This window comes from Pseudorasbora parva, chromosome 11 (genome assembly GCF_024679245.1).
Source record: "Pseudorasbora parva isolate DD20220531a chromosome 11, ASM2467924v1, whole genome shotgun sequence".
In the NCBI taxonomy this organism is placed as follows: domain Eukaryota; kingdom Metazoa; phylum Chordata; class Actinopteri; order Cypriniformes; family Gobionidae; genus Pseudorasbora; species Pseudorasbora parva.
The window spans coordinates 44,351,758-44,413,046 of NC_090182.1; the positions used below are offsets into that span (position 1 = coordinate 44,351,758).

A 61,289-nucleotide genomic window follows, 5' to 3' on the forward strand; every position below is an offset into this window, starting at 1 on the left:
CAACCGAGCTCAATTTGGAGTGTGGTGGCAAAGGCTGTGAATACCTATAAGATGTGAAAACATCTTTTTGTTTTTTTATTTCTAATAAATTTGTTAAGATTTCAAACAAACATCTTTCACGTTGTCATTATGGGGTATTGTTTATACAATTTAGAGGAAAATGATTTTAATCCATTTTGGAATAAGGCTAAAAACATAACTAAATGTGAAAAACGTGAAGCGCCGTGATGTACAACATACTTAACTGACTTGCCTGATTAATTGCACGAGAAAATTAGATATTAAAATATTAATATGCAGCAGAAAAAGAACCAAACACCCACAACTAGAATTATCATCTCATTTTATTCAATAAGCTTGTCATAAATTATAGCACGTTAAAATATTTTTGTGTTGAGAGTTACAAAGTGGAGAGCAACATTTGGTGGCCTGATCCGTTTTCCCAAAGAAAACAACGCACTGTCAGCGAGGGACATCGCAGCTTAAGATGAGCGGATGAGCAGCCACTGTCGAGTCTATGCTGGATGAAGACAGATGAAGTATTACACCATCACGACGGACACGCTTTCACAAGTCACATTATGAGGACAGCGGGAGATGTGACACAAAGAGGACACCGGCAAATAAAGAAAACATCGTGTCTATGAGCGGATGTTGTGCAACAAGGAGGTTTTAAAGGCATGTATTAAAGAACCCAAATACATGCTCACAATGATTCTGCAGACGGAAACCAACATGATTCGATGTAAAACATACAGGAAAATGATCTTCACCGCTGCGTCTGGCTACTCACGATGATGGCTGGATATGAACGGGAAGTAAGCAGATGGGAATGATTGAAAACAGCTTGTTCAGAGTCTCTATGTGCAGCCCAGTCCACTACGTTTCATCTTTGTCCTATGCTCTTCCTTTTTTTTTGTTGCCATTATATAGTCCATTAATCATTTACTTTTGAACTTCTTTTATTCTTAATTGTCTCTAAGCACTCCCTCCCCCAGACGAGCCCCAGGCTGTGATTGGCCGGTGGGGCCAGGGGGCGTGTCTCTGCCTCTCTGCGGTCCAATCAAAGAACTCCCTGCTAAAGTTGAGCCGGAACAGAAGCTGGCTGTAACCCTGGGGCCGGTTCTAAGGGACTCTTCACTTCTATTTGGACATCTGCTGCTGAACGTGAAGCAAGAACTCGTAATAAGAGAAGGCAGATTCAGTGCGGTCCTCCACGAGGTGCTGGAAAAAACTGCTCTTGGCCGCGGCGTCGTCCCTGCAGAAAGACAATATTAAATGCGTCAACATGAGATCAAACTTGGCTCTATTTAATTGTGAATGATTTAATGATGCACGTGTCTTCTTTTTTTTTTCTTGAGTATTATATTTGATACACCAGGCTTTTATGGCTCATATGATACACTGATAATATGGAGCTCAAAATCGAGGAGGAAAAACAGCTCAGTTCAATTCAGAGGCCCAAACTGAGCAAAAAAATACAATTTGATGCAGATGTTATTTACATTACCAAAAAGTAAAATTAAATTCATTGCTCTATATCTGCCAAGAATACATCTTAAGCCGCGTTTCCACCGTAGGAACTTTACCCAGGATCTTTGGGGTGGTACTCGGTGTGTTTAGACCGCAGGAACCAGAGTCTAAACGAAGTTCCGGGTAAATATTTCCCCCTCCAAACGGCCCCGCTCGCGAGGTAGTACTTTTTCAAAGTTCAGGAACTTTCGAGGGCGGGACTTGGGTGCTGAACATGCTGATTGGTTGAGCTCACGCAGCATTTTATTTCAACCAGCATTTTTAAAAGTCTTTTGCGAGGTTCGGTCTGCGTTCAGTAAATATCAGTCTTGCTCTCTGTCTGATGGCGCGGGTTCGTCTCAGCCAACTCACGTTCAATGTCCGTAATAGCTGATAATAATATACATTGTCATTTTAAATCTAGCTTTACAAGCTTTCTGAATATGCTAGTGCTCTTTTCTGTCGTTGTTAATGACCTCTTTAGTAAACCTAACGTTATACATAACCAGCAAAAGCAGCACAGCTTGACTCTCTTCCATACTCGTAATTCATTTTTACAGTCTATTTTTCACCATGTAAACGACCTGACCGATTACTATAAGTGTGCGTCCTTACATGACGTGACAGCGCGCGCCGCGCTCATGTTGACAAGAGAGGAAAGCTCATTTTTCTGAGGGGTAAACTTTTTATTTCGTAAGTTATGAAGATAATGTTGGAGTAATGACACAGCGTATATTGCCCCAGGCAGTTTTTACTTTAACTGCGCCTGACAGAAGACATTTTTTTTCTGAGATGATTATTACACTTTACAACAAATAAATAGCTTCTAATATAATACTGTATTAGTCCTGGTGGCCGTTAAGAGTTGCTATGGCTACAGTTAGCACATTCCAGCTGCTGGAGAGAACAGCGTTGACATTTTTGATGCAGCAGACAAACTGCATGTGACAAAATGATTGCGATTGAAAGTCATCACATGTAAACACCAGATCGGTTTAGATAACGTCTCATGTAAACAGTCCACTAAATCTTTCAATCGGTACAACAAATGTCATAATCTTTTGTTCATTTTTGCGGTCGCGCAAAAATGATTACTGTCCGTCACTGGCTTGGAGGAGCAGTCGCGCGCAGTCCTACATCACTGGACTAATCTGCCTAATCTTCATGGAACTTTATTTAGCGGTGGAAACGCAGACAGCTGCAGGTCTGGGGGGAGAAAAGTTCCTGTAAAAAAGTTCCTGGTACAAATTGTTCCTGGTAATTTTGGTGGAAACGGGGCTTTAGTAAGTAAATGATATGCAATGCAATTAGTGCTGTCAAAATTACTGCATTAATGCATGTGGTTCATTTTTCCAGTTTAACATGTTAATAGAGGGCTAGCGCTGGATTATACGATCATGCTCTTATTCATGCAAATGGACCAATAAAGTGCGACATATCGCGCTGTCTGTGAATGTCCTGACTGACACACACACACACGCACGCACGCACGCACTAATGATGTCATTCATTAATGATCATCAAAGAACAAAGGGAAAAGAGACAATTGTAGCTTTAATGAGGATTAATTTATATTTAAATGATAAATGATGCATTTGGTAAATGGTAAATGGACTGCATTTATATAGCGCTTTTATCCAAAGCGCTTTACATTTTTGCCTCACATTCACCCATTCATACACCGACGGCGATGTCAGCCATGTAAGGCGCCATCCAGCTCGTCGGGAGCAGCTGGGGTTAGGTGTCTCGCTCAAGGACACTTCGACACTTGGTCAGGTGGAACCGGGGAGTGAACCACCAACCTTCTGGTTTGTAGACAACCTACATGAACCACTGAGCCACTGCCGCATTTGAGACTGTAAAGAGTTTGATAACTTTATTCGGTTTCTGTATTTCTGTTGGAGAGGAAGGCCAAAGGTAAACATGACATTTATTATAATGGGTTTATGTGGAGATTGTTTTAAATACCTTTACATTTTAAAGGTGTATTGTTTTTAATCAATTTAATAGAGATATAATACAATTATAACTGACAGATGAAGAAAAAGCCTGATCATCATATTCAGTACTGTTCATGGATATGAATAATCAAGTAAAGTGTTCATCTTAAATATTACTTACAATATACAAGTTATTCTTACATTTACAGCAAAAACACATGAGCTAAAGGATGTTAAGGATGTAAAGACTTGCTATAAAAGTCTAATCTATTACTGGAGGAGATTGTGTGCGACAGGTTTTTCAGAAGTTTGTGATTGTGTTGATTATTTATAATTTGTATATCAGATATGATACAGTAGGATTTATAGGTTTAAGACACATTCAATCTGAGAGGAATGTCAGTGGGCTCCTTTAAAAACAGATTTCATAACCAACATTTAAAACAAAAAACCCTCTCGAAGGAATGCAGCTCCCACTGTGAGAGGAGGCAGTGTGTGATAGTATAAAAACACACACCATCCTCCCTCAGGAACAATACACTGCCCTGTGACTATGAATAACAGCGGCGGAAAGGGACAGATAAAGCCATTGGGAAAGATGGAGAGGAGGAATAATGCTGAGAGAGAGAGAGAGAGAGAGAGAGAGAGAGAGAGAGAGAGAGAGAGAGAGAGAGAGAGAGAGAGAGAGAGAGAGAGAGAGAGAGAGAGAGAGAGAGAGAGAGAGAGAGAGAGAGAGACGTACTTGACCACATGAAAAGCAGGATGGAAGGTTCTAGACTCCAGCAGCCAAGAAATGAACGCCCGAGTCCGCTCCGAATACGTCGTCTGCAGCTCTGGAATCTCAGTCTGTAAAACAAGAACCACCAAAAGCATGTTTTCTGCTCATTCCCAAAAATGTTTTCGTCATTATGAAGGGTGATCCTCAGCTGGGGTGCACTTTTCATCGAGTCTTCATTAAAAGATTCAATTGTTCATGTTTTATGCCTTATTTGATTACCACTCTTTTTTTTGGTAATAAAACAAACAACACAGACTTTCTGAAAAAGCAACACAAAATATTGGGACCTATTATTCTAATTTTTTAAATAAATTATAAGGTTGTTAAAGTTTTATGAATCCAATTGATTAAAGGTGCACTATGTAATATTTTTGCTATAAATATTACATATTGTGTACAATATAATTTATACCATGGTCTGTTTTAATACTCTATTCTGATTGGCTGGAAGGTGTGCAGTAAAACCGTTTAATGCACAGGTAGTTCCAGTCAGTTTGATTACAATTCGAAATTAATCCGCCACTATTAACACTGGTAACCATAGTAACACAGTTACGCTTGCAAACAGAGTGACAGTGGCAGCTGGCAGTATCAACCACAGATATGGTTGATACTGCCAGTTAACGTTACATATATATGGCAACATTAAGTGACATGAGACATGACGTGACACACAGAAGCCAATGGCACATATGTCACTATGCGCGTATTGGCACACCAGTGGCACATGCGGTCTTCATTGTCATGTCACTGACATTATCGCGACAAACACTGACATGACACCTGCATGACACCGAGTTGCGGAACATGTCGCCGTGTGTTGTGCGTTTTTTACATTGTATGATGGTCGTGACACCTTCACTGACAGACTCGAGCACCTATATTATTATTTAATTTAATGCATTAAATGTAATGTGTCTTTATAGGTCGCGGGGTTTATTTCACACTAGGCTAGATAATGATGATTCGCTCCACTTTGCATCGGGCGGTTCTTCGCCTCTATGCCGTGCATTAAAATCCTTTAATGCATGGCTAGCCGTGGATTATCCCTTACACATTGTTCACAAATCTGGCTAAATCTGTGTTCGTGAGCACTTCTCCTTTGCCCAGATAATCCGTCCACCTCACAGGTGTGAGCTTTGAGTTCAGCTCATGAAAAATGGGTAAAAAAAAAAAAAGTGTTGCGTTTATAATTTGTTCGGTGTATAAATGACCTTTTCTACGATTGGCAGATTTCAAGCTGCCGTTCATATTGAACAGGTATTAATAATATCTCTGAATACTAATCTAATGACACATCAAATGTCTGATTAAGCAAGACTACACACTGATATGCTCATGTTTGTGACATTTATAGTACTGTGATTCTCTGGAAACATTTTTTCTAAGAAAAATCCAGTTTTCCATATGATTTATGATGTCACCTTTAACACAACAGATTGAAAGAAGAAACGTGAGAAATGGTCACCAATGTCACACACTCACCATGTTGGACGGCAATGATGCATAATTAGGGTAGCCCAGCACGTCACGTATGAACATCTCGCTACAGCACTTCCCCACCCACAAATACATCACCTACAGAGGAAAGGGCAGAAATCATGGTGAAGGAAGCTGCCGTTACACGAGGTAACTCCATCTGTGTAGATACACTCACACTGCCACAGTCCATGAGGAACGCTCCCTCTCTGGTGAGTTTCTCTGCTGTGAGCTGCAGTAAGGGAGGCTGAGGAATCACAGAGTCATTCAGATGCAGCGCCGCCTACCGGACAGACAACACACACCGACGTATTCAGACTGATCTAAAATCATCACTGATCATCACTGGACAGACTTTAAAAAAAAGGGCTGCTGAAATTTATTTATTTATGATTTAATGCCATTTCAGCAGCAATGGCTATATTCATGGCAATCAGCAGTATCACTTCAATAAATTGTTTACAATAATTTAACAATTTTATCTTAAAAATAATCACTATACAAAATCAGGCATATATATGTCAATAACAACAATAGTCATAATAACAACAATTACATACAATCGTTCAATTGAATATTTGACAAAAAACTGTATGCGTCTTCTGAATAAAGCCGTTGTCTAATATTATTTAGAAAAGGACATTCTATTAAAATATGTTTTACACTTGTGAAATTCTTACACAAATCACAAACTGGTTTCTCTTTCCCCTTCAATAAATATGAATGAGTGAGTCTTGAACGTCCCATTCGGCATCTCGTACATACAACCTGGTCATATCTATTTTCAAAATAATAACGAATAACTCCTTGATTTAAAACTGGATTCACCGCATATAATTTGTTACAGGCTGCTGAAATTTGACTGGCTAATTTGTTGGTTTATAAGATTGATAAAGGAAGCTAGCACTTAAAGAAAAAGCCTCATAGAAAGAAGCACAAAGCAAACATTTCCTTGAAGAGTTGCGTTTGTTTAATTAGTGTAATGCCCCTGCTACAACTATAATTTAACTTTTTACATGATTCACTGAATAAACACACCTCTAATATGCTGATTTGGTGCTCAATTATTAATAACTGTTCCTATTATCATCATCACTGTTCTTGCTTCTTAATGAATGTTTTTCATTGCTGAATAGGAAGTTCAAACACAGATATTTTTTTGAATAGAACATTTAATGCATTTTTTTGTGTGAACAAATGTATTTTTTTTTAAATCTTTCTTACTCCAAACGTTTGAATGGTAGTTTATAAAAGTTCACACAAAAAAAGAGACATAAGCAGAACTTTTTTTTTTTTAACACTGATAGTCCTCATGTGAGAGTGATTAGTGAAGGATCATGTGACTCTGAAGACTGGAGTAATGATGATAAATTCAGCTTTGAGCACAGGAATAAATTACACTTTACTATATATTCACACACATAACAGCTGATTTACATAATAATATTACAGTTTTTTAGTTTTCATAAAATAAATTCAGTCTTTGATAAAAAAAAAATTCAAAAACATTAAGAAAAATCTGAATAATTCCAAACTTTTGACCGGTAGTGTAGATATTTAAGAACTTTCTAAAGTGAGGAAAATGAAATCAATATTATCATCAATTCAAGGTTTTAAAGCAAAAATGTGTTTGCTGTTCATGTTTATATTATTGTAGAATGAGTGTGTTATGTCTATGCACATATAGGGACACATGTCATTTAGGGACGCTTCTCATAAAAAGCACATTTCAGAAAACAAATAATACTGTATGTGACTAATTAAAGGGCCAGTGCTCCCTGAATAACCTGGGATTAAATATGGTACACTGGTAACAGATGGTGAAAAGGAACATTAATTATTATGGATGGACTCCACAACCTCATGCTAGTAAATCACATCATGTACCATTATATACCACACCTGTGTGAATGTGTCTTACCTGTTCGGTCATGTTGTCGATGCGGTACAGGTCCGGATGAACCATACGCATGATCTGATGCAGCGGCTGACTCTTAAACTCACACATAGAAAACACTCGCTCGTCCAGACGGGTACTGGTACCAGTTCGCAGAGCTTTCTGCAGGAAAAAACAAGAAAACAAAAATATACTAAATGAGATGGAAAAACACATTTACTGCATTTTAAATATGTAGGGTATTTGTCTTCAGATTTCTATGATCCGTTAGATGGCTTTTGAATGAAGTGTGTTTAGCCACTGAATGTCTGGTCGTGCGTGTGTGTGTGTGTGTGTGTGCATAGAGTGCCCCCACCTGTTTGAGCAGAGCAAGTACATATAGAGGGAAGAGCCGCAGGGCGGCAGGGGCGATCAGGCCGGAGGGCTGGATGTTTGAGCCATTGGCACGATACGCTGTTAAACAATCCACCACAGCATTGACCAACGCGTCTCTCGCATCAGACAGACTGGAGGAGATGGAGCGATCGATCGCTGCAAAAAGACACAGAGAGAGATGATGTTTCTAGCAAGAAAAACAAAACAGAAATCTACAGAACCTCAAAAGGGACCATGGCAAAAAAATATATATAAATACACTTGCACACAAGAAACTATTGCAAGCACAAGAGAAACCTTTCACGTGTGCAAAGACTTTTTTACAATCTCTGGTTGTATACGGTCTATAAGCTTTTTCCATACTCTTGTTTTCTTCATTGTAAAATGGCAGTGACACACAAAGCAATAGGTTATATTATATACATAAATCAGAATTCAGAAATTGTGAATAGTTTCTCATTCAAATGCAAAAGTCTGAATATTTTTTATTTTTGCCAAGGTCCCCTTAGGGTCTCCTGTAATCATTTTCCAAAATGATTAAACAAAATAAAATAAAAACACTCCATAGTGATTGCTGATCACGTTAGGGATGCACCAATATTTGGTCGATATACCAATAACCAATATTTCTTTATATTATATTGTAATTATACCGATATTGGCCGATAAATCTAAATTTTTGAGAACCTGATTACAAAAACAAAAGTTTCAGCAGTAAACTCATGTGCCAAGCACATAATTATGATGTTCTCATTACAATTTTATGTAGCCTATATGACAGACTAACGCATGTAATTAACATAACACTCAACACACTGTATGTTTCTTTTTGAAGTGATGCCAATCATATTTCAAGTAATTCAAACTCATCATGTTGAACAGTGAGCATCTGAAAGAAAAAAAGCCAAAGTTTCTTATCCTGCGACAACATAAAAACAATAACATTAAAAATGATCATATAACGGCTGATACCGGTTTGGTGGCTGATATATTGTGCATCCCAAGACATCATGTTGGTGAAAACTTGTCATTAAATGACATTAGATTAGGGCTGCAACAACTAATTGCTAAAATGTGAAATTATTGATTATGAAAATAATCCATATTGAATTTGATTATTAATTTATCGCATCTGCGCATAATGCAGGGGAAATCACTTTACATTAGAGAATAACCCATCTCTATAAACGAAACACATCTGGGAAACACTGGAGGACACATGCATAACTTATTTCACGCTTGTAAAGACATTAAATGTATGTTTAAAATTCTACGCCTAACACAAGTAACTATTTTTATGAGAGCATTAAAGAGACTGTTGTGATGAAAATATGAATGTAATGCATGTTCCTCCTAACCTCATACCATTTAACATTCAGTTTAATCTTTTGTTTTCTTTATTATCATTTATGATCTTGATTAGGGATGTTAAGGATTAATCGATGATCGATTATTGCCGGTAATACTGAAGCGAGCGTGCCGGAGTGATGTTTGGGACCATTGTACAGCTGGAGTTACACCTTCATCATGTATGTGCGTTCCCACTTCACAGCCTTTTGTTTTGTGCAGATGTAAGTTGTAATGTTGTATTTATTAAGTGTAGGCCTATCTATATCTGATTCATCTCATATATGATGCATTTGGTTAAGAATTAATGCGTGCCGGCAATGCACTACTAAATAATGACTATGATTGGGACTGTCATTTTACATAACCTTATACAGTGAGCAATAGTGTAATAAATGATTGTGAATTATTTAGGGTAAGCTGCTGTTTCATGCAGTTGCTCTAGGAGGAGTGTGTGCACAACATGAGTCACGCATCCTGACTCGCACGTAACTTAGCTCAAGATCACTTCTACATTTGAATCATTTTGTGCAGATGTAATTTGTAATGTTTATTTTGTATATATCTGATGAATCTAATTTAGGAAGCGTTTCTTTGAGCTAAATAACGCGCTAGGAAAGGGCTCGAGTTGCTGCAGATGAATTATAATGTGAATAGCACTGAATAAAAACCTTTTTGTCAGGTTAAACACTGATAATTGATCTAAACCTCTCAACTTAACCGCTGGACTTGCACATCCGTCATGTTTGTAGTTTTCTAACACTTTTTTATCCGCGTTTGTAGTTCTAATCAAATCCTCGTCCAACTCGCAATGGGTTGTGGGCAATATCAGCCGTTAAGAGTGTGTGTCGATCCGGACTTCGAATTATGACTGGAAATAGTAAACCATCCGGGTATCTTTGGAATTCTCTTTTCAGCATACTACGATTTGGGACATACTAATTCTTATTTCGAATACTATTTAGTATGGATGGTATGCGAATTGGGACGCAGGGATAGATATACTAGAAACACAATACAGAACACTGTGCACAATGTATTGACACTTTGTTTGTTCCACTTACCCATGTTGGCCAGCAGGCATGAGATGGCCTGGATGTCCGCTCCAGCAAACACTTCATTCAACTGACTGACCACCGGCAGACACAGAGTGTGCACTCGGATTCGACGCTTACCTGTCAATCATAAATACATACCAATCAGACAAAATCTCACTTAGCTGACAGACCACTTCCACAGTAGTGTTAAGTCCGAGTCAAGTCCAAGTTTGAGACGCTTATTCATGTCTTATCTTAATTTTATTTAAATCTTTCATGTTACCCATGATGTGGTTTCAATTGTATTCAGCAAAATTGTCAGAGTCTGCCAAATTGGAGTACAAGTCCACCCGAGTGCAGTCCGAGGTCATATAAAATTGCAGTCCAAGTTCTCCATAGACTATATCAAAACTGGATTAGTGGAAATGTGCACACGCTCCTTTACCTTTGCTTGATGTGTAAAGAAGAGCTGCTTGAAAACAAGCGAGCGACGTATCGGCTAAACTCTCCTCGATGGACATCTGCACGGCGAAACCAGAGTCGGGGTTCACGTTGGCAAGAGACAGCAAATCAGTGGAGCGCACAAAGAAGTTGCCATGGAAAGTGTGGATGGACAAGCCTGTTGACCAAACAGACAGAGTGTCACTAAAGAAAAAGATACAAACGGTACAGTATTTTCTCAAATCAGCCTCAGTGTCAAATCTATACAGATATAGAGGTCTAGTAGTCTGAGTGAGTAGTCTGAATTATGTTTTAATTGCATTTTAATAATCGAATCTACTGAATTCATTAAATGATGTGTTGTCATTTAACTTTTCTTGATTTTATTCTTTGATACAAACTTATAATCAACAACAATTATAATCAGATGAATGCATAAAACTTTTTCAATTTAATTAACTTTTTAATAACAATTCCTTTTTTGGCAAACAAAGGTTTACTGTTTATTGCAAAAAAATTAAAATTTCCTGAAATAATGTTTATGAATTCTGTAAATGGTATTATTATTATTTTTACTTAGAAATGTACATTCTATTGTACAATAGTAGCCTAATATATTTCTTCCAAGTTGAACTGAACTTTTATTTTGGCGAGTTGCTGTGGAGACCTTTGAGTTTCTGTGTATTTGACGATAGTTTTGTCAAATGAAAATGTGAAATTCTTGTTCTCAGAGCAGCTCTGCAGATGCAGTTCATGTCCTCTTATACCATGGTCTGTCTGAATACTTGATTCTGATTGGCTGGAAGGTGTACAATAAAACTGTTTAATGCACAGGTAGTCTAAGTTTAATTAGATTAATGCACACATATACTGAATTGAAGCACACATACACATACACATCACTCGCACACAAAAGGGCGCTATTTTAACGACTTGAGCACATGGTGCACTTAAGGCGTGTCTGAATCCACTTTTGCTAGTTTAAATGTGTTTTGGGCGTAACGTATGCCAGCAGCCATATCACCCTGTAGCCCAAGACTGAAGCTAAGCAGGGCTGAGCCTGGTCAGTACCTGGATGGGAGACCAACTGGGAAAACCAGGTTGCTGCTGGTAGAGGCGTTAGTGAGGCCAGCAGGGGGCGCTCACCCTGTGGTCTGTGTGGGTCCTAACGCCCCAGTATAGTGATGGGGACACTATACTGTCAAAGAGCACCGTCCTTCAGATGAGACGTTAAACCGAGGTCCTGACCATGGGCGTAGATTACGCGGGGGACGCGGGGGACGTGTCCCCCTCACTTTTAATAAAATGTATTTTCGTCCCCCGCACTTTTACTGGGTCTCACCGATCCTAGTCGACCCGCTCCGAGCGGGATCCGAACCGGCCTTACCCTGCGCGGGGGCGGGCAAGGTAACAGGGACGCTAAAAACAGATTTCTTTAATCTGGGTTGATTGCGCGCTTCTTGAGGTCACGGGCAAGTGTATTTACATAGAAACCAATGTGAATACATCAAGATTTAAATTCAGAGACAAAAAATAATCTATGCATGACCTGTCATTTTATTCGCATCTAAATATGAGGGCGCTCTCACAGAATGTCAAAAGCGGATTCGTAGAGGTAATATCCAGTCACGCTGGAGCTGCAGCTGAAGGAAAACAATCGTTATGAGTTATGAAACGTGACGACGACAATCAGACGATTGCGACAATATATGCTTTATGTGTGTTTTTCAAGTCATCTCAAGGCTATTTATTGACAATAAAGTATAGGCTATCATATGAATAATGCAGCTTTTAATGTTTAGTATCTTCTGCTCACCAAGGCTGCATTTATGTAATCAAAAATAGTTCAAACAGTAATATTTTGAAATATTATTACAAATTAAAACAGCTTTTTTCCTATGTGAATATAGTAATTTATTCCTGTGATCAAAGCTGAATTTATCATCATTAGTCCAGTCTTCAGTGCCACATGATCCTTCACTAATCACTCTCATATGATGATTTTATAATCAAGAAACATTTATGATTATTATCTGTGTTGAAAACAGTTGTGCTGCTTAAAAATGTTGTGGAAACCATGATAGCCTACATGTTATTTTTCAGTATTCTTTAATGAATAGAAAGTTCAATGGACAGCATTTATTTGCATTCATTAAATAAATTATTATCTTTTGTAATATTAAAAATATCACTTGTGATCAATTTAATGCATGTCTGATCAACAAAAGTATTAATTTCTCTCTTTTTTTAATTTTACCACAAATGTTTAGATGATTTCCACAAAAAATAAGCAGCACCATGAGCAGCACAACTGATAATAATCATAAATGTGTGTTGATCATCAGATCCTCATTTGAGAATGATCAGTGAAGGATCATAGGACACTGAAGACTGAAGTAATGATGATAAATTCAGCTTTGATCACAGGAATAAATTAAACTTTTCTATATCTTCACATAGAGAACAGCATGGTTTACATCAGAATATATCTATATTTTTTTACATTGCACAAAATCTATGGAGTCTTAATGCACAATTGTTTGTAGTATATAAACCAATCATAAAATTGGCACAAAAAATAGGAGAATAATATTATAGATATTAATTAGTGGTTATTGTTCAGCAGTGTATTTGATATCTTGCCCAATTAAAAGCAAGAGATGCAATAAATTATATTGGTCCCAAAAAAAAAATTCTGTCCCCCTCACTTCTGAAAAGATGGCTACGCCCCTGGTCCTGACTCTCTGTGGTCATTAAAAAATCCCATGGCACTTCTCGTAAAAGAGTAGGGGTGTGACCCCAGTGTCCTGGCAAAATTCCCTCGATTGGCCCTTACCAATCATGGCCTCCTAATAATCCCCATCCACTGAATTGGCTCTATCACCCTCTCTCCTCTCCACCTATCGCTGGTGTGTGGTGAGGGCACTGGCGCCGTTGTACTGTGGCTGCCGTCGCATCATCCAAGTGGAGCCGCACACTGGTGGTGGTTGAGGAGAGACCCCTGACATGAGTGTAAAGCGCTTTGGGTGTACAGTAGTACATTTAAAAGCGCTATATAAATGCCTCATTCATTCATTGGTGTGGTGTGTTTTGGGCATAACGTGCAATAAACCAATCAGAGTCTCATCTCCTTTCCCGTTAAAAGCCAGTTGTGCTCACACCATGGAGGATTCACCATTTACATGGAGCGCTTCTCCAGAGAGGAATCCTTTAATTTTTAATGCCTGTTGCTGTGTGTGTAATAATCAGTCTTTGCGCGTTGTACACTGCCTATAGGCTCATATTACTAACATGGCCTTTACAAAAAACAAAAATTACTGGACAATTGACTTTAGAGCAGGTTTGTGTTGGTCAATGGCGCAGTCGTTTTTAGTTCAACAAAATAGCAACGCCCCAACAACGCTCCTAAACACACCTGGTTTTCAGAACTGACGTCCTTGGGTGAAATCACAAGGCCCTGTGTCAGTGTTAATCAAAGCAAATGCGACACATGATTTGCCAGCGTGTATCTTCCCCCTCACCTTTGGTGCACCTGATCCTCATGACGGCTTCAAATCCGATCTTTCTGGTGAGATATCGCTGGAGATCCTTCTGGAATTTCTGACTCTGCGCTGCATTGTGAATGTGATGGAAGGACGGGTAGTAGAAGACGCTCCCGGCTGAGTATTTGGACACACATGCTGAAAAAAAAAGAAGACAAAATGGTCTCATCTCACAACTTTAAGTCACGTATAAGAGCTGAGAAAAAACTTTGAGTGTATGTGTACCTAAAGAAGCCAGGTCTGAGTACTGGGAGCTCAGCAAGAACAGATCCACTCCGATCTGCTGTCCAGAACAGTCCAGAGCAAGTTTCTTGTAAAAGTCTGTAGCAGGACCCAAGTGCTGGACATTCTAGACCCAAACCAACAAAAACACTTAAAACGCTATTCCTCCAAACATCACACAACACTGGCCCTTGAGAATTACCTCGGTTTATAAGACCTGAACAAATAAACTGAATACCATATGTCTACACAGAGCAAACTCATACAATCTCAAAAGAAATCAATGCATCACAATTCGTGGATCGATTGTGATATTGTTTGGTTCACGATACGCTCTCCAATCGATTCTGAGCTCTGGCACTATTGGCTAGTTTTTAACCACACGCTCAAATGCTTGCGAAGAAGAGCCCTGAAGAAGAGCGCTTGTGCGTTCGGCTGTGTGTGAGAGGAGTCCACCTAATTGATAAAATGTACTTCCACCTCAGAATGCTGTTATGAAAAAAAATGTAAGGGTCCATAACACAGTTTCAGCCAGTCTCATGTTAATCTTGAGTAACTATAGACAGTGTTGAGTGTAGCTAGTTACCACACTGCAAAAAAAAATGTTTTTCTTACCTAGTATTTTTGTCTTGTTTCTAGTCCAAACATCTAAAAATTCTTAAAACAAGATTTATTTACTAGACAAGTAAAAGTAATAGTCTTATTTTGGGAAAAAATAACTCAAAATTAGGAGATGCTGGGTTATTTGGGAAGCTGAACAAAGTGATCTTTCCCTCACAACCAGAAACACACCTCTTTAGTGACATTGTTGTTTTTGTGGTCTAAAAACTAAATGACTTCCCCCTGTAACCCAAACAAAGCTTGTTGATGGGCACGCTCTTCCTCTAGCTCTGGTTGATGTGTGTGTGTGTGTGTGTGTGTGTGTGTGTGTGTGTGTGTTTGTGTGTATCTGGGAGAAGTGCCCATACAACCCGTTATGATATCATACAGGGCCATAATTGAAAAAAACATCCAGAAACTTGTTTGAATCCTGAAGGAGTGTATTTGACGCAGAAATACTCCCTCATACACCCAACTTGTTTTTTTTTAAACATTTTGGCCATGTTTAGCATGAGATCATTAGACCTTGAGCTATGACAGAGACAAACTACAAGTGTTGAATTAAATGACAGATACAATTTGAGCAACCAAAATACCAATAATATCCAGAAAATGTTATCCATAAAGCAGGAATTTTAATTATGAACAAGCCTAAAATACATCAGGACATAAATTTTGAAATGTCTATGCTTTCCTATTTCCGGCAGCTCTTTGAAGAAGATGTACCTACCTACCAACTACCTACAACATCTTATGATAGAAACAACATACAGCAAACATGTCATAATTCATCAACACTTTATCATAAGCAGTTGCTTGGCATAACTGCCACATTACTCTGCATATTCATTGAGAACTACTTCCTGTTTTTCAGTCCCTAAATAAAGACCTTCTAAAATGATAATTAAAGGGGTGGTTCCGTGTGTTTTTTAAGGCTTGGTTGAGTTTATGTGGCGTAGTATAACATGTCTTAATGCTTCTTTTTTTTTTTAAATGCCGTATTTTTCTTCTATTCTCCCTTTATTCCACACCGCTGTCTCCACTGTCCTTTGAACGGCTCGTCTGCTTCCTGCTTCTATGAAGCCCATCCCTCAGAAAAACGCAATGGTCTTAGATTGGTTAGATGGCCAAATGTAGTTTCCTGTATTTTTATTGGCTGAAGTGCCAAGCACAGGTTGCCGTAAACGCCACGCCCCTTCCCATTACGGGCAGAAGTCACATCTGCGGTGACTAGCGAGGGTTTATGATGCCAACCCAGGAAGAAGCTCGTTGTAGTCCAAACCGGCCGCTTTTGTCGGCAATAAACTGCCGTAACTTTAAAAGACAATATCTCAGTTTGCATTGAACTTTCAGCGCTGTAACTTTGCAGATACTGTTCATGCTCAAGCAGCGACATTACACACTAACTAAAGTTAACAAAGTCAAATCGCATGCAACCACCCCTTTAAGTCTTGTGTTATAGCATAAAGTGACCATTAATCAAAATTGACAATTCTTATTTTTTATGGAATATTGCAGTGTTTATTATAAATTATTTATCCGTGCATCTTCCTCTCCCTCTTCCTCTCTTCTCTGATGACAAGGGGGGGGCAACCTGTCACTCACATGAAATCCACCAATAGCAGACCCCAGCCATCCAATCAACTTCCCACTGACTAAATCAAGCCGTCTTTTGTTTTGTTATCATTGTTTGAGAAGCTGTTTCGCTCGCATATGTAAGTTACAATAAGGAAGAAAAGATAAATCGCAACTTCTGTATCATGCTGACTTTTTATGACCTTAAAGTGTTATCAAACTGAATTTAAGACATTTTAAGTACCTGCAGAAACCCTGAATATTTATGGCTAGAACAGAGCTTTTTAGTCATGACTAACTGGAAGGCCAATTTCCATACTTGTAAAAGCTATTTTCCTTATGACTGGTTGAAAAACTTCCCGAAGCAGCCAGTGATATGAATGTTTGTGTTTATTCAGGATCAGTGTTTGTTTAACTAGAAAAATGATTGAGGAGAAGTTACCTTGGTGCTGGATCTGAGGTTGGGGTCTTCCCGTGACTGCAGGAGTCCAGCGCCAAGGGTGGGCAGCTGGGTCTGAAACACGGACACTCGGCCTCCGGTCGGACACATGAGTTTATATGCCGCCTGCAGGGCCGGACCCAGAGCACTCTGAGTCTCACGCGTGTGTGTGAACATCCCTGGCAGAGCGTTCAGCAGGTCCTTCACCAGCTGCAAGCACATGCACAAACACACAGATAACACAGCTGTAAAAACGGTGTCACATATCAAAGTTTGTTTGGTAGAGATAGGAAGCTGGGAAATGGGCTGACCTCACACATGCACAAAGATACCAGGACTTTAAATACAGAGATAAGATTCAAACCTCTTTACTCTCTTTGAGATTCACCAGCAGACTGTCGTGTGTCGGGATGAAAACATCTAAGAGAATCAAAGAAATCTCTCATCAGATCGAGGACAAGAACAATGCAGCTCTTTGCACAATTATTTGGATTAAAACTGAAAAGGCATTATGGTCTTGTTTGATTAATAAACCTCAAAAGGCTGCATTTAAATGAAATGCAATACTATCAATATGTTGCATGCTTCAAAGTGAAAGAATGGTGTTTTTTTTTATGTGAAGTTACTGTTTACCCCCGGGTTTCACAGAAGAGGCTTAAGCCAGTTCTTGACTAAAATGCATGTTTGAGCTGTTTTAACAAAGTAACTTGCACTGAAAGATCTTAAAATGTTAGTGCCATTGTTTTGTCTCAAGATGCACACCAGTTATTTGTTTTTTTTCTTCTAGGGCACGTCTCTATTAAAGCCACTTATATGTCCTAATTGAACTAAGGCATAATCCTGGCTTAATCTGAGCCCTGACTGTGAAACCAGGCCCTAGTGTCTTAATATTGAAGGAGCAGCAGAAATGTCAGACTATATTCTATATACAATGTTGCAGTACAAATGAGCAAAATCATGATTTTTGACCAATTCATGTAGCAAATGCCATGAAAATGTCATGCATTGTAGATTCAGATATAATAATCAAATAAATAAATAATGGAGAAATAGTAGACTACCAAGGGCACTAAGAAATCCATTTCCTAATACATTTTTTTACCTCCTTTTAATAATTACATTTATTTTTTAGTAATCAAAAAGCATGTCTAATTAATTGAAGTATTGGAAAATAATTACATTTAGGGCCCTATAAAATGTTTTCCCCCCAATCCAATTCCGTTTTATTTTAACCAAATACTGTGTTTTCTGTTTCAAGTTTTCTGGATTTGTAAAAATGTGACAAATTCCTTTAAATTTTGCATTATATTGACATCACCAACGTATTGGGATCACTTCTGGGAGCCTTATCAGCTTCGAGTGTATACTGATCGAGCCAATGCACATTGGTGTGCGAGATTTGCATCTTGCACTCCACCTTGCAGGTATAAATACGGCAAACAGATGCAGCCAATCTTTGTGCTGCCTGAAGAGAGAAAAGAACGAGAGAAGAGGAGAAGTTTGGAGTGTATGCTGGGAGAGAAGGCACGACAGCGAGGACTGCAAGCTCACTGAGAGCAAAACTGCTGTTATCACACCAAACACTGACGGTTTGGTGGAGCGATCCATAAAAGTGAGTGCAATACACAGGCCGCAATATTGCCTGTGTTTATGCCACGGTCATCTCCCTGTGTGCTTCAGCACATTAAACAGTAAAGGGGTGTGACGTCTTGTGAGACGAGGTGAGACAGGGTTCACAAGAAGGAGACGAGATGTTTACATAGTATTTAAGTATTTTAAGAAATCCTCAATGATGAAATACATGACTAGAAAAATTGTTTGCAGGTGCATTTGAAATGTTTTAACTCATCTTGTAATGAATGTCATTTCAGTTCTACTTTCTGAGAATGAATAATCATATGCAGTAAAAGACAACAATACTCAAGCACTGTAAAAGGTTTAGCACAAACTCAACTGTTTGTTCTCCTGTATGAGTCTCTTCAGACCTTGCCGAGATTATTTTGACCTCCTAACTGAACTAAAACAATGGGAGTTTTCAAGTGCAATTAGAGAACAAATGTTTCTTCAGCATGATATTGAGCTAAGAGATGGTTACAACTAGATAGCTTTCATATTGGAAGATATTCGCACGCCTCAGGGAGCCGCTTTCAAACAGCGGTGACTTTATGAAATCGCGTTTGAATGCTCGCTTGATTACAGTTTTGTTGCGCAACGAATCCTCCGCCACGGTCCAGTCAGTCTTCCCGTCACGTGATCAGTGTGTATGCTATGTATGACTCGTTTTGGATGAGCTGATGGAAGTGAAACGACTGGTATCCACCTAAATTCAATTGTTTTTATGACCAGCAGAATAGGGCTACTTCAGCGAATAGCCAGGGTGACCTGAGGATTATGGTTAGGGCTCTCCTGCCGCAGCCGGTTGAGTTACTGGCCCCTCTTTTGGAACATGCCAAATTGTGCTATTTTCATGAGTCCTCACATTTTTTATGTGGTTCAGACACAATAATATTTTGAGTTTCTATTTATTAAACCAATTTCCTTTATTGTATCAACTACATTTTTTTATTTCAATAAACTCAAAAAATTAAGGCAACCAGGCTACTTAGTTTTTTTAAGTTAAACTAACAATATTTTTTTTAACAGTGTAGGGCTCGCAGAAGTAATCCCAATACGTCAGTGATGTTGACGTAATGTCTCCGTTCCCTCCTTCAGGGAATGAGGGTTACATACGTAACCGAGGCCTTTTTATGACTGGATTCCACGATTTCGTCCGCAAAATCATACGGGCCTACCTACCAGTTACACATTCATATACACAAAAATACAATCGAGTACTATCTATCTCTCTCTCTCTCTCTCACACACACACACACACACACACACACACACACACACACACACACAAATATAAATTATATAATTTTCCAAACTAGTAGTACTCTACGCATGAAAGTGTTTATTATCAATCAAAAATTGCACATTTTTAGCGCTAAAACTTTGCTGCATTATTAGACAAAGTCACTCTTGATGTGCAAAGCTTAAATCAGTGAAGCCAGAGAAAGATAATCAGACAGGATTACCATCAATATCTGACACCACCAGCATCTGGGGCTGAGAAAGACCTTCCTGCAGGTTATAGAAGTGGACGGTGCTGTCAAACGTCACAAACCCGATGTGTGTGCGTGTATCTCCGGGCAACCTGAGACAGAGAAACACACACAAGCCTCGTTATATCTGAGCGGTGTGAATAAACGTGCTATCGGATTGAGCCCTGACTAATATCTCACTTTTCTAGGTTGTCCAATAATGACTGGCAAAACAGATTCAGGTAGCCCGACTCCACGGCATTATGGGATACATCCAACACAAACAGGTACACAGCCGGCTGAGGAGGCCGCAACTAGGGAAGGAAAGCAGACGTGCATAAACAGGAACACTGAAGCACTTTAACACACTCAGCCGGACACACTCACCATGTAATCAGAGGAGGCGATGAACTCCACAGTCGAATTCTGGACCTCTGGTCTTTTGTGGGGCTCACCGTATGAACGAGTAACAGGATTATACATGAACTCATCAGGAACTGATAGAGAAGAGACTACTATGAGAACATCGTTATGCTGACAAATATGAAAAGCTATTTTTATATCCTGGAGGACTCTTACCATCGTTGACTCTGTAACACAAATTACACTTCCACCTGCGCTGGTCCAGAAACGAAACGAAAGGGTTTATATACGTCCGACACGAACGACAACGAACTATAGTGTTAGAGGTGATGACCGGTAACTGCTGCAGAGACAAAGAGAGAGAGCTAATGAATTATATCTGCTTTATCTGCATAATGTCAGTAAAACTCTAGATAAGAGAGAACCGCTGTATGGCACCCATTTATGACACCTTTATCTGTCAGTCATATCAAGAGCTGATAAAAAATTACATTTATTTAAATATTTTAAATAGTGCTATCAATCGATAAAAAACTCATTAATCACACATTTTTCTGTAATAGCGATTTGAAAGACATAACTCAATTATTAATCTTAAAATAATCAAAATTCAGCCAATCAAGGTCTGTTAAATATACACTGCTGTTCAACAGTTTGAGGTTGTTCGATTTTGTTAGAAGAGAAAGTTCAGAGGAAAAGCATTTATTTCAAATAGAAATCTTTTGTAAAAAAAAATTTAAACGTACAAAAGAAATGCAGTCACAAAATGACTTGCAAATTAAATTAATAATTCAAAATGAACAACGTTTTGCTAATTTCATGATTTTTTTGTGTTTTTTGCAATCAGAAATTTGTGAATAAATGACATTCAAAAAGTGTTTTTTTTCATAATTAGGATACCACATTTACATATTATATATTAGATGCATAGGTCACACATGACAATACTACAAACAAAATTCATAATTCTTGTTTATTTTGGTATTTTAAAAAAAAAGGCCTGTCCAGTGGTGTGGTGTCAAATAACGATCACTTATGGTGAGAAACATGACCAAAATCTAATAAGTAAACCACAGCAATAGTTTCTCTGTTTGCTTTCACTGTAAGACTTACAGTAGGCCTAACGCACAGATCAAATACTGTCGTCCTAAACTTGTTCACTCAAAACATAACTACATATATAATTATGTGTGTATTTGACCAGTCAAGGGCAATAAGTCTAGAAATAGAAGACAATGATTTCGGTCAGAGAGCGCTGACAGGTGGCAAACAAATGCACAGAATTCGCAGCCAGCCTGACATCGGTCCGTCTGTCCGAAGTTACTTTGTGGTATACAGTGCTTTCATGAACTTATGTACACTGCATATCATACTTTTTATTTGGTAATTCATAGGGATGCACGATATTGGATTTTTGCCGATATCCGATATGCCGATATTTTTCAGCTAATTTTGGCCGATGCCGATATATGTTTATTTTTTCCCTTTGTTTGGAAACAACATCATTTTGAGCAAAAACTATTTTTTTTCATTCTGGTTTCAGATTTCTGAGGTATCCTTACTAAAAGGATTCTTGTTGAAGATAAATAAATGTTAATAAAGTTCTTTTTATGATAAGAGTATATTAAAAGCTCTGAAAATAACAATAATAAAGTCAGTAATTTTTCACCCCAGATGCAGCTGTAACCAAAATATTGTATTTTTGGATTTAACGTTTGTGCACATGAAGTGGGGGTGGCATGACATCCATTGATGCTGTCTTTTAATTCTACAATTATTGTAGAGCTCCTTGGATTATTTTTCATCATCCATTTCGTAAAATTTTATTACAGATTAATACACTGTATATAAAAGTATTTAAGTTACAAGTGTCATGCTTGTGATTTATGACATCATTAATGATTTGTTTATTCAGAACAAGAAGTAACTTCATTTATTTGTGTATTCTACTTTTCATTGTATTACTGTAACAACAGCGCCCCCACTACATGTATAAATATATAGCGGTCTAGCTGGAGGGCACTAGGACCTGGAGGAGCTTCTGCTGCTGTGGAGGCTGCCGCACGCGCTAGAGAGTGGGGAGACGCGATTGGGCTTGTTTTGGGCTAGTTTTGTTGTGAAAACGTGGCAAATCTGCTGCTGACGGTCACGTCCTTCTGTACGTGCATTCAGAAATTCAAGGCAGACTTTAAAAACAGTCAATATAAATCACTGTACATGCAATGTATTTTCTTGTTTTCACTTGAAGAATGACTGCAGTGCTGACATGGTCTCATCGCTGTAGCACTCCTTGCACACGTGAGTTATTGCAGGCGCATATCAACACGTTATCATATCGGCAAGGCATATCGGCATAATGTTTTCCTATCGGCCGATGCTGATTTTTATATTTTAAGCGTTTATCGGCCGATTCCGATGTCGTGCCGATAATATCGTGCATCCCTAGTAATTCACCCGGTCCTTGGCACTTATGCAAGACGACAGAAGAGAAAGATTCGCTTTTGCTTTCACATAGACCACATACTGTCTTTATCCTTATGAAAATAATGCATTACAGCTTTAACTAAATCAGGGATACTTCAATTAGATAATATTATTTATTTTTGTGATTAAAATAATTTTTTGTGATTATTTTGGAGTGAAATGAATTCTGCAAGATCGCAAAAAAATGTTGCGCTGTATCCAGTGATCGCAGAATCACGAAAAACTGGAGGACTATTATCTGAAGAATAAAATCTGTTTTATGTGTATGTGGTACAATCCGAAAGAGACTCCCGTCAATCACATGAAAGTTGATTGGCTGCAATAAAAGTGGCATATTGATTTAATGTTGGTCTCAATAAAACAAAACAAAAAAATGTTCTAAAGCATTTCAAAGCTCATTAGAGTTAGCATTACATGGATGAGGATAATTAAGACCAGTTTACATTTATTAAAGACCTACAACCCAATACCTTAGAGAATTTAAGACTTTATGAGGCCACGTGGAAACCTTGCATTACTTAGACCAAGGGTTGAGTTTGATCGTGCTTTCTGCTCAGGTAGCATCCTACCGTTAAATCTCTGAAGGGATGCAGCAATAATCCAAGAGGCAGACGAGCTTTATTCAACAGAGCTTGAGTCTGGGGAATGTTAGTGAGAGTACAGCGAAACGTGCTGGAAGAGACGGAGAATGAAAGAGAAACTGTTAAACAAAACACAAAGCTGTTTCACCGTTTGCACCTGTTGTGTGAAACCACAACCTCCTACAAACACGTCGTCTCTCTGCTCTTACTCAGGGCTGCAGTTGACCTTGCGGAGGTCGTTGCTCAGGTTGGGCTCAGGTGGAGGTGCCCGTTGGGGGGGGAGGATGTTCCTCTCCTGGAGAAGATTCACCGGTCTCAAGGTTTCCACATCCAGCTCAGGAACGCCGCTGAGGCCTCCTAAAGCTGACGACAGCTCGGAAAGAGATGGGAAAGGCTACGGAAACACAGACACAGCTGTCTTTGACAAACCACTTCCTGAATGAGACTGAAATACATCACGAACTAGTGCTATTGTCGGTACCTGTGAGTATGGCTGGTATCCTGGTGGTTTGTATCCTCCGTGCGAGGGGGAGGAGTCTGGTCTGGGGGCGGGGCTTTGCTGGTAAGCAGGATGCATGGTTGGGTAATTGTACCCGAAGGGTGGAGCTTGCTTGGCGGGCACACCGGCAGGAGGAGCAGCATGTTCTGAAGAGAAAGGTGAGATAAATGTGTATCAGTAAGTCATTCACGTGTAGATCTGGCATTAAAGAGTTAGCTCACCCAAAAATTCTGTCATTAATTACTTACCCTAATGTCGTTCGACACCCGTCAGACCTCCGTTCATCTTCACACACAGATGAAGATATTAGTGTTGAAATCCGATGGCTCAGAAAGGCCTTCATTGACACCAATGTCATTTCCTCTCTCAAGACCCATAAAGGCACTAAAGACGTCGATACAAAGCCCATCTCACTACAGCGGCTCTACAATCATGTAGTTTAGACGAGAATAGTTTTAGTGCGCAAAAAAACTATTAAATAACGACTTATATAGTGATGGGCTGATTTCAAAACAGTTTCGAACGGTTATGAATCAGTGAATCGATTCATGATTTGGATCGCATGTCGAACTGCTGAAATCACGTGACGTTGGCGATCCGAATCAATACATTATTTAGTCATTAGTCGTCATACATTAGTCGTTTTTTTCATACAAAAACTATTCTTATCACTTTATTAAATGATTGTAGAGCCGCTGTAGTGAGATGGGCTTTGTAACGACGTCTTTAGTGCCTTTATGGGTCTTGAGAGAGGAAATGACATTGGTGTCAATGAAGGCCTTTCTGAGCCATCGGATTTCAACACTAATATCTTCATCTGTGTGTGAAGATGAACGGAGGTCTGACGGGTGTCCAACGACATTAGGGTAAGTAATTAATGAGAGAATTTTAATTTTTGGGTGAACTAACCCTTTAAAGCCCTGTTTCCACCACAGGAACTTTACCCAGGAACTAGGAACTTTGGGTGGTACTTCGTGTGTTTAGACCGCAGGAACCAGGGTCTAAATGAAGTTCCGGGTAAATATTTCCCCCTCCAAACGGCCCTGCTCGCGAGGTAGTACTTTTTCAAAGTTCAGGAACTTTCGAGGGCGGGACTTGGGCGCTGAACATGCTGATTGGTTGAGCTCACGCAGCATTTTTAAGTTCAACAGGCATTTTTAAAAGTCTTTTGCGAGGTTCGTTCAATAAATATCAGTCTTGCTCTCTGTCTGATGGCGCGCGGTCGTCTCAGCCATCTCACGTTCAATGTCCGTAATAGCTGATAATAATATATTGTCATTTTAAATCTAGCTTTACAAGCTTTCTGAACATGCTGCATGCTGCTGAATCTGCATATTATTGCTCTTTTCTGTCGTTGTTAATTTCCTCTTTAGTAAACCTATACATAACCAGCAAAAGCAGCACAGCTTGAATCTCTTCCATACTCGTTATTAATTTTTTTTCACCATGTAAACGACCTGACCGATTACTTTTAAGTGTGTGTCCTTACATGACGTGACGGCGTCACGGCGCGCGCCGCGCTCATGTTGACAAGAGAGGAAAGTAAATTTTTCTGAGGGGTAAACTTTTTATTTCGTGAGTTATGAAGATAATGTTGGAGTAATGACACAACGTATATTGCCCCGGGCAGTTTTTACTTTAACTGCGCCTGACAGAAGATTTTTTTCTCTGGGATGATTATTACACTTTACAACAAATAGATATAAATAATACTGTATTAGTCCTGGTGGCCGTTAAGAGTTGCTATGGCCTCAGTTAACACACTCCAGCTGCTGGAGAAAACAGCGGCGACATTTTTGATGCGGCAGACAAACTGCATGTGACAAAATGATTGCGATTGAAAGTCATCACATGTAAACATCAGATCGGTTTAGATAACGTCTCATGTAAACAGTCCTTTCAATCGGTACACTTAAAAATGATTACATGTCCTTCACTGATTTGGAGGAGCAGTCGCGTGCAGTCCTACATCACCGGACTATAATTTGCCTAATCTTCTCGGAACTTTATCGCGGTCGAAACGCAGACAGCTGCAGGTCTGGGGGGGAGAAAAGTTCCTGTAAAAAAGTTCCTGGTACAAATTGTTCTGGGTAATTTTGGTGGAAACGGGGCTTAAGATGTCACAGTGAGCGCTGTGAGGACGTACCTGTGTAACTGCCACCTTCCAGAGACTCATAACTGTTGGGAACCGGAGATGCACTGCCTGTGGTTGTAGACGAGCTGTCTCCACCTGCAAGAGTTTACAAACACACACACACAAGAGGGTTTGTTGTTGCTCTCCTTTTTAGGACGTAGTAAATTACTCAAACTCAAGAATGCATACTTTTAAACTATTTCAACTAGTTTAAAACAGTGATTCAGCAACAAAATTTCACAGAGGCATTTGAGATGTCAGATAATCAAATATTATATATATACAGTATATAAAACATAATATACTGGAGCTAAGCTTGTTGTCAGTAGGATATTTTTAGAGAGAAAATAACTTTAATTCAGAAAGAATGCATTAAATTGATCAAACGTGTCAGAAAAGACATTTATAATGTTTCAAAAGATTTATATTTCAAATAAATGCCATTCTTTTGAACTTTCTATTAAAGGATTAGTCACTCCAAAATTAAAATTTCCTCATAATATATTGAAGGTCCAAATTAATGCAGTTTCAAAGGAAGAGCTTCAGAGGCTCTGCATGATCCCAGATGATCTAGGGTCTTATCTAGCCAAACCATCGGTCGTTTTCTAAAAAAAACCTTCAAATGTATATATTTTTTTACCTAATCTTGCGCTGCTCTGTGACGCTAAAGGATTGCGTAATCATGTCAGAAACGTCACGCTAGTATTAGGCAGAAGTACCGCCCTCGTGTTTAAAAAAACGCTTGTGCGAAGACTAATATAAAAATCCTTTAGCAAAAAAAAAAATTAACAACGATGTTGGACGATTTTGAAGTTGAAGACTGAGTGTTTTTTGGTAAAGGCCGTTTGTATTCCTCATCACACATTCGCTTGAGGCGATACTTCTGCCTACGTCTAGCATGTTTCCAACGTGATTGCGCAATCCCTGGCACGTCACAGAGAAGCGCACGATGAGCAATTTAGGTTAATTTATTTGGACCTTCAACTGTTGGTTGCCACTGAAGTCCATTATGTGGAGAAAAAACCTGGAATGTTTTCCTCTAAAAAACTTTTTTTCTTTTTGACTGAAGAGAGAAAGACATGCACATCTTGGATGAGATGTTAGAATGATTTCTGAAGGATCATGTGACACTTAGGACAATACAAAACAGTTGAAATGACAAAAAGTATAAAAAAGTATTAACCACACACACACACCTAAATATCATAATATTGATTTAAATGAATAAACAAGCATTGCGATTGAAGGATGTATTGTAACGTTCTTCTGCGGTGTGATGAACATCTCAATGCCGCTGTTACTGCCATTGCCAGAGGCTGTGCGGCGAGTTGTGCTGACAAAGTTTAAAGGAGTAGTTCACTTAAATGAAAATTAAAACTAAAATTCCCAGCCGAGGAATAAAGGTCTTATCTAGCTAAACCATCTGCCATTTAAAAAAAAGAAGAAAAAATAAAGAATAAATAATATACTTTGTAACCAAATATGTTTGTCTTGCGCAGCCCCACGCATTACGTCATCATGTTGGAAAGGCGGAAGTACCGAGGTAGGGCAAAAAAACTCCGCCTCATTAACTGCTCCACTTTCCAAGATGTCCGACATAATGGTTTTACAGTTTTTTTGTGAAGGTCGATTTTTCAAAATCCTTTGCGAATGGCTCTTTACAGACTGTACGAACATGATCGGCGCTTAAGCCATGTCACACTGTAAGATCTCAGTTGTCATTAATGTCAGAATGCACGATAGTTAAGGCGCGCTAAAAACGGACGTGCGCAAGAAAACTCGTCCGGAGTTTTACATCATCAATGAATGACGCGTTCGGTGACAGTGAGCTGCGTTACACGCGAGACTGAAATGCTGGCTACAAAGAAATCTCTAGCTCTCGTTTTGGTCATAGTTTATCTTGAAAAACCGAGATATTTGACGGTCGTCGTAGGAGAAGTCACACTGCAGGATTGTGTGCCAAATCTTCTGACACTGCCAAAATTTCATCTGAGGTAAATTTTTATCTCAGCGGTCATTAATCGGCTGCCGGTGAACATGTCAAACTAACGACCAAAGACGTCAGATTTTAGCCTAGGATCAGAGGAATCTTTTAGGATTTGCTAAATTTGTCTCAGACGGCCAAATCGTGGCCAAAATCGCACAGTGTGCACCCGGCTTTAGTCTTTGCATTTTCTCTTTGTAAACACTTGATTGGTACTTCTGTCTGGCATGACCTTTCCAACGTGATGAGGTAACACGCGGCGCATCGCAGTGCAAGACAAACATTTGTGGTTAAAATGTATATCTTTTTTTCCCATTTTTTTATTAAAGAAAATGGCCGATGGTTAGGTGAATTAGGATGATTAGATAAGACCCTTATTCCTGCGTGGATCAGGCAGAGCTCTTTGAAGCTGCATTTAAACTATAATTTCGACCTTCGACCCATTGGACCCATTAAAGTCTACTATATGGAGAAAAATACTGGAATGTTTTCCTCAAAAACTTTAATTTCGACTGAAAGACATGAACATTTTGGATGACGTAGGGGTGAGTAAATTGTCATCTCTTTAAGCAATATTGCCCAGCTCAGCTAATGGTCTTTGTGGATACTGATTGGCCAGTAAAGCAGTAATTATCTGTTAACTTGACCTCCTCAAACCCACATAACAAACTCAACTGCTCTAATCACGTGTATGCAAGCTAAAGCTACACGTCCAATGTGCTCTGATATTCAGTGATATCATACAACCAGGACTCTCAGAGAAGAAGAAGGAGTAATAAACCTCAGCACAGATTGACCTAACACTAATCCTCCATAACACAACTACTGAAACCAGACCAGAGACAGAGAGAGAGGGGCTGTGATTGGCTAAGCCCCGTTATCCTGCGCTTAATCCGTTACCTCACTGGATCAGCAGTTTGAACTCAAGAACGGATGGGAATAAAACATCCACCATAACTGCAGAATATAAGTGGATACATTAAATGTTATTTTAGGAGAGAGCAATGACCAGTCAAGAGCAGCAGAACTTCATTCTGAGCACCGCAAACCCTCCAATAACACAGCGAACCACCATACGAACCCGAGACTGCCTCTCGAGTGCAAGAAAGGAGGCGTTCACTCAGCGAGGATCATGAAACCTCTGGAGTGTGTGATGAATCAGTAGCAGGCTTGGACATGACACATCCAAACTCCCCGTGAGAAAACACAGCACCCCACACACACTTCATAATGTAGAGCTAAAAATAGAAACTGCCCATGACACACACACACACACTTCTGTATAAAGCAGGAGCAAACAGGGGTTATCAAGATTAGCAGTCCATTAGCTGCAGACTGAAATGGTGCGGGTTCTCGTTCAGAGAATCTGGGAAACTATCAGATTCAGTCAAGTCTTCACTGATTTCAGAGCCGAGTAGTTACAGACTGTTACTACAAAAATGCTTTTGAAGTCTCTTCTGATGACCAGGACTACATTCATTTGACCAAAATAAAGTAAAAACTAGGGCTGGGTAAAATAAATAAAAATTAATACTCAATTCTCATTTATACAAACCAATATAGATTCTTCAAGAATGTGGCGCTATGTAATGTTTCTTAATAAACATGAACAAGTATATTACAAAATACAGTACAACTATCTGTGTCATATCTACTGGAATCAGGGTTTCATCTGTGGGAAAACGTCAATAAAACAGCTGGTCAAGTAATGTCAAAATTTAAAAAAATACATAGCGAACATAAAATGCACTTTGTTAAATATTGATCATAATTTGATATGTTCTATATTTAATGCATGTTTGAATATATCCTTTATGTTTTTATGACAGCCACCATTTAAATGTTTATATTAAAACAAGGAAAGTAGAAATATTATTAGTGTGTAATAAAGTGTTTGTATGCAAATCAGTTCATTTTAACCTTCAATATTATAGCAACTGACTCCCATGTATAGTTTACAGCATTAGATGAGATTTTTTTTTCCTGGAGAAAATTAGCTATTTACCGTACCTGATATATATCTAAAGTAATCGATATTGAAATGACATTTTTGTCCATATCCAGCCTTAGTAAAAACTGTAATATAGTGAAATATCTGCACAATGTAAATCAGCTGTTATCAATGTGAATATATAGTAAAGTGTAATTTATTCCTGTGCTCAAAGCTGAATTTATCATCATTACTCCAGTCTTCAGTGTCACATGATCCTTCACTAATCACTCCCATATCTGATGATCAACACACATTTATGATTATCACCAATGTTGAAAACAGTTGTGCTGCTTCATATTTTTGTAGGTACACTACAAATGTCTGGAGTAAGTAACATATAAGAAATTAATACTTTGATTGGGTACACATTAAAATGATCAAAAGTGACAGTAGAGACATTTATAATGTTATAAACGATTTCTATTTCAAATATGAAATTCTGTTTATTTATCAAAAAATCCGGATTTTTTTTTAAATAGTGGTTTCCACACGCAGCAAAAACTGCTGACAACATTGATAATTATAAAAAAGAAGCATTATGAATAATGCTGAAAATTCAGCTTTCACAGGACAATAATATATTTTTACACACTGAAATATATTCAAATAGGAAAAAAAATTAACTGCAGTGATATTTCACAATAATACTGTTTTATTGTATTTTGGATCAAATAAATTAAACCTTGGTGAGCAGAAGAGACTTATTTTTCAAAAAACATAAAAAATGTATTATTCTAAACCTTTGACAGTTTTTGTTTTAAAATAGGAAATCATTTAATTCAGTGTTTGTAGGCCTTAAGAAGCTGACCCTAATTGGGGATAATAACAAATACATATATATATATATATATATATATATGGTATTTAAAATTGTTATATATATATATATATATATATATATATATATATATATATATATATATATATATATATATATATATACATATACAGTCTTGTTCAAAATAATAGCAGTACAATGTGACTAACCAGAATAATCAAGGTTTTTAGTATATTTTTTATTGCTACGTGGCAAACAAGTTACCAGTAGGTTCAGTAGATTGTCAGAAAACAAACAAGACCCAGCATTCATGATATGCACGCTCTTAAGGCTGTGCAATTGGGCAATTAGTTGAAAGGGGTGTGTTCAAAAAAATAGCAGTGTCTACCTTTGACTGTACAAACTCAAAACTATTTTGTACAAACATTTTTTTTTTCTGGGATTTAGCAATCCTGTGAATCACTAAACTAATATTTAGTTGTATGACCACAGTTTTTTAAAACTGCTTGACATCTGTGTGGCATGGAGTCAACCAACTTGTGGCACCTCTCAGCTGTTATTCCACTCCATGATTCTTTAACAACATTCCACAATTCATTCACATTTCTTGGTTTTGCTTCAGAAACAGCATTTTTGATATCACCCCACAAGTTCTCAATTGGATTAAGGTCTGGAGATTGGGCTGGCCACTCCATAACATTAATTTTGTTGGTTTGGAACCAAGACTTTGCCCGTTTACTAGTGTGTTTTGGGTCATTGTCTTGTTGAAACAACCGTTTCAAGGGCATGTCCTCTTCAGCATAGGGCAACATGACCTCTTCCAAGTATTTTAACATATGCAAACTGATCCATGATCCCTGGTATGCGATAAATAGGCCCAACACCATAGTAGGAGAAACATGCCCATATCATGATGCTTGCACCTCCATGCTTCACTGTCTTCACTGTGTACTGTGGCTTGAATTCAGAGTTTGGGGGTCGTCTCACAAACTGCCTGTGGCTCTTGGACCCAAAAAGAACAATTTGACTCTCATCAGTCCACAAAATGTTCCTCCATTTCTCTTTAGGCCAGTTGATGTGTTCTTTGGCAAATTGTAACCTCTTCTGCACATGCCTTTTTTTTAACAGAGGGACTTTGCGGGGGATTCTTGAAAATAGATTAGCTTCACACAGACGTCTTCTAACTGTCACAGTACTTACAGGTAACTCCAGACTGTCTTTGATCATCCTGGAGGTGATCATTGGCTGAGCCTTTGCCATTCTGGTTATTCTTCTATCCATTTTGATGGTTGTCTTCCGTTTTCTTCCACGTCTCTCTGGTTTTGCTCTCCATTTTAAGGCATTGGAGATCATTTTAGCTGAACAGCCTATCATTTTTTGCACCTCTTTATAGGTTTTCCCCTCTCTAATCAACTTTTTTATCAAAGTACGCTGTTCTTCTGAACAATGTCTTGAACGACCCATTTTTCTCAGCTTTCAAATGCATGTTCAACAAGTGTTGGCTTCATCCTTAAATAGGGGCCACCTGATTCACACCTGTTTCTTCACAAAATTGATGACCTCAGTGATTGAATGCCACACTGCTATTTTTTTGAACACACCCCTTTCAACTAATTGCCCAATTGCACAGCCTTAAGAGCGTGCATATCATGAATGCTGGGTCTTGTTTGTTTTCTGACAATCTACTGAACCTACTGGTAACTTGTTTGCCACGAAGCAATAAAAAATATACTAAAAACCTTGATTATTCTGGTTAGTCACATTGTACTGCTATTATTTTGAACAAGACTGTATATATATATTAAAAGAATAGCTAAAATAAAATGACAAATAAAAACATCTCTATCCCATTAAATAATATGCGACTATTGCAGGAAAAGAGCTGTGTGTGTGTGTGTGTGTGTGTGTGTGTGTGTGTGTGTGTGTGTGTGTGTGTGTGTGTGTGTGTGTGTGTGAAGAATGGCATGAGGAGTCGGGGGAAGTAGAGACAAATTTCTCGTCCTTCCTGAAACTGGTTCCGCAAGAAGTGTGTTTTTAAGATCAACATTTTGCCAATTTTAAGTGAAAAAAATGGCTGTTCTTCAGGTCTGTGGATGAGCAGAGAAAAAAAGAGCCAGAGGGACACAGGAGAGACATCAAGACCCCGAGGGACAAGACGCTGGCTTTGAGTGTTCATGTCAGTACATGATGTTTGAGCAGCGCTTTTCACACTTGAAATAGAGCTGGGTCATTGTGAACCCTGGGTGGATGAGTCCTTGCTTCACATTTCACACTGCTCATACTTTATCAGGGGTTAAGAATTAATCCTCGGTACTCATTTATACACTGCACATTCCTGAAAGCTGGTTTAATGTCCTTTTTTGCATATTGTGGTGCCAGACGACCTGCTCCACATATTATGTAATATATAATTATAATACATATAATGGACTTTTAGGACTGTAAAAGTTAAGATGAAAAAAAAAATCTTCCCTCCAACTAACGCATTTTCTATCATTGTTTGACATTTTCCCCTTGAACCGTGAAACAACTGTTAATGTACAGCACAAACATGCAGTGTTTCTGTGACTGTCCGAAGCATGGGAATATGAGGAAAGCGATTGGCTGTCTGTTGCCAAGCATCTGGCTGTGACATCCTAACATTGTATGGGTTCACAATGTACACGTTTGGCACCGCAATGCGGGTTAACAGAGGAAAAGCTCTGGAGCAGGGTCTCATAACCCAGGGTAAAAAGCAGAGATAAACTACAAGAGTGAAGCGAGTTAAAAAGCAGGGTTTAATACGACTAACTGGGGGTTAAGCACAGTCTGAAAAGGCCTTGTGTGTGCTTTACATAAAGGTGTTTATATGTGCAAATAAAAAGGGCATATCAGCTAAACTAAATTTGACAATGTACTAGGGCTGAACGATATATCAGTATCGTATCTATATCTAGAAATGAACTTTTAAGATATTACTAGCAAAGCAACAGTATGGACTATATAGATTTCCCCTCTCCGCGCTCGCCCTGCATACACAACTCTGGCAGTCACAACAAACATCAGTTTTACGAGTGCCCTTGAATGCACCGCTAAAGCCAGCGTATACACACTTACCAGTGATGTGGGAACTATATAGTGAGAGAAGGGGCGGCGTTTCCATGGTGACGCATCATTGCTTGTCACGTGACACACCGCAGCAACAGCGCTGAATTAATGATGATCTGCTTTTGTCATTTTTCCTTTTTTATTCAGAATATTCACAAATGTGTTAGCTATGGCATGAAATATCTGATAGTCCGATTGTCAAATACATGCATGTGGAAGTATATTGTTGTTTAAACACCTTTATAACGATCGCGTTAGTTGAGCTGTATGCGCGATGGCCGTCGCCGTGTTAGTTTGTGCCGCAGACGCAGTTCAGAGAATTGGATCTGGTGGATTTACAACCTCTGTTAACAATACGCGAATTCATCGACTTCTCCCGAAATACTTAAAAATAAGTGGCTGGTGAACTGGGAATAGAATAGAGTAAACATTTGAAGTTACTTACACAATGTGTATCTGACATGAATAAAAAGTGTCTAAATGTATTGTTTTTTTAGTACTTATGTGACAAATGCTTGGTTTTCACCGAAGACGTAGTCATATCGTTTTGTATCGATATCCAGCTATCTGGCATGAAAATCGAGATATGAAATTTTGTCCATATCGTTCAGCCCTACAATGTACAGTACAGTGAGATGAATAAACATCAGCAATGACTTTTAACATCTATTAAAATATCGTATCATATTAATTCACCACTAGTAATCTCAACTAAATGAAAACAGTACTGTGTGTGTGTGTATGCCTGTTGCTTACTTTACAGGTATACTGGTAAAAAATACTAACTATTAACACCCAGCAATATTTTAAAACTTGTATGCATTCATGTACATAGAAAATGCAACTATATTGCAGAGCGCTAATCTGCTAAATGCAAACAAATAAGGCATCCAGATATTAAGATATTACAAACATTAATATCCATGAGTTTGTGTATTGTGAAAAATGTACTATATATATATATATGTATGTATGTATGAATGTATATACACATTCATATATTTTCCAGATCATTCCTCCACTCTTCAGTGATCATGATCCTTCAGAAATCATTCTCATATTCTGATTCATTATGAGTGTTGGAAACAGTTCTACTGATGAATTAAAGGTTCAAAAAAGAACTGCATTTATTCAAAATAAAAACATTTTCAAATAATATAAATCTCCTTTACTCTCAATTTTTATCAATTCAACACATCCTTGCTGAATAAAAATATTGATTTATCAAAAAAAGAAAAAGAAAAAAAAATGACTGACCCCAAATTAGCGACCATTATTGTATATTGTTGTTACAAAAGATTTCCATTTTTAAAACATTTGCTTCTTTTTTTTTTTTTTTTTACTTTTTATTCATCAAAGTATTATAAAAAAGTATCACAGGTTATGAAAAAATATTAAGCAGCAGAATTGTTTCCAACTTTGAAAATTAATCCTCATATGAGAATGATTTCTGAAGGATCATGGTCACTGAAGACTGGAGGGATGATACTGAAAATTCAGCTTTGATCACAGAAATAAATGATAATTTAAGTATAATAAATTGAAAAACCAATTAATATATCACAAAATATTTTTTTTCTGTATTTTTGATCAAATAAATGCAGGCTTGATAAGCAGAAGAAACTTCTTTCAAAAACAATACAAACAGTAATGTGTCCAAACTTTTGGCCTGTACTGTATATACACACACACATATATCAGGGCTCAACATTAACCTTTTATTCCCCTGCATGTAACGATTTATAGTTTAATATTTTACTTTCTTATTTACCCGTTTATTTCACTTTATTATCGCTGATATTTATTTTATTTATTTCAATGTTAGCAGGCTGTGTTTAATATCGAGCAAACATGCACGTTTGTTAACAGATGTTTGAGCCTCATTTTTTTAATCTCACATATATATTTTTAAAATGTGAATTGTTTTATTTAAAAGCAGACATTCAAGCTTTCTTTAAACATATGTTTCCTGTTTGTGTGATAAGTAGGCTATAGGGCAGTGTTTTAGTTCATTTTCATCCCCCACCCCGAACCCCACAAACACCGTGCCACCGCCAGTGGTTGATCAATAAAAAAACTGCCACGGTCATAGCCTTAATATATATATACACACACACATATATATACACATTATACTTGAAACTGCTGATATTTTGGTTGTTTTTCTATAAAGAGGGAATTAGAAGCAAATACTACAGTACACTAGCAGTGAAGGTAATTGGAAAAGCAAGACATACACGCAAGAATACTGTATGAACACGTGTTTATGGGAATTGTAGACTTCAACTGAATGACTAACTCGCTAAATCTAAGAATCAGATGCATAAATCTGGAGGAGCAGAGCATGTGCATGTTAATCATTTTCAAAAGGGGAGGAAGATGTCGGAATGGAAAAAGCGAAATCTGAGATGGAGGGATAAGGGACAGCTAAGTGATAAAGAGAGGTGAGTGGAAGAATGAAAAAGCGAAAGCAGACCTGCTTCCTCATCCTCCTCATCCTCTTCCTCATGGTCAGAACTGGATGAGGAGTGATCGCCCGCGGCCGGGCTAACGGCGTTATTCACCCCACGGTCACCGTACAGCAGCCCTGAAATACAGCAACCATCAGAGACAACAGACGGGTTGAGTTCAGAACGAGAGGACGAGAACTGAGCTGGAGTTCTGCGGATCTCCTACCCAAATCCCACACCAAGACCAAACTAACACGAGCACATGATGTGATGCAAAGGAAGAGATGAACGAGTAAGAAGAGCATATAGAATGATATGATGAACTCTCAGTCGACACACAAGAAACAAAACATCTTTAGCTAAAGACTCTTCAGAAGAGACACAACCTGTCAGGAAGAACACCAACATTCATAATGAGAACTACTCGATAAAGAGATAATGACACTGTACAGTGCAATGCAGGTTTTCGCCAGGATGATAAATAATATTCTTATAATATGAGGGCAAGATGTAGGGCTGCACGAAATTACTAAAAGGGCTTAGTGCGATTATCAATTATGTGGTTTTATTAAATATTAGTGTTGTAATAGTACACGTATTTGTACCGGACCATTTTGGTACAGGTCTTCTAGAAGGTACATCTAAAGGTGTGTTGAAGATACATTACAACTTACTGAAACATATCACATGTGGTGTAATCGCTCAATCGGTGTTTCAACCGCGGCAAGATAATAAAACTTGAGAACTATGTCACGTAGCATTACATTCAACTCAGAAGTCCTTCAGTGTCCACAGCGGTTAGTTCACTAGAGAAATCAACTCTTTCACTAAATAGATGCACTATATTAACCAATATATTCATTATATTCTACTTAAGATGTTAGTGATGTCTTAATTATTGTAGTACCGGTAATGTGCCAGTAAGGGCTCCTAGTTTACAACATCAGCAGAGATGGTTTTTTATCTTTAAAGCAACACTAAGTAACTTTTTGGTGCTTTTATAAAGAACGAGTTCATTTTCCAAACCGTGTAATCATCTTATCCTGAATCACTACAACACACTTATAATAATAAGAGTTTATATTCTGACTATTTTAGTCCAGTTTTGGTCGCACCGCTGTCAGTGAATTATATTATTTTCGTATTTATAAGAATTATATTATTATTATTTTACATTGATTACATTATTAAATGTTCATATTTGTATTTAGTAATAATTATAATAAATAATAATTATTTTATAGTCATATTAATCAGGGCCATCATGCAGTTTGTGAGGGGGCACCAATTTAGGAGGTACCCGAACCCTTAATTTTGAGGAGGTACCCTAACCCTTATTCTTGAGGAGGTACCCTAACCCTTAATTTTGAGGAGGTAGCCTAACCCTTAATTTTGAGGAGGTACCCTAACCCTTATTCTTGAGGAGGTACCCTAACCCTTATTTTTGAGGGGGTACCAAACCCTTTTTCTTGAGCAGGTACCCTAACCCTTATTCTTGAGGGGGTACCCTAACCCTTATTCTTGAAAAGGTACCCTAACCCTTATTCTTGAGGAGGTACCCTAACCCTTATTCATGAGGAGGTACCCTAACCCTTATTCTTGAGGAGGTACCCCAACCCTTATTCTTGAGGAGGTACCCCAACCCTTATTCTTGAGGCGGTACCCTAACCCTTATTCTTGAGGCGGTACCCCAACCCTTATTCTTGAGGAGGTACCCTAACCCTTATTCTTGAGGCGGTACCCTAACCCTTATTCTTGAGGCGGTACCCTAACCCTTATTCTTGAGGAGGTACCCTAACCCTTATTCTTGAGGAGGTACCCTAACCCTTATTCTTGAGGCGGTACCCTAACCCTTATTCTTGAGGCTGTACCCTAACCCTTATTCTTGAGGCTGTACCCTAACCCTTATTCTTGAGGCGGTACCCTAACCCTTATTCTTGAGGAGGTACCCTAACCCTTATTCTTGAGGAGGTACCCTAACCCTTATTCTTGAGGCGGTACCCTAACCCTTATTCTTGAGGAGGTACCCTAACCCTTATTCTTGAGGCGGTACCCTAACCCTTATTCTTGAGGCGGTACCCTAACCCTTATTCTTGAGGAGGTACCCTAACCCTTATTCTTGAGGAGGTACCCTAACCCTTATTCTTGAGGCGGTACCCTAACCCTTATTCTTGAGGAGGTACCCTAACCCTTATTCTTGAGGCGGTACCCTAACCCTTATTCTTGAGGCAGTACCCTAACCCTTATTCTTGAGGAGGTACCCTAACCCTTATTCTTGAGGAGGTACCCTAACCCTTATTCTTGAGGCGGTACCCTAACCCTTATTCTTGAGGCGGTACCCTAACCCTTATTCTTGAGGCGGTACCCTAACCCTTATTCTTGAGGAGGTACCCTAACCCTTATTCTTGAGGAGGTACCCTAACCCTTATTCTTGAGGCGGTACCCTAACCCTTATTCTTGAGGAGGTACCCTAACCCTTATTCTTGAGGCGGTACCCTAACCCTTATTCTTGAGGAGGTACCCTTACCCTTATTCTTGAGGAGGTACCCTAACCCTTATTCTTGAGGCGGTACCCTAACCCTTATTCTTGAGGCGGTACCCTAACCCTTATTCTTGAGGAGGTACCCTAACCCTTATTCTTGAGGCGATACCCTAACCCTTATTCTTGAGGAGGTACCCTAACCCTTATTCTTGAGGCGGTACCCTAACCCTTATTCTTGAGGCGGTACCCTAACCCTTATTCTTGAGGAGGTACCCTAACCCTTATTCTTGAGGTACCCTAACCCTTATTCTTGAGGAGGTACCCTAACCCTTATTCTTGAGGTACCCTAACCCTTATTCTTGAGGAGGTACCCTAACCCTTATTCTTGAGGAGGTACCCTAACCCTTATTCATGAGGAGGTACCCTAACCCTTATTCTTGAGGCGGTACCCTAACCCTTATTCTTGAGGCGGTACCCTAACCCTTATTCTTGAGGAGGTACCCTAACCCTTATTTTGAGGAGGTACCCTAACCCTTATTCTTGAGGAGGTACCCTAACCCTTATTCTTGAGGAGGTACCCTAACCCTCATTCTTGAGGAGGTACCCTAACCCTTATGTTTGAGGAGGTACCCTAACCCTTATGTTTGAGGAGGTACCCTAACCCTCATTCTTGAGGAGGTACCCTAACCCTCATTCTTGAGGAGGTACCCTAACCCTTATGTTTGAGGAGGTACCCTAACCCTTATGTTTGAGGAGGTACCCTAACCCTTATGTTTGAGGAGGTACCCTAACCCTTATTTTTGAGGAGGTACCCTAACCCTTATTTTGAGGAGGTACCCTAACCCTTATTTTGAGGAGGTACCCTAATCCTTATTTTTGAGGAGGTACCCTAACCCTTATTTTGAGGAGGTACCCTAACCCTTAATTTTGAGGAGGTACCCTAACCCTTATTTTTGAGGAGGTAACCTAACCCTTATTTTTGAGGAGGTACCCTAACCCTTAATTTTGAGGAGGTACCCTAACCCTTATTTTTGAGGAGGTAACCTAACCCTTATTTTTGAGGATTTACCCTAACCCTTATTTTGAGGAGGTACCCTAACCCTTATTCTTGAGGAGGTACCCTAACCCTTATTTTTGAGGTGGTACCCTAACCCTTATTTTTGGGCGGCTTACTCCTGGGACACTTACTCACCAAAATAATTTTTCACTAAGATAAAAAAAAGCTTTGAATGCATTCTGGCTGTTCATTTGCATGGCAACAGTGTTTGGTGGCTTAAGAACGCACATTTTGAAATAGGACTCAAACGTTTTTAAGCGATACCGTTATCATTTTCATCTGAACTTCAAAAAAGGAAAATCTGTGAGAACGGAGATCATAAACATTACGTGTTTAGTCTATAGACAGGCGCTTTTGAATTTCTTTTACAAATTGTGTCATGCATAATAATAAAAATATCTATTATTAAAATAAAACTACTCTAGCTTACATTGTAATGTCATCATATCCGATTATTCTTTTGAATTATGGCAGTGAGAACATGCATTATTAACACATTTACTGTCACTATTCCAGAATGTTAGGAATATTAGGACAAGAAGTCCTGCATCGATTGTCTTCCAAGTAATTTTAATCTTATAGATGCAAAATAATTTAAAGCATATAGTTAAGCTTTGACAAAGCAAGGCAAACTGCGTAGAGATAGGGCTAACCAGAGATAGGGCTGGGTGATATGGCAAAACAATGTAATCTTGAGTGCATCATGATTTTTTTTATTTTTATGTTTAACTAGTTAACTTAAAATCGTAACAACAATATGATTCTCTTTATTAACCATCTGGGTATAAATGTTCTATTCCAAGTCCACACATCTGAAGTGATCATCATGGTGTAAATGTAAAACAAATAACTTTTTATTTAATATATATATCTTTGCAAAAAAGTATGCATGAAATATGAAGGCAAATATTGTACAAATTGATCTTCAACATGTCCTATATACACAGAAATAATATAATTAAAGACATTTTTTAAATATTTCTTAGTCAGAAAGTGATAGCAATAAAGAACAGCAGTAATGGTTATTGGCTCTTACAGGCTCTTATTAACTGCAAATGCTTCGTAAAAACAGAAAATAACAGCATCTTTCAGCCTGTCACTGCCATGCAAACACAAATATCAATCATACAGTAGTGGTTCTTTACAGGTTTTTCCACCGAGCTGTTGTTTTTATGTTTGGTGAATGTGTTTGCACACGTCTGTTGTCGCGCGTCTTTAGCAATGAAACCCATGAAACGGCATTGTAAACACATGGAACTCAAGTTAGAAGGAAGTTCAGCTAGCATCTAAAATCTTTGCTTTTTTTCCCCCATCCTACTTCCCATTTAACTCAGTAATGCATTCTGTGCGAACAGCCGCTTGACGTGATGTGTTCAACTTTAACTGAGCGTGTTAATCAGGCGACCCATCATGTGGTCGGAAAATTTTCTCTTGTCATTTGTCAACATGCATGTTACGATTGCCAACATTTTTATTCAAAACTGCGAATTCTCGATTTAAAAATAATACAACTGTGGCAAAACATTAAATTCGAAATAATAAAAAAAAAACAACGCCCAGCCCTAACCAGAGGCTGTTCTGTAAAGTCCTGCAAAAATACCTTCCTCCATTACCTGCACTGAGCTCAGTTGAATGACAAAAAAGTCATTTTAAGAGTAGACTAAAAATATTGTTTTCATAAAATTTTGGACGGATTTCCCCAACGACCTGCATGCAAAAAAATTTATGTGTCTTCAAAGCGAAGAAATTTAACAACTTTGGGGCACTATTCATTTTGTACAACATTTTAAGATTAAAATCAACTTTATTTTTACCTACGCAATGTGTAAAATATGATATCAATAAAACACGTTGTCAAACTGGCTATTTGAAACTATTATTGCCGCTTCCATAGACATAAGTGTATAGTTGTATATACAAGTATATACAAACAATTAATGTTTTTTGCTAGTCTGTATTTAAATGTCAGACAGACACATAAAATAAACATTATATGGTTGAAAACACTGAATAGTTGTGATCTATGACGAGCGGTTCCCCTGAGCGCGTGTCTCTGGCTCAGCCGAAGGGCGAATGCAGACTTTAATTTAGCAGTGATGCACTGAATGCTCTGATCACACCGGTGTGATCATACGCTTCAACACTTAATCATCAAATGAAAATGTAATTGTTTGTTGTTCTCTGGAAGCTGCCTTTAAATCCAATTGCCTCAAATCTGAGGGGGCACGTTTCCACCTAGGTTTGAATGGACACCTCTGATAATGATAATATATTATAAAAATGTAAACCAAATTGTGCTAAAAACCTGAAGCTTTTTAAAAACAGATTTTAAATTGCAATTTTTATCAGAAAAATCACAATTATATTTATTTCCCCAAATCGTGCAGCCCTAGCAAGATGTGGATTTAAAAAAATATATATATATATATAAAAATGCTGAAAATAACAGAAAGCTTCAGTGATTATCAATATAAATGCAGCTCTAATTAAAACAACAACATACATAAAAGACACACAAATGCTGTTAAAATACAGCCTACTGAAAAAAATTTAAACAGCTAACTGTCAAATCAAATGCAAGGTTATTTTCAAGGTTGTTCGTACCTGGAGGGTGTCGAGGTGACGAATGCACAGAGGTGCCCGGGGTTCCTGAGGGCGGTCTCTCTTTATCAGGGCCCTCTTTGATAGGAGTAGCCCCGCCGTATTGATGGCTCATGGGATTGTGGAGATTTTGGTTGTAGTGTTGTTGAACTTTAAATACATTGGATAAAACAATCAATACAATTGATATGAACATTTTACTCCATTCTGTTGCATGAAAATTAGGGCTGTCAACAAATATTCTAAATTCAAATATATATTCGAACTGTTCGAAGGTGAAAATTAATATTAAAAAAAAAAACAAGTGGAAACAAGTGGAAACAAACGCCTGTGGTAGTAGGCGCGGCTGTCTGCTTTGCTAGCGCGCCTGAGGGTCACAGGAGTCACTGCTGAAAGTTGACGCGTCGTGCAGTGAAGATGGGAGAAAGTACAGAGCCCAACTCGACCGCAGCAGAGAAAGCGATTTTAACCCTCCAAAATCTAAAAAGCCATGTCTGGAAGTACTTTGGATTTTGGTCGGTAGGAGGTAAAATTGTTGAGCCGCGAGATAAAGTTGTATGCCAGCTATGTAAGATACAGTTAGCATACCATGCCTCATTTTATTTAACATTAAACAGAAACATTACTAAAGTGTCGGCTACTGTACTGACTGAAGAGATATTGCATTAATAAAGGACAAATGCACTGCTTCCACTGGTGTGATTATTTACCGTTCCATGTCAAGGAAAAGTTCCATGTTTAGCACAGCACAGCTCGCTCGGAGCGTTCAATATGCTGAAAAACTTTTAAAATTAATATTAATAATACTTGTTTCAATCACTGAATGAAGCCTGTTAGATTTGGGACGAGTCGCGACCTTAAATTGCTTGCACAAAACTTTCAGCACTCAAAGTTCATTTCAACAGTTATGTGCAGCGTGAGGATTACTCCTTTTCCACCTTGGCAGTGCTGGAGCTGTTTCAGAGCCAGAGCCTAGTTTCAAATCGGTTCTTTGTCTTTCTACACCCAAAGCACCAGCTCCAAAGTAGCACCAAAACATTGTTGGGCTAGAAGAAAGAACCGCCATTTTTTAAATAGCAGCTAATCAAGCTAACAGCTGCTCGATTGTAATCTCCCTCTATATAAATCATGGAGAGCTGCACAAATGCGTTGGATTCGCGGCGTTTTGCTGCCGATGTAGGATCATAAAGCCATGAGCCATTGTTGACGGAAGGCTTGTTATATAATAATACAACCACTTCAGGCTTTTTAGAGATGCATCGGCGCTTTGCAGACCAATCGCCGCATGACATCAAAGTACAGCGAGCGCAAACGACTCATGCTTTTTAATCGCTCACGCGGTATTTTGATATCATACGCGGACCGGTCTGCGCAGCGCCAACGCATCTCTGCCTCGCTAGCGTTGCTGAGAAAGATGAGACGTATACAGTGACGTAAGACCTGGCTCTGTGGTGGCTCTCTAGCCTGTGGAAAGCCAAACCGGTTCTTAAAGGCTCACCAACTTAGAACTGAATCGCACTGGCTCTGAACTAGCACCCGGTTCTTTCTGGTGGAAAAGGGGTAGATGAGGGAGAGAGCGAGTGAGGTCTGCAGTCTTGGCCATTAGCTGATTTATTTGTTTTTGTGTAAGTAATACGTTGTCAATACTTAAATAGACATCCTATGCAAGTTGTTATGTCTCTTTGTATTAATTTGTCCTGTTATTGACGTAATGCGCATCATTGGCAAAATGCGCAACCAGATGTTTGAATGGTTGGAAAATTCGTGTTTGTTTTTAGGTAATATTCGAACGTCATCTTTGAGCAATTTCGACAGCCCTAATGATCATACATAATGCATTAGAAGGAAATGCATTCAAACCAACCTGCATTCGATTGGCCATTGACAGTGGCCGTTTGGCTGAGAGGCGGAGCTCCGTAGCCTGGGTAAGCTGGTGGGGGTGTGGGCCCGTTCCCTTGAGAATACTGTTGCAAAGAACTCTGGGTAGGTGGCGGTGGCATTACTGTAGAAACGGGTGGCTGCCCAGATCCACTTTGAGAGGATCTCAGTGTGCCGTACTGACTGCTCCCAGGGGCTGATGGGTAAGAAACGATGGGGTACAGCGGGGCGCCGAGGTTGTTACCGCTGGAAGCTGCCACCAAGCTGGGCTGCGGCTGCTGAGGTTGAGTTTGGGGTTGAGTTTGACCCTGTGAAGGGTGACTATACGCCTGTCCGTAATATCCAGCTGGCATAGTGTAGGGTGCAGTCTGCTGGACATTTGAGGTGGCGTACTGATGGGCAGGTGGCTGCGTTCCCGGTGGTGCTGCGTACAGCGACGGCCCTGAGCTGTTCTGATAGTAGTTCCCACTATAGTCTGTGCCCGAAACTGGGATTTTACCAGCGGGAGGAGCGCTGTGTCCCGCCATGGTGGGGTAACCAGCGGGCGGAGCAGAACTATAGTAGCTGGATGCGGGATACATGGCAGGGTATGACTGTCCCGGACCTGTGAAAAACAACAAAATCAAATTGATTTGTGAGATTGGCATGCAAATTATGTGCAAATGTGTCACAAGTGCAGGCCTGTTATTAGACGAATCACAAGTTTTACAAATTGACCTATGAAAAACAACAGCAGTTTAAACTCGCATCAATCTTCATTTCCCTTACAAATAAGTCCAGTGATGTAATAGCACAATACTGAATAACTACTATATTCATGTATCAGTCATTATATTTACACACTGTATAATTATTATTATTATTATTAACTAAAAAATTTTTTTTTCTTCATTACTTAAAATAATTGTCAACTGATTTAAAATACTAAAAATGTGTGTGTGTAATATATATATATATATATATATATATATATATATATATATATATATATATATATATATATATATATATATATATATATTTAGTGTGTGCAGTAAAATAACAAAACCTAAAATAAGTGGTTGAATTAAATATACATTAGATGTGATGATGCAATTAATTGATTTGTCAGCACTAATATTTAATATATTAAAATATCTAAACACACCACAACATTACTAAAACTTTTAACTAAAATGAAAACAGAAAATATAAAAATACAACTATTCAAAATAATAAAAACTACATCTGAATGTACTAAAATAACACTGCATGGTAATCCATGGTATTTAAAAATATCATGATATCTTCAGAAGACTCTTTACACAGATTTCTCTCTGACTAAATGACAATTCGACAACATTTTCCTGACACCTTATGTTAAAAAACTACCTTACAAGACACACAATAGAAAATACAAAACAAATTGCTATTACTTCATTTTATGCAGTTTAACGGTAAGAACAGAGATTATATTCGCATGATGTGAAATAGAAATGAGCTCACATTCGTGTGTGTGTGTGTGTGTGTGTGTGTGTGTGTGTGTGTGTGTGTGTGTAAAAAAACAACAAAAAAAACAAGCCACTGGCTAATTACTGTAAGACAGAAGACATTAAACTGTTAGTTGGTCGGGAATATTTAATCAATGTTAATCACATTTGTATTATGCGCAATTATGTGAGCTCAATTATGTGGCACAAATATGAGACATCTGATCAAGACAATGGCATATTTCAGTTCCTAAATCATTTCGACCAGATGAGAAAATCTTAAAAGATTAATAGAGAGAAATTAGAAAAATAACATCCGCTACCTGAACTAAACTAGCCGCTAACGGGCTAATGACGGGAGATGACAACCTACTGATTGAAATTAATAATCATTAAAACATAGCGAAAGCTGCTACGTTATATGATTTTAATGTCAGGTAAAGAAATAACGTTACTGTTGCTGTTGTTATTATTATAATACTGTGATCTGTAGCGGTCGATGTCTCCTCCTCAAAGGCGCAGATGACAGGTGCCTTAGCTTGGCCTCGGGCCTTTAGCTGGCTAACTTATCTTAGCTTTTTAAAGCGGATTTGAATGTGAATTTAGCATTTTAGCAAGTTAGATTAGCCTTTAGCGTCTTAGCCTAACCCTTAGCTAGTCATTAGCTTCTGTGTGTGAAATTCGCGTTAGCTTTAGCATGTTAGCTCAGGTGGTTTCGCTTTAATCCCGTACCGTTCTGACAGGGCGCCGCTGCCGCCGCTCCGCCTCCGTTTTGTGTTGAAGTCATGCCGTGATTATTCACGGACGAGTTTGGATTCGTGTATCCCTGTGTGGACATCTCTATCCGAGCGGTTACGGATCCCCGATAGAAAAAAAATAAACGCCGCTATCACCAGTTGTGGGTCTCCATCGACCTGCCCTGCTGAGCGAGCGGAGGGTCTGTCGGACTAACGGTGATGATCACGGGCCGCTGAATCCAGAGATCAACAGCGGCAGCGACGACAGCTCTTCAAAATAAAAGTCTGAAATAAAGGAGATTCTTCTTCATAATAATAACAATTATAATACATACATAAATAAACAAATAAACCAAGAGAACAATAATAGAAAAAAACAACCCTCCTCAAAAAAGCAACAACGCTTAGGTAGGTGCTGCGTGTCAAAGTAACATCCACATGGATGGAGGACCCAAGGTTTCCCAGCAGAACATTGCCCAAAGCATCACACTGCCTCCGCGGGCTTGCCTTCTTCCCATAGTGCATCCTGGGGCCATGTGTTCCCCAGGTAAGCAACACATGCACCCGGCCATCCACATGATGTAAAAGAAAACGTGATCCATCAGACCAGGCCACGTTATGATGCTCAGCATGGGCACCCTGACTGGTCTATGCAGCCCCATACAAAACAAACTGAGATGCACTGTGTATTCTGAAACCTTTATATCAGAACCAGCATTAACTTCTTGAGCAATTTGAGCTCCAGTAGCTCGTCTGTTTGATCGGACTACATTGGCCAGCCTTCACTCCCGCCCATGACCCTGTGGCCGGTTCGCCACTGTTCCTTCCTTGGAGCACTTTTGATAGATACTGACCACTGCAGACCGGGAACAGCCCACAAGAGCTGCAGTTTTGGAGATACTCTGACCCAGTCGTCTAGCCATCTCAATTTGAAAATTTGCGTATTTAGTCCTACAGCGTTTTAATGACAAAATCCTGAAACATGTCTTGAAATACAGCATCTGAACAATGTCGTATAAGCAAAATAACTGACTCTGATCCTCTTTCTGAGTCTTTCTACTCACATGTAAATAGTGAATCCGTCACGGTGTGAGCTCAACTTTCTTTTAAAGGGAAATAGAGATGAGACTCGGATTGGTTTATTGCACATTATGCCCAAAACACCCACATGACTCATTAAGAGACGAGGGACAACACTTCTAGACCACGCGCCTGTCACAGAATTGTTTTTGCTGTTAAACTAGCAAAAGTGGATTTGCGAAGTGCAAGTGCACCATGAGCTTCAGACCATGTCCTCAGATCGTTAAAATAGGGACCTAACGCATTGAGCTGTAATTATTAGTTTTCTGTCTATAAATGATCCAAGTTGCTCACCTGTCTAAACATATGCTAAAGCATATTTGGTGTTTTCGATGGTTTCTACAAAATAAAACCTGAAATCGAGGGTAACGCTCCGTGTCCTGCATGGTTAAAATTGCAAATTTCTCTGCATTTGAACATTCTTGGAAACATCTGGATTAATGTAAGCATACAAGTCAACAATACACATAACACTGTTTTAGAGGGTTTTGTATATTTTAATCCCAACATTGTACATATTGTACCTTTAATTACATTTCATTGGGTTTTGTGAAAAATATATAAATAACTGCACCACCTAATTTATTCCCTTATGTGTCTAATTCAAGTCATATAGTCATGGGCATCCAGATCAATGCAACAAGGTTTAGTCTGAAACTTGTGCCGTTCATTGGTCTTCTTTACATTTTACCAGGTGTTTTTTTCATGTAGCAATAAATAAAAATTAGAATAGGGCTGCACAACTGATCGATTTGGTAATTGTGATTACAATTACGGATGCCACAATTATGTAATCATTCAAAGGCGCAATTACAAAAATAAGAAAAGGTCCACTTACTATAATCTGTGCTTAAGATGTGTTATTATTTTTATCTTAAGGGTTTTTCTCCAGTGTTTAAATTTTAGTTTTAGCATAACATTATAATAGAAGAAACCAAACCGAAATATATAGTTGACATCTGAGACTTAATGCTAGTTACAGAAACAAACTGTTTATTTTGATATAACAATATGGCATGCAGTCATTTCAAACAATGGCATAAAGCTATTTGATACACCATACATACAATGTAAATTGTGATAAATCATAATTAATAATCGCAATTACAATTTCAAGGGAATAATCGAAAATTATGATTTGTCATAATTATGATGCAGCCTTACGTCTGAGTAATATACCACTCCCCTTTGTCATGAAAACAGCCCTCTCTGTCTGCTGGAGGCAAATATGTCCCTGGCACTCTTATATAACAGCAATAAACTGAGATTAGTAGGTAGAAAAAGGAAGAAGTGATTGACAAAGTTGGATGGAAAATAACTGGTAATAATGTGTTATGCACTTGATTCAGCATTGCTCAATGAAGCCACTGCATCAGACAGCAATTTTCTTTCCATGTTACCACAGAGACACTTTACTCACTTTACAGTATACGCAACAACAGCACTGCGAAAACAACCACTTCTTCAATTTGGGTCAATTTTATAAATAGGCCCTGGCATGTATGAATAAACAACAAGCTCAGTCAAGCAAATTCAATTAAAATAGCTTTATTGAAAACCTGTCAATAGTTAAAAACATTATCAATAATGTTCATCCATTAGGCTGTACATACTCTCTAAGTAAAAGTAGCTGTACAACAGATACTTTAAAACCCTGTCTAGCTTAATGAAGCGCCAGGCCTCCTAAGATCCATTAGTATTGTTAAAGTCGGCGTGAAATGATAATCATGTTACTTCCATAATGTGATGTAAATGAGTGAAAAGGGATATTTAATGATTTGAAAAAAGAAAGAAATGAACAGCAGGAATAATTTTGCCCATCAGGAATATAAGATGTGAATGCATTCACTTTAAAGGAGCTTTTTGGAAAGTGAAGCAGTATTTAATAATAAAATAATTGACATTATGCATTCATGAACTGGACACAATAAAACTGCCAGTGCGAATTATGGAAGTAAAGAGGGATGATTTAGATTCCATGTTGACTTTAAATATTCTAAACAATCACAATCACACAATCAAAATCATTCAGTAGTGAACGTTGAACACCAAGATGCACAATGACTATAGGTCAAGTTTGGAAAAAAATGAAGATTTCTGTTTTGTCATTGAAAGAGGTCTTATGCTCACCAAGGCAAGGCAACATTTATTTGATGAAAAAGACAGAAATAAGAGTAACATTGTGAAATATTACACACTTTATAAGAACTGATGTCTATTTTTCTGTGACCAAAGCTGCATTTTCAGCATCATTCCTCTAGTCTTCAGTGTTACATGATCCTTCAGAAATCATTCTATGATGATCTGATGCTCAACAAACATTTCTGGTTATTATTATTTATGTTGAAAACAGTTGTGATTAGTGAAGGATCATGTGACACTGAAGACTGGAGTAATGATGATAAATCCAGCTGATCACAGGAATAAATTACACTTTACTATATAGTCACATAGGAAAGATTTATTTTAGATCGTAATAATATTTCAGAATATTACTGTTTTTAATACATTTTGATCAAATAAATGCAGCCTTGGTACAATTCAGAAATATTTCATAATAATTCCAAACTTTTGACTAGCAGTGCACTTGTACAGAACTCAGTCTCTTCGAAGCTTGTTTCATTCGCCCTGTGTTTTTCATATGTTTGCTGGTCACAGTGCTCCATCATTGGTGTATGAAGGGTTGCCGAGGCCCTCCGCTTCTCCCATCCTCCCCTTTCGACACGTCCTTCGTCTCCATAGTACAACAACGAGCACCGAAAGCAGCAGCAGGAACGCGGCACACCCAGTGATGATCCCTGCGCTCAGAGCGGCCTGGTCTGGTTGCGGTGGCTCGTATCGGGCACAGGACTTTTCGCTGAGCCCTGCTTCATTCCCAGCCGCCACACACACCGTCTCCCCAATTTTCAGCCCCGGTATGACACCATTCCTCTGATGTTCCCTAAAAATCTTCAGCTCTTTTCCTTCATTCAGAGTGACGTTGTAATAGGTGACAGAGGAGAGAGGCGCGCACCAATGCACAACCGCTTCCCCGGAGCCGTCCAGCTTCACCTCGCGGAGCTCCGGGGTCTTCGGTCTCTCCTCCGGACCCGTCAACCCAGGACACAGACAGCCCGTCTGGGCCGAAATCTTGTTACAGGGGGTCGTTTGAACCACACAGGGGTCGTAATCACACAGTTGGGATATTGAGCCACGAGTGGTGGTGCTGACCCCGGGCGACTGGGGCGTGTGTGTTGTCTTTGAGCTTTCGTCGTCGTAGTCATCCTCCACTTCGATAAAGCGAATGCGTGTGAGCGGCGGCTGAAGCAATGACGGACTGACAGATGTGGGACGAACGGACTCCATCACGCAAAGGAGAAGGAGGAACGCGACCTGTGACCACAGCGACATCTTGAACCTGCAACAAATAAAGGTACAAAGTTTATTTTAGCAGCTCCATTCATTCATATCATTATTAAACAGGATGAACAGATGAAAGAATAATTGACTTTGTTCAGATCTTAGTACAAGTCTTGAGCTCCTGAATGATTATAATTATTGCATGTTATTGCAGTAAACAAAAATAAAAATACACACACACACATATATTTATAATTGTGCGTGTGAGATACACCGATCAGGCATAACATTGTGACCTAATATTGTGTTGGTCCTCCTTTTGCTGCTAAAACAGCCCTGACCCGTCGAGGCATGGACTCCACTAGACCCCTAAAGGTGTGCTGTGGTATCTGCCAATATGTTAGCAGCAGATCTTTTAAGTCCTGTAAGTTGTGAGGTGGCGCCTCCATGGATCAGACTTGTTTGTTCAGCACTTCCCACAGATGCTCGATTGGATTGAGATCTGGGGAATTTGGAGGCAGAGTAAACACCTCAAACTCATTGTTGTGCTCCTCAAACCATTCCTGAAGCATTTGTGCTTTGTGTCAGGAGCATTATCCTGCTGGAAGAGCCACAGCCACCAGAATACCGTTTCCATGAAAGGCTGAACATGGTCTGCAACAATGCTTAGGTAGGTGGTACGTGCATCCTGGGGCCATGTGCTCCTAAGGTAAGCAACACACGCACCCGGCCATCCATGTGATGTTAAAGAAAACGTGATTCTTCAGACCAGGCCACCTTCTTCCATTGCTCTGTGGTCCAGTTCTGATGCTCAGCATGGGCACCCTGACTGGTCCATGCAGCCCCACACACAACAAACTGAGATGCTCTGTGTATTCTGACACATCAATGTACATCAAGTTAAACTAAATGAAAATGAGAAATGTTGCTTTGGCATCAAGCTGAAATAAACTGTTTTATATTTTGTTTTAATATTTGTTTTATTTAAAGTAACACTATTTTTTAATGGTATTTTATAGTTTCAGTTAACTAATAGCCCTGTTGCGAACGTCATTTAATGTTCACTTTAACTGTTTCTACCCACTTTACAACAATCTCTCTGTCAGTACATGAACATACAGTCTGGATGTTCCTTCTGGACAGAATTTAATGGGTGTATTTTTAACACAGGACAAAACTGTGCTGCTCACACACATCGTAATGGAACGAACCGCCTGCCAGTTACTGTGGGAACCTGCTAAAGCCATTGAGGGGAAGAGAAACCCTGCTCCCTCAGATTGATGCCAGCTGGCTGAAAATTCACAATTCAAAAAGTTATTGCTGCTCCTTTACTAACTGACCAAACTATCAATTCTTACCTGGTGAATGACAAAACAGACGGAAAAACACAGACTAATACTGAAGGAGGGACCTAAGTTATTATGAACGACTTTAAAAACATGATTTCATCTTATCATCACCCTGACAATCACCCTGTTATGCATAAATAGTTAGATATGATTACAGTTATTACATATGCATTAAAGTTAACTGAAAGTAAAACTATAAAAAACACATTTGTGTTACTTGTAATAAACTGAATAGTTCTCTCCAAGTGATTAATCATGATTAATTGTATCTAACAAAAGTGTGTGCGTGTGTGTGTTTGTGCGTGCGTGCGTGCGTGCGTGTGTGTGTCAGACGAATGGCATGAGGAGTCGGGGGAAGTGTATACACACAGAAAAAAAAGGGTGTCAAAATTACCTTTAGGGGTACAACAGCTTGTCGCTGGGGCAGTACCCTTAAAAGGACATTTTTGTACCTTTTTTACTCCTAAAAGGTCCATATAATTACCTTTGAGTACAAATGCGTACCTTAAGGTACTACTTTGAACGTTTTCGTGGTAAAAATGGTACAAAGATGTCGTTTTAAGGGTACTGCCCCAGCGACAAGCTGTTGTACCCCTAAAGGTAATTTTGACACCCTTTTTTTTCTGTGTGTACAGACACACTATATGATATATTCGATTAATCATGATTAACTGAACATTAATGCAAACTGAAATAAAAGAGTTACTTTTCTCATCCATTTCTCATTAAAAGTTAGTAAAAAATACTGAAATAAAATAATTAAAAACGATGTAGTCATATAAAACAACAACAAAAAATTACAAAACTACTAAAAATGGAAATATCTATAGGCTATATAAAAAACCTCAGTCTATTTCCTCGATAGTATCTCGATGATACTAAAACACCATTGTTACTCAAAAAATGCAATTATTGTAATATTAAGAAATAATAACATGAAACAAAATAAAATAAATATTCTAAAACATCCTACACATTAATTTGAATATTTACTTAGAATTATGCTATTTATTTCAACATTTACAGAAGTCCCTGTTTGGGTGGAAACTGGTTCCCATGGTAAAAAAACACATTAGTCCAAGTTCCTCAGCGATCATCATGGCCACCTGTGGGCTCAGCGTCAGTAAAAACCACTGGCGTACCTGTTTGACGGCAGTCTGGATGGCTTCTGCTCACGTCTTGCATGAAATCTTCTCTCTAGTAGCCTTCTGGTCTATTTTCTCTCCGTCTAATACATTCTTCTCCCTCACCTTCCCTTTTTTTCTTTCTCCTGAAGTCCCTCCCTCTCAACACCCCCTCATTCGGCTGCTGCTCTCCCACCATCCTGTCTCCTTCTTTCTTCTGGCAACTTTCCATCTTGCTGCGTTCATTTTCTCTCCAGGACTTTTGTCACCCCTCAATACTATCCTCCCCCTCCCCACATCTCTCTCTCTCTCTCTCTCTCTCTCTGTTCCTTTCAAGTTTGTTTGCGAGTCCCGCTGAGTTTTGTGCTGCCCTGCATGTTAATTTCTCCAGCAGAAGCAACAGGAGACATGCTGGAACTCATCTGGTGGCCCCGTCCTGTGTGTGTATATGTGCAGGGGTGTGCATATTTTGCTTTTAAAGGAAGCTCAACCGGGTTTGGGTTTCATATGCACAACAGTACATTGTGACTGTGACTATATCTGAAAAGGGCAAATACACAGAAATTTTTTTTTACCTTTAGGGGTACAACATATGCTTGCCACTAGGACAGTGCTTTTTTTTTTTTTTTTACCTCAAAAAGCTTTATATGTAGGCCTATTTGTACTCTGAAGTACTAATATGCACCTTTTATGAGTAAAAAGGTACAAATATACGGGGACAGTGCAAATTAAAGTCTGTGACATACAAATTACAATGTAAGTTGCTTATAACCTCTGCAATGTAAAAAAAAATATTGTACTTATTTTCCTTTTTGAAGTGATTCCAATTATATTTCAAGCAATTGTGTCTCAGCTGAAGGAAATAATCCATTATTTAATTTCTTTAATATATCGGCCATCATTTCTTAGGCTGATAACGATAAAAAACTGAATATATATCGGCTGACACCTTTAGGTGTTCATCTCATTTTTTTGATAGATATAGGTATAGGATAGGCTATGAAATTATAATCCTCCGTGACCGTGACAATTATTGTGTGCTTGGGACATGGCTTATAACGGTGGGACTTTATTTTTTGTAATCAGTCCCTCAAAAATTATATCAAAATTTGGATTTGGATTTGTCGGTCAATATATCAGCAATCAGCTTTTAAATATAAAGAATTATTGGTTAATTATTGGCACAATATTTATATCAGCGCATCCGTAAATGCTATACATGTTTTATGAGTGACAAAGTGTGTTTGTAAACCTTTAGTGTTCTGGAAAAATTTCACAGTTTTGGTCGTTTTTTTTTGGTAGTTTTGGCGCATTTTGAATGTGGGATTAACGAGTGTTGATTATGATTTTTGAAAAAGTGACCTTAGCATTGAGAAATGTGTCCTAGCAAAAAAACAACAACCTGTATTTAAATGTATTACTTGCCGTTTCTTTGTAATTATTTGTGAACAAAAACATAATGTGGGTTTGGAAACACACGAGTCACGAGAGAGGCTACACACTGACTAAACTAAGTTTCTTTTTGGTTGAACTGTCCTTTTTATTACAAAAGTAATAAAAGTATTTTATTACTTATAAACTTATAAAAGTCTTAGCTCATTATTTGCTCCGTTACACATTCCTCTCCTCTATATAATTGTATATGTCCAACAGAGCATGATCCATGACAGAAAGAGAGAGAGAACAAGATGGCTGATATTAATTTATATTGACCCCCGTTGTTGCGTTTTCCAGGCGGAGGGGAAGAGGAAACCTGTCCTTATATGGTCATGTTTGCTGTGGGGCTTTCATACCTTTCAATAGCGATAAGACTTGATCACTTGAGCGGATACCTTTACTAGAGCCAAACACACCCACGCACTCACACACTCAGGTGTATCTCACGACACGAGGACACATTTATAGTCTCATTTCATCCCAAAATCAAAAGAAGAAGTAGAACATAGAAGCTATTAGGTAACACTTTACAGTCTCATTTGTTAATGTTACTTAATGCATTAGTTAACATTAACTAACCATCTAAAAATATATTTTTGCATCATCTATTAACCTTTGTTAATGCTAGTTAATAAAGATACTGTTGTTTATGTAAGTTCATGGTGCAATAACTGATATAAACAGATAAAACTTTTGACTTGGAACATATAAGATTAAGAAATGCTTTAGAATATTTGTCATTCTTTGATCATGTTACTAATAGCTAATGTTAACAAATACCTTGTAAAGTGTGTTACCAGATATAATATTTTGTTTAAGCCACATTGTGGAAGCATTATTATTTTTCATAACATTTAAGCACACATTGCCACCAAATTCTCCCTAGTACCATAATGGTAAAAACCCGTATTCTCACTACATTAATGTGAAAAATAATAATAATTTATTATAATATAAATGTAAATTACCTGTATATAATTTAAATATCTTTGTTTATTTTATATTTTATAAACTAATATATTTTGTAAAAAATACTTATACATCATAGTAGTCTTTAACTTATGCATATATTTGATTATTCCAGATGTAATGTTTTGGTTTTGTTTTCTGTTCATGCTCTTATTTTGTCATGTCTCCTGGATTGTCATGTGATCATGCCATGTGCTTCCCTAGCCTCTTGTGTCATTGGTTCATTGTTTTTATTGTTCACAGGTGTGTCTTGTTAGTCATTAATCTCTGGCCGGTTCTCAGTCTGCGGTCTTGTCTGTACTTGTGTTCTCGTGTATGCTGACTTGTGACTTGTGAGACGTCATCAGCCACTGCCAAAGCCTATTGTTCAATTCAAAGTTCACATTTAGGCTGCGATCCACTCCACTTTTAGACACTCGTTTGCAAACTTCCCTCAGTGCGTTCCACTTCGAGAGGAGACTTGTGTGGACCTGAGACAGACACGTAGTCTATCCCAGAATGCATCTCACACCAACCAGCGAGCGCAAGCAGCGGACGAGAAACCCTGTGTAATTTAATAATACTACTATTATTGTGTCACGAAATGTAGTTTTAAGAGTTTTTCAGGTGAGAATGTACTTGTTTAAAGCTCAAATCTGTGGTTTATTTATAAAGAAAGCGCCTCTGTGAAGATGTGATCTGGCGTTTTTGGAGTTGTGAGTCGATTAGCGGACGGCCGCTCGGCGCTCATTACCCCCGGTGAGAGCAGCCTTAAAGGATTAGTTCACTTTTAAATAAACTTTTGCTGATAATGAACTCAACCCCATGTCATCCAAGATGTCCATGTCTTTCTTTCTTCAGTTGAAAAGAAAGGAAGGTTTTTGATGAAAACATTCCAGCAGTTTTCTCCATATGATGGATTTCAATGGGCCCCAAACGGTTCAAGGTCCAAATGACAGTTAGGGCTTAAACGATACCAGACGATGAATCATTTCGATCAAGACGATCGGTCATTTAAAAAATAAATAACATTTTTTACGTTTCGTAAGCACAAATGCCCGCCTTGCTGTGTTCTGTGAAGCGCCTTCGTGACGTTACCTTTTACACAATTACTTTAAAAAAGTCATGAAGGTCAAGTAGGCGGAAGTACAGAGTTAGAGTTTACAAGTGTTCGTAAAAACGTTTTAAACGATAAACTGACACAAAGACATTTGAATATGTGTGTATGGTCCTCCTTCCGCACACCTGTAAACTCTAACTCAGTACTTCCGCCTATTTTAAGCGTGATCTTTACAGCGTAATTGCGTATTACATGACGTCACGAACGCTGCAACACAGAACAGAGTAAGGCGAGCATTTGTGCTTATAAAATGTAAACTTTTTTTTGTTTGTTTAAATGGCCTAGGCTAGATAAGACCCTTATTCATCGTCTGGTGTCGTTTAAAGCCCTTTAAAGCTGCACTGAAACTGTCATTTGGACCTTGAACCGTTTGGGGCCCATTGAAGCCTTTTGAAAAATCCTGGAATGTTTTCATCAAAATCTTAAAGGCCCACTGAAGTGCCTTGAAACGCGCCGCATTATTTTCCCCTGAAACGGCTCCAGCTGTTAGCAGCTCCTCCCCTTTTTTGAAACAGCCAATAGCGTTTCGTTAATATACAGTTTGACTAGAGCGCAAGAGCGGACCTTCCTGTTTGGTAACGCCAGTTTCCTCTAACACTGTTTACCATCATTGGATGCTTTCACACCTGCCTCATTTAGTTCGGTTGAATCGTACTAGAGTTCGTTTCCCTCTTTGGTGCGGTTCGTTTGGTCAGGTCTGAAAGCAGCAATCGCACTTGGGTGCGCACCAAAAGCGGACCAAACAAGCGTACCGAGACCTCCTTGAAGAGGTGGTCTCGTAAAGCTTTCAAACAAACTCTGGAGCGATTTGTTTGTGGTGAGAACGTGATCCGACCTCGAACAGAACCAACTGAAAAAGTACTGATCATTTTTGTACTGAACCAGCTGCCGTAGTCGGCTGCGCTGACATTGTGTGCATGATATTATTACCTGATAGATCGTTGGCAATATTTTCGGGAAGATGAGCATGTCAAGAGTTAATAATTAATGCACGGCTCCTCTTGAAGTGACGAGCGATGCGCGGTCGCCGTCTGCAGTGCATTAGAACGTTGTTTTCACGTCGCATCCGCGTGTCATTATAGAAATGTATTTGCATACTGTGGTAAATACACACAGTGTAGTAGATTATGGCCAGGGACAAAACTGGCCCGCGCAGTCGTCTCTCTATAGTGTTATTATAGTTTGCTGGTTTTGCCTCTTCTGTTGGAATTTTCCCACACGTAAATTCTGACCAATCGAAAAGCAGTTTAGGAAATACGCCATGGCCAATGAGTGATGTGGATGTTGTCACGTGCTGGTTCAACTGGTTCGGACCAAAGCAATCAGTGTGGTGTGAAAAGGAACCAAAGAAGCTGAAAAATGCAACAATGTATAATTGTTTGCCCTTGGTTCGGACCAAATGAACCGAACTAGAGATGTGAAAGCACCCATAATCTCCATATCGCTTTGAAATGCAGCATTCTGTGCAGAATTCAAATGGGTCGATATGTTTGTTGTCTGCGCGGACTCACGCATATGATCCGCGCTGCGCTCTCGTGTCTGTAGTCTAACTTTAGACCAGAGCCGTTGGGGTGTGTGTGCTGCTGCGTGAAACTAGCGTAAAAAAAAACTTTATTCACCTCAAATGAAAGCATTTTTACACTTAATCGTTTCCTATCACATATATAGTGTGCTATGTGCTTCTGCAGTGTAGGGGCGGGCTTTAGATTCTAGAGCGCATTCTGATTGGACAGAAGATTTGATGAGAAAGTGAAGTCTGCGATGATGTCACCAAAATCTGAGATTCCTTTAACGGAAGTGGGAGACTGTACATTTTGAATGCTTATATCTCCTAAATGCAAATGTTGTCATAGTTTTGGAACATAGCAGCTTATTCATAACTTTAAGGCTAACACAGTCATACTAAAAACTAAAAAACTTAAATTTTGATTTCAGTGGACCTTTAATTTCTTTTCAACAGAAGAAATAAAGACATGGACATCTTGTATGACATGGGGGTGAGTTCATTATCAGCAAAAGTTTATTTAAAAGTGAGCTAATCCTTTAACTGGGCTAGACCTTCTGACGTCTGCCGCTGTCTCTGTAGAGGTTAAACACGGGATAAAGATAATGTGTAGATCTAACGCCGATATTTAAATGAATCTAATGGGTTTCATGAATCTATCATGTAGACATGTTCCCTTGCAAATCATTTTGGCTGTGGGCAAAGAGAAGTTATATAACTTCATAATTTTAACCTATTTAACTTTACCGCTGTAGCCTACCAGATCTGACTTTGACTGAATTGTTTGCTTTATTTCTTTTACTTATACTTTATAATGGATATTCTTGGTCATTAAATCTTAAATATAACAAAAAGAGGAAGTTTTGTCATTTAATTTGATTACATTGAAGATAAATAGATGCAGACTATTGCCTGAAGCACATAATAATGTTTTTTGTTGTTTGTTTTTTAAATGTAAATGAAAAGAGGCAGGGTTGATTATTGTAATAAAACGGCACTTGGGTTCATAAAGCTTGCCTCCAGTGGATCACACCAGAATATATTTTATGGTCAACGTGAATCTGAAATTAATAACAATCAGCCTAAGAATTTTAAAACTCAGAAGTAAACAAAGTATTGTCCATATTGCAAGACTTTTCCAGCAGGGCTGTGGATGCTGAGGAGCTCGGTTCTCCTCCACGCCCGCATCCTGACTCAAAAACATCTCTCAGACAGCACAATGAGTCACACTATCACGGTGAAAAAATCTGTCAGGCATGTGCGGTCATGTCAGGTGAACACTGTGTGTCTAAGTGTGTGATCAGAAAGACAAAACATGCATATTCACTGTCTGAACTCTGAAGATGTGTAGAACCGGCTTTTGCTCAGTATAGGGGAGACCAGAGCTAACTGTCTCTGTTAACACTCTGGGCGGTGAATGCGTCTGCCCCTTATGTTCAGTTTTCCTGTCATGTCTAGTTTTTTCTGTTTTAATGACCATGTCTGTTGATTTGGTTACTGATTCAGTTACACCTGTGGTTCATTTCATGGATTGGTCTGGTTCCTGACACCCCTGTGTTCTTGTGCCTCCGGATGAGGCTCTGCTTCGGTCAGTCGTCGCTCTTCTTCATCTGCACTTCGTCTCTCCACCTCTTCAGCTCTGCCTCCTCGGCCACTCCACCATTAGGCTTGTTCGACTTCATGCATTTCTGCGCAGACCGATCGGCGGCTGACTTTATCTAGTGCATGCCCGTTAGAAATTGTGTTTGACTTGAGACAGCGCCGACGCCACGTGACTGCAGTATGCCATGATTTGCCATCGAAGCACCGCGAGAGCGATACGAGAGCAGCCGACTGAAGGGTGGATGTAACCGATCGGCGAGAGTTGCTGTGTTCAGGTGGGAGGAGCTGAAAATGGCATATTTAACCACAGCTGAAGTGAAATAAATGCAATAGTTGTCAAATACACAGATGTTTAAGAGACGTTCAGACACCAGACGGATGTCTATCTTAGTCAGTCGTCTCCTTTGGTTCAGCAGCCAAGCCTCCGCCCTGGCTCCTTCCCCCTTCATCTCCGCCCTGCGCTCCTGTTTTGTCGCGTTATACCCCGGTTATACCTCAGTTTTGAGTTTTGTTCTTTGTTTAATAAATATAATATTCTGCTAAACTTAGATCCTTTCCTCACCTTTATTTCAACCGGACTGTGGCTTTATGTTAGCTTAGAAAACTAGACGCACCCTAGCTGCAGCAAATCTAATCTGCCGCGAGTGTCGTCTAGCAACTCTCAATACTTAACTGAGCTGTAAAAGCCAAACTCTGGTCAGGCCAATCACATCGTGTATAGAGGCGGTGGGCGGGGCTTAACATAATGACGGCCGAGTTGTGTTTGCGTGCTTCTAGTAAACACAGAAACTGGCGAACGGCGGTCTTTCGAATCAGCTCTGACCGCGACTCTGGAAGACTTGGAGTTAAGCTTTTCTCTGAGAAAAGAACAAAGAACGGCACTGAAGTCATTCTTAAAAAGGGAAGATGTGTTCTGAGTTTAGCCGACCGGTGAATGTT

At 38.9% G+C, this 61,289-nt stretch overlaps 2 protein-coding genes across 3 annotated transcripts; both read right to left on the minus strand.

Annotated features, from left to right (window-relative positions):
• Positions 1–326: 326 nt before the first annotated feature.
• Positions 327–47,095, minus strand: sec24b (SEC24 homolog B, COPII coat complex component). 2 transcript variants are annotated; one of them, XM_067458075.1, is made up of 24 exons: positions 46,843–47,095; positions 44,628–45,245; positions 42,767–42,913; positions 36,650–36,760; positions 26,344–26,427; positions 24,180–24,343; positions 23,908–24,092; positions 23,687–23,789; positions 20,850–20,976; positions 20,658–20,767; positions 20,472–20,584; positions 20,265–20,383; positions 17,549–17,604; positions 17,188–17,394; positions 14,574–14,697; positions 14,328–14,486; positions 10,811–10,984; positions 10,393–10,503; positions 7,962–8,137; positions 7,631–7,768; positions 5,888–5,992; positions 5,716–5,808; positions 4,195–4,298; positions 327–1,258 (listed from the first exon to the last, which is right to left on the minus strand). In XM_067458075.1, exons 1-24 carry the CDS (start codon positions 46,946–46,948, stop codon positions 1,144–1,146), a joined length of 3,549 nt encoding a protein of 1,182 aa, XP_067314176.1. In that variant the 5' UTR covers positions 46,949–47,095; the 3' UTR covers positions 327–1,143. The 2 variants fall into 2 exon arrangements, with proteins under 2 accessions (XP_067314176.1, XP_067314177.1); XM_067458076.1 differs by lacking the exon at positions 36,650–36,760.
• Positions 47,096–49,062: 1,967 nt separating this feature from the next.
• si:ch1073-303k11.2 (LRRN4 C-terminal-like protein) lies at positions 49,063–53,987 on the minus strand. Its single transcript, XM_067456688.1, has 2 exons — positions 53,758–53,987; positions 49,063–51,324 (listed from the first exon to the last, which is right to left on the minus strand). The coding sequence occupies exon 2, from the start codon at positions 51,315–51,317 to the stop codon at positions 50,580–50,582; it is 738 nt and encodes a 245-aa protein (XP_067312789.1). The 5' UTR covers positions 51,318–51,324; positions 53,758–53,987; the 3' UTR covers positions 49,063–50,579.
• Between the last annotated feature and the right edge of the window lie 7,302 nt (positions 53,988–61,289).

Coding starts and splice junctions, on each gene's coding strand:
- sec24b (XM_067458075.1), bottom strand. CDS start 46,948: ATGTCCACACAGGGATACACGAATCCAAACTCGTCCGTGAATAATCAC. Junction 42,914..44,627: donor CAATGGCCAATCGAATGCAG/GTTGGTTTGAAT, acceptor ATGTATTTAAAG/TTCAACAACACTACAACCAA. Junction 10,504..10,810: donor TCTTTACACATCAAGCAAAG/GTAAAGGAGCGT, acceptor TATGATTGACAG/GTAAGCGTCGAATCCGAGTG.
- si:ch1073-303k11.2 (XM_067456688.1), bottom strand. CDS start 51,317: ATGTCGCTGTGGTCACAGGTCGCGTTCCTCCTTCTCCTTTGCGTGATG.